The 72,089-nt window shown below is 35.8% G+C and overlaps 2 pseudogenes; both read right to left on the bottom strand.

Annotated features, from left to right (window-relative positions):
- Positions 1-42,039: 42,039 nt before the first annotated feature.
- LOC102969270 lies at positions 42,040-43,568 on the bottom strand (annotated as a pseudogene).
- A 13,668-nt stretch (positions 43,569-57,236) lies between these two features.
- Positions 57,237-58,269, bottom strand: LOC102952165 (annotated as a pseudogene).
- Positions 58,270-72,089: the final 13,820 nt, after the last annotated feature.

Below are 72,089 nucleotides of genomic sequence, written 5' to 3'. Positions count from 1 at the left end.
ATAACTTAATAAAAGGCTTTGCCTTTTCATTTTGTATGAACAGGCAACCCACAAAATGAAAGAAAATATTTGCAAACCACATATCTGGTAAGAACTAATATCCAAAGTATGTAAGAAACACGACTGGAGAGCAAAAAAAAAATCAAATAACCCAATTGAAATATTAACAGAGAACTTGAATAGACATTTCTCCAAAGAAGACCTACAAATGGCCAACATGTTGTATAAGAAGATGCTGAACATCAATAATTATCAGTGAAATGAGAATCAACACTACAGTGAGATATAACTTCACACCTGTCAGGATGGCTGTTATCAAAAGATAACAAATGCTGGTGAGAATCTGAAAAAAATGAAAACCCTTGGATTCTGTTGGTGGGAATACAAAATAGGGAAGCAACTGTAGAGAAACTGTATAGAGGGTCCTTAAAAAATTAAAAACGGGAACTACCGTATGATCCAGCAACCCCCTACTTCTGCGTATATATACAAAAGAATTGCAGTCAGTCTCTTGAAGAGATATCAGCATTCCCGTGTTTGTTGCAGCATTATTCGCAATGGCCAAGATATGGAAATAACCTGAATATCCATTGACAGATTAATGGATATGGAAATGTGGTAGATGTATACAATCAAGTAGTGTTCAGTTTTCAATGAGAAAGAAATCCTACTATTTGTGACAACACGGACGGACCCGAAGGACGTTATGCTAAGTGGAATAAGCTATTTACAGAAAGACAATTATTATGTGATTCCATATATGTGATTCTTATATGAGGTATCTAAAATATCTTGTTCATAGAAGCAGAAGATGCAGTTGTGGTTGTCAGGGCCTGGAGGTTGGGGTAAGTGGAGAGCTGTTCAATGGATATAAGATTTCAGTTATGATAGATGAATAAATTCTAGAGATGTAGATAACACAGTACCTGTAGATACCTGTAGATAACAGTACCTGTAGATAACAATAGTATGTACACTTCAGGGTTTGTGAAGAGGGTACATTGCATGTTAGGTCTATACCACAAAACAGAAGGAAATAACAGAACCAAAAAAAAAAAAAAACCAAAAACCAAAAACAAAAACAAAAAAGCTCCAAATAACCAAAACAAAGGAACATAAGGATATGTCCACTACCTTGTTTGTGGTGATGGCACCACAGGTGTGTGCCTGTGTCTAAACTCATCAAACTGTTTATATTAAACATGCACAATTCCTTGCCTTCCTCCTCATTCTATTACATGATATTTTCCCTATTTCTTTTCTTCCTTCAGTTTGGAATGTTATTTAAATAAGTAAAGCATTAGTGAATTTTATAAAGGAGTAGTTACTTTTAGCCTCGTTGAAAAATGAAGTATGTCTATTGTAAAAAGACCCCGAGAAAGAGGAATTTTTTTGGAAAACAGAACTGCATGAAAAATTCCCGACTGGGAGATTTAGATACACAAAGGTGCCTGGTTACGGTGTTGACTGAATTTTAGAATAATTTCCGAACGGGTTTTTTATTTGTATCCATAAATAGTGAATTTAAGTTCTAGAATTAACATGTTAATAAGCTGTTTTATATGTGAATATATCCAGTAATGTTTTATATTTGAGGCTTTCCGAAGTGAGAAAGGAAAGTTATTTATCCACTGTTAAGTACAGACCTGTCCAGACTTTTCTGTAGAGCTGGTGGGCAACCTCGCCAGAAGTTATATTCAAGAAGAAATGTGAGTCTAAGGGCCCTGTTGGTGTTACACCTTAATTCTGTGATAAACTAAACGTATTGTTTGAAATGTATTATTACACAATCTGTTTAAATATTCAAAAAATTAAAAAAATAGAAAGTGGGTGTACATTGCTGCATATGAAATTATTTATTATAAAATATAGAATACTTAGAAGGTTTTTTTCCTATTACTTTAAAAAAAAGAATGCATTTGAATAATTGTTATTTTATTTTCTCTAAAGGAAGTCCTTTTAATCAAATTTATAATCATGATTGCTTTATTTAAATCAAACTATTTTATAGATGAAGAAAGCCAATGTCAGGAAAGGCAAGTTGATTAAAACCATGGTTTATTATTGGTGTAAGAGATATTAGAATCTTGGATAAGCACTATCCTATCCCCCCACTGTGCTACTGCAGTTATATGAGATAAGTAGATTTTAATATCTGACTGCTTAATTATTTAAAAAGCCTTAGAATTCTTTTCTCAACAATCTCATTAAGTAATACGGTCAAAATAGAAGTTAAAACACGTCAAAATGCTTTTAAAACTAGGGCACTTGCCACATGTCTTAAATTAGCCTACCATTAGTAAGACAAGATCCTTGATTAGACCAAAAATTCCTGTCAAGGCCGCCTTGGATCTCCTCACAATGAAAACTAACAGGGATTTCACCAAATCTTTCCATTACACCTGTCCTATGACTTCAATCTATCACCTTTGTCTTTCAATAATCTTAACTCACCAAAGCTTCTCCTAAGTACTTAGAATAAAGTTTTCAGAAATGAATCCTTTAAAAGATTACTTAGATGGAAAGTCTTGCTCTCACCTTTCACTTTGTGGATTATAAATTACACTTATACATCTTAGCAGTGGCATCAGATTAATGATATATTCCAGAGGCAAGTAATCAGCACGGTATTTCTTTAATAATGTATTCCCTTAAGTCATCAACATCACAGCATTACAGAGATATTATATCGACAGTGGTTTCCACTAGCCTATCATCTATGCAAGTGCATATCACTCCAGTGGTGGGTATGCTAATGAATCATTAGCTGCCACTTTAATACAGAGTATTAACTTAATGCTGCCATGAGGTAACTAAAGAAGTGGATTTTTTTTCTTCTATTACTCATTATCACTGGAGGTGAAACTCATTGAAAGTCTGGATGCAACTGAGTTAGAGTGAGACTTCTAAGCATGAAAAGCCCTAGCACTTTAGAAACTTAGTCTTTCCTTTGAACTGTACTTCGACTTTGGAGGAAAGGCATTCCTATTGGAAATCATGTGGGTATGTATTTCTCATTAAAGGAAAATAAGTCTTTAACATATTTTAGAAGATATAACAATATTTTAACAGTCTTAAGGGTGCTATTTTTTAATGCACTTGTGCAAGCCACTTTTGAAAAAAAGTGTAAGAGGAAAAAACACTTGGAAATAAATATCATTGACTTTTATTTCTCAACTCTGTCTTTTCTTTAAAGTTTACTTATTTTTGAGAGAAAAGCATGCACGCACTCGAGTGGGGGAGGGGCAAAGACAGAGAGAGAGAGAGAGAGACAGAGAGAGAGAGAGAGAGAGAGAGAGAGAGAGAACCCAAAGCAGGCTCCGTGCTGTCAGCATGAACCTGATGTTGGCTCAGTCCCACAAACTGAGCCTTGAGATCATGACCTGAGCCAAAGTCAAGAGTTGGAATGAACCACCCAGAGGCCCTTCACCTCAGTCTTTTATCTTTTATGACAAAAGTGAATCTCAGTTGCAACATTTGGCATCATCTTCTATGCTCATTTAAGTCACTTCTATGATACAGATTTTCCCTAAAACACCATTCATACTCTTCCTTTAAAATTTTTCCTCTTTCCAAAATTCACACATTTTTATATGTCTTAAACACTCAACAGCCTATTTCTTAAACTATCACATAGAAAATGGCAGAAAAGCAAATTTAACATTAATGCTAATGGATGTGCATGTTTTTAATGTTTATTTATTTTCGAGACACACACACACACACACACACACACACACACACACACACACAGAATGCAAGCAGGGGAAGGGCAGAGAGAGAGGGAGACACCGAATCCGAAGCAGGATCCAGGCTCTGAGCTGTCAGCACAGAGCCTGACATGGGTCTAGAACTCACAAACCATGAGATCATGACCTGAGCCAAAGTAGGATGCCCAACTGACTGAGCCACCCAGGTGCCCTGTGTTGTGCATATTTTAATGCTCTTTGGATGTACTGCTTCATCTTTGAATAGTAGAGAAAAAATATATTTTTATATATTTGACATGTATATCTATTTTTATATCTATTTTTTCACTCTCTATTCATACATTTATACATATATTCTCCAATATATTTGTATATATATGTGTATAATATATAACATATAATGTGTATAATGTATGGTGTAAACAATATAATTATATATACACATACATATATGTACGTGTGTGTATATATGTGTGTGTGTGTGTGTGTGTGTGTGTGTGTGTGTATGTTTTAAAAATGTTCATGGCTCTACTTAACTCTTGAACATGTGGAATGTAGAGGAACAAATTTTAATTTCCTTGTCTCCTAATTTAAATACCAATGTTGGTCATGGACTTGTTATAATTTTTTTAGCACTATGGGTTGTATTTTTCTGCAGCTTTTCATGTCTGGTAATCTTTGATTAGATGCTAGACATTCTAAATTTTAACTTATTGGGTGCCTGATATTTTTACATTCCTATAAATATTCATAAGCTCTTTTCTAAAATGAAGTTATAGTTTCATGCACCCAGTGCTTGTTTTTAAATATGTAGTAGGTGGGACAAGATATGTTTAGTATGGGGTTAATTTTTCTGCAGTAGAAAGGAAAGGCTTTTCTGAGTGCTCAACACATCGCCTTATAAATTATGAGGTTTTTTTTGTCTGGCTAATGGAAGCAAGCTCTATTGCTGGCTCTGTATGGATCCTAGACCCTGTTCCCTGCATTCTTGTGGAAGTCTGTTTCTTCTCTCTCCAGATCTCAAGGGTTCTTTCTCAGTTGAGCTGTCCATCTCTGATATAGGCTCCTGTGAATTCTACTAACTTTGTTCAGGAGTGCACAGAGCTGCAGGCACAGAACTGCAGTCTGGGCTCCCCACTCTTCACTGCTGCTCATAAATGCTTTTAAGGAAGTAAGTTTAAGCATGTATAGGATTCACCTCATTTGTTTTCCGTCTCTCAGAAATAATTATCTATTTTTCCTTGATGCCTAGTGTCTTGAAGTCACGATTTCAAAAAATATTTTGTCAAAAAATTTTAGTTATTTCAAGATAATGTAACTCTCTTTCTTGTTACTCCATTTTCCCCTGAGTCTTCAGCAATTCAATGAACACATTTGTGCCTAAATTTTCTGTTTGTAAATTATAGACATAGTCAATATATTTCTGAATGTTTCCTAAGATTACTGACTTAGTATGTGTAAAGCATGTGCAACTTTATCTGATATTAAGTAAGGGCTCTCTGTTCACTTGTAATATCAAGATGAAGAAGTATATAGTGTTGGCATTGGTATACTTATACAGAGTTTTTTTCATTATTTCTAATTTTATTTATTTATTTTGAAAGAGAGAGAAAGAGAGAGTTTGCATGTGTGAAAGGGGGAGGGGCAGAGAGTGAGGGAGAGAGAGAATACCAAGTAGGTTCCTCACTGTCAGTGCAGAGCCCCATGTGGGGCTTGAACTCATGAACAGGTATGATCATGACCTGAGTGGAAATCAAGAGTCAGGCCCTTAGCCACTTGAGCCACCCCATAACTCCCACAGAGTGTTTTAATATTTTGTTTCTTTTATGTCTGAAACCTTAAAAAAAAAAGTAACACCATTGGAGTAGCATGGGTCTGTGTTTCAATGCTATGAGACTGTATAGGTTATTTAAACTTCCTAAGCTTCAGTTTCCTCACTGGCAACATAGACATTGAAATGGCACCAAACTCAAAGAATCATTATAAGGATTATATGTGAGAGTGGATGCAAAATGACTAGCACAGGCTTTTGTAACTGGCTGTAATTCTTATTCTTATCCCTAGAAATGAGTTTGTCAGATAAACATGAAATAGCTAAAAAAATAAGAAAATTATTTTATTTATCAAAAATAATTCTTGTTTTACATACGCATTGGAATATTATATATAAATTACAGATTATAATGTTTATACAGTCTTTATTGTATATAATACAGTAATATTAAATATATAAATATATAGAGAAAGAATGATGTTTTAAACATATATGTATGTTTTACTAATGGATCAATGATTCCTGAGTGTACAAAAGTCATGACTGTGCTTTCTTCCAGAAGCTGTTAGATCACCTCTTCACACTATCTTTCAGATAGTTTGAACATAAGTCTTCCCGATAAAAAGTAAAGAAAACTTACTGCTGCTACCAAAATTCCATAGGTTGATTTCTTATCCTAGAAGACAAGGTGATCAACAACCTGTGTGATTTTATTAACTTGCATCTATTGCATCAGATATAAAGCATTGTAATTAAGGTCTTTTGTTTAATTGGACTTTCAAATGTTTGTGTGCCATATATAAGACATGGAAATTAATTATGAATGAATCTATTGAAATGTTTTTGACCAAGATTGAAATAGCAATGTTATTAAATAACTGAATCGTTATTGGATTTAAATGCTTTGTGGTTATGACCTACACATAAAAAAGTTACAAATTAGTAAGTGCTATATCATGTCATCATCAATTAGCACTTTTGGTTATATTCTGAACTTTCAGAAAAGAAAAAATGGGTCAAAAGTACAATTCATAATTTTTACACACCCTCCAAAGGTTTTAACTCATTTGATTTCAATACAGTATGTTGAGGGTCCATCCCTATATGTTATGAAGTTCCTATATATAATCATTATTAAAAGAGGGGCGCCTGGGTGGCTCAGTCAGTTAAGCATCTGGCTCTTGGTCTTGGCTTAGGTCATGATCTCACGGTTTATGAATCTGAGTCTCCCATCAGGCTCTGAGTTGATGGTGAGCCTGCTTGGAATTCTCTCCCTCCTTCTCTGCCCCTCACCTGCTCACACACTCTCTTTCTCTCAAAATAAGCAAATAAACTTAAAAAAAACCCACAATCATTATTAAAATAATTTACTTGACATACAAAATTATGTCTTGTGTAAAAGTATATGATTACATACATCATAAGAGACTATTTGTATTTCTCATAATAAGGCTGGTTGTTGATGCATTCCAATATGTTCTGATATCTTGACATATTTTAAGCAATCTTTGACTTAACCTCTCTTAAAGTTCTCATAAAATAATTAGGATGGCAGGGAGAAATTTTGACAGCTCAAAGTGACTGAAAACAAATACATAAATAAGTTATTGCCACTTCTTATGTGAGATATAAAACATTTGGAGTAATTCACTGGTGAGACATTGGTGAATTTAGTAAGAAATAAAGAAAATCATATAAAATTGAGTTTACCCTAATAAGTCAAGATTGGCTTAACAGTTAATAAATAATTAGATATTTCACCATATAAACCAAAACAGAAGAGAAACACCATAGAAGCATCTCAGTAGTTGGAGGGGGAAACAAAGTGACAACTTTAACATTCATTCATTTTGACTTTTGGCAAAATAGAGATAGAATGCAACTATTTATTCTAAGAGGATCTACCAAAAAAATACTGAAAATACATTTAAATGATATTTCTTGTAATATCAAATGAATGTAAGAATTCCCACTAATATGTATTCTATTTAACATTGTATTTGGGGCTGTAAACAGTCTAATAAGGTAAGAAAAAAACATAAAGGGGGAGATGGAAAGGAAGAAATAAAATCACATTATACATACTTGACAAAATTGCAGAACAGAAAAATAACAGAATGTTCACATGATTATGTGGGATAAAAATAAAATTAAAAATCTCTTGATACAATTTTGGAATAGAAATTAAAATTAGTCATGATATATTAAAAAAATTAGAAAATACAACATAATATTCACCATAGCGTCAAAAACTTCAAATATCTATACATAAATAGAGTGGAAGACATAAGAAAAAAGTATTTCCTAGAACACTACAAGTAATATTTAAAAAATTAAAGAAAACTGAAATTAAAGATTGTTCATAGGAAGACTCAAGATTGTGAAATATTTGTTTTTTAAATCTCTATATAATGTAAATCTGAGTTAAAATATCAATAGGAATTATTCTGTAGGAATTGAGAATCCTGTTCCAAAATTCATATAAAATTCAGCAGGTCAAAAATGGGAGAATATATACAATAATATACGAAGCCATTATAAAGGTCAATATTTTGAAAAGTGGTAATGACACATCAATAAATAAATAGATAAGTGGAACAGTATCCTTAGCCAGACTCATAAATTATGACTGAGATAAGACTGAATATACCAAATATACATACTTTTAATTATTTTTATTATTTAAATTTGTGAAGGCATGGTTTATTGGTCAGATGTGATTTATCTTGGTGAATGTTCCATGTGACCTTGAGAAGAATGTGTATTTAGCTGTTGGTGCATGGAATATTGTATAAATTCCATCAAGATAATTGAAAGTGCTGTTGAGGTCAATTACATCACTACTGATTTTCTGCCTATTTAATGTCCGTATGAAGGAGCTGGTATCATTTTCATTTTTTTATAAATATAACCCTGAAATGTATACAAATTAACCAACTAAGATTATGCAGCAAGAAAGTGCTGAAACTTTGACTTTTTTTATGCATGCATTGAAAATTCCCCAAATCAATTTTTAGGCAAAGTTACCTCTCAACATTCAGAAATGCATAATCTTCAATAAAATGGCTAGAAACCATAGTCAAAAACTAAAAGCAATTCCACTTCTGGGTATAGATCTAAAGAAATGAAAAAAGAATATTGAAAAGATAACTGTACCCTAACTGTTTATGGCAATACTGTTCACAATAACCATGATATGGAAACCACCTAAGTGTCCATCAAAGAGCAATTGCATAAAGATGTTCACACACACACACACACACACACACACACACACTGGATTTTTTTTTTTAAGTTTATTTTTAGACAGAGAGAACGAGTGGGGGAGGAGCCGAGAGTGAGGGAGAGAGAGACAGAATCCCAAGCAGACTCCAGAATGTCAATGTAGAGTCCAACAGGGGGCTCAAACTCATGAACCCATAGATGACCTTGATCATCCTTGATCAACCTGAGCCAAGATCAAGAGTCGAACACATAATTGACTGGGACTCCCAGGTGCCCTTGCACTGAAATATTACTAAGGCATAAGAAAGTAGGAAATCTTTCATTTGCGACAACATGGACGGAGTTTGAGGGCATTATGTTATGTAAAGTAAGTCAGATAAATACAAATACTGTATGGTATCAATTATACACAGAAATTTGAAAAGTCAAGCTCATAAAAACAGAAGAGAATCATGCTTACCAGGGGCAGAGTCCTGGAGGAATTTGGAAGATGTTTAAGGATAAAAACTTGCAACTAGTAGATAAATAAGTTCCGAGGATCTAATGCACAGCATGATGATAGACAATAATACTGTATTCTAAACGTCAAGCTTGCCAAGAGACTCGGTGTTAACTGCTCTCACCACAAAAGAGAAACGATAATTACGTGACTCCATGATTAACTAACACCATGGCGGTAAACATTTCACAACGAATAAGTGTATCAAAACAATAAGTTGTATACCTTACACTTACACAGTGGCATATGTAAATTAGATATCAATAAAAAAAACCTGAGAGCCACCCACTTTATTTAGAAATCTAGTTTAGATCTGATATTAAAGCATGACTCTCCTTCACCAGTGTCTTACACACCTGCATTCTTCCGAATCTTGTGGTTCTCTCTGTCCTTACCTCTCTAGTCTTCTGTGCATCTTTCCAATTTCATAATCCTCTGTACTGTCTCCAATTGTGGGGCTGCAGAGGACCTCGTCCTGAACCCTTTCTCTTACTTCTTCGCGTTCCAAAAATAATTTAATCACATTCCAGACTTCAAGCCTCATCTATATGCCAGTGATTCTGAAATATACATTTTCCACTCACACATCGTCCCTGAAATTCATATTATTATTTCATTTCCAAGTTGTAGTGAAAAAAGACCGAACGTTTCATTTATACCATCTACCATATCCACTTATAGCTTCCAGAGGTGTGCTGGGGTCAACTAATACGGACTTGCAAGAGGCAATTTTTAAAATTTTAGGAATGTATCAATCATTGTTAAACCATTAGTTGTTGGAAATGACAGAGTGGGCCATATTTACAACACGAAAATTGAGAAACTAGTATTAATTGGGTATTTTTCAGAGACTGCATGTTGACGAACATTGACCACCAAACCCCAGCATCTAATACTTCTCCCCTACCCAGATTTCCCATCTAAGAAATAATACATCCTCTCTTTTAGCGAAAATGAAAACAAACACACAAACAAAACAGGAATCTTTCCTTCCTCAGCTCTCACATCCATTCTTTTTGTGTATCCTGTCATCTCTAATAACAACACATATTGGAAACTGTCTCCTTCTTTCTATTTCCAGATCATGACACTACAGACAAGAGAGATGTCATTATTCTTCACTTCTTCAATAGCCACAGTCTTCTCTTTCAGTTTCCACTTTGCTCTCCCCTGAAGCTTTAATCCCTTTTCATATTGTAACTGGAATCACATTTTTATCAAATAATAAAGCCATGCAAATTCCTTTCATTTGTCTGCCATGAGCTGGTGATCGCCTAACTCTCCGACTTCTTGTTATACTCTATGTTGGCATTCTTTCTGATTCCTCAACAACCATAAGAATAGCAATGATAGGGGCACCTGGGTGGCTCAGTAGGTTAAGCCTTCAGTTTAGGCTCAGGTCATGATCTCACGGTTTGTAAGATCCCGTGTTGGGTTCTGTGCTGACAGCTCAGAGCCTGGAGCCTGTTTCAGATTCTGTGTCTCCCTCTCTCTCTGCTCCTTCCCCGCTCATGCTCTGTCTCTTTCTCTCTCTCTCAAAAAATAAATTCACATTAAAAAAACTGTAAAAAGGAAATAAACATATCTTAAAGCTTAAAACTTCCTCCCTCCTGAAATAATATAAAACAAATGCATATGTATTTATTAAGTGTAAATATATTTTACATATGATAATTTACTAATTTGAAGTAAAATTAAATATATTGGTAAACATTCTCTTTTCTACTCTAAACATACTCCGTCCTTTTTACTTATTCTGCTTTATCGTGATTTATACAACTGAAACCCTCTTGCTGGACTACCACTGTAGTGCTTAAACTCATTAATTTTTTGTGGACAGCAGAGCATAGTTTTAGAGTTTTTGCCATAGGTGTTTGCAATCCCTACATGAGACAAACCTGGCTATAGACTTAATACATATTATCTCATGGTTTCAATGAGATATACATATACATATATATGGACTACAAAGACATTTATGTAAAAGTAATGCTGAATTTGTGGAAACTTTCATCATGATATTGGTCATTTCATTATTTTTTTGTTTTGCTTTTGATCCCCAAAGTTCAACTATCATACATAATGGGGATGTCCATAAGATTATTTGAAGTGTGCGAAGAATCTCCATGCCTGCGATGATTAAATATTTCAACTTTAGATTATGATAGAATTTAGAGGACAAATGAAATCTGCTTTTGCGATTCGGTAATAGAACTTTCATCACTATCCTGGCTTTGAAAGACGAGGCCACCTTGACTCTGGCAATCACCGTAGTATATCTCTTTTTTGTTCAGTAGCAGAATTTTGTTAAGGATACTGAGCCCAGAGTGATAATTGCTTAAAACACGTGGGCTTATTAGCAATAACCATCATATCACAAAAATAGCTACTTTTAACAAATGCAAACTAAATCAGACAGTAAGTATCTATTGTTTAGGAAACTGACCTAAGCTGCAGAACAGAAAATTAAAAAAAAAAAAAAAAAGATTAAAATGGAATCACAACTTCTATCGGTTTTGTTTGAAACCACGGCATAATTAAATTAGTTTTTTTCCCCAAGACATGATTGGATATTTATGATAGATCTTTTAAACTAATCATTTCAGGTGTTTTGATGACATTTGGAAACATTTTTGTGTGTAACTCCTGTTTTTCATTGATGCGCATTTGAGATGTAGTAGGATGTTATTTTTGCTTAGCCAGTTCATCTGGTTCTCCGATTGCTTTTCATATCTTGTTCCCTGTAGCTTTTCATTTTTCTCCGACTGAACCTGAGAATGTCTCAGCATGAGAGACTAATGCTTATTTGCAGCTTCAGCTATTTTCTCTGGTAAATGTGGTTTTCATTTTGTTTGGTTCTTGGTTCCTCTGGCCCTGAAATTTTGGACTAAGAAATAATGAATGGCAAAATATTAACTTGCACCATAGTTTATAGGGTATACTATTGTACCTTAATTTATTTAATAATATTTAAATATTTTAATAGTAGATTTGATTAACAACCTGTATAATCACTTTAATGATCAGAGTGGAGGTATAACTTAGATTGCTTTAATATCATTACGTTTTCTGAAAACTCAATATTCTGTTTAGATCATTTGCTTTGCCATTTTGTGTTATGTATAGTTACCCGGGTATATATGGATTTATTTAACTCAATGCAGAAATCTTTGAGTACACAGTGTAGTTAAATTTTGTTACAACATAGATCATATCGACTGGCACATTAAAGGTCCTTGATTGAAAACACACACACATACACACACACACACACACACACACACACATATCAATGGGACTTAACTATATGTTGCTTGTTAGAAGTTTCCTTCATATATAAAGACACAGAAAGATTAATAAATAAAGGATAGACTAAGATATACTAATACCAATCAGAAGAAAACTACAGTGGCTATAAATATCAGACAAAATAGGTTTACCAACAAGGAATATTACTGTGGATAAACTGTATATTTCCAGATGATAACCAAGTTCATTCATTGAGTACATAACTGACATAAGTATTTATGCACTTAAAAACAGAGCTGCAATTTATATGAAACAAAGAATTACAGAATTTCAAGGAGAAACAGAAATACACACCATAAATCAGAAATTTTAACACTTCTCTCCTTCTCAATAATTAAAAGTGCAGTTAGACAGAAAATCAGTGAGAAAATAGAAGACTTGAGCCATGCTATTAAGCAACTTAACCAAAGTGATATAGATAGAATTCTCTTAACATCACACATGTAAAATGCACATCTTTTCCAAGAGCATGGGGAATATTTATTGAGAGGGATACTATTCTGGCCTATAAATTGAGTCAAAATATATTAAAAATGAGTCATTTCATGAAAAGTAGGATCTCTGACTACAATGGATTTAAATTACATATCAAAAACATCGTGATTATTTAGCGCTAAAAAATAATGAACTATCAAGACATGAAAAATAAGAGGAAAGTTAAATGCATATCACTCAGTGAAAGAAGTCAACCTAAAAACGTTACATCCTGTATGATTACCACCGTATGGCATTCTGGAAAAGGCAAAACTATGAAACAATAAAAAGATCTATAATTGCGAGGTGTTGATGGGGAGGGAGAAATGAATAGGCAGGACACAGGGGATTCATAAGGCAGTGAAAATACTCTGTATGATCATAAGAATGAATGCATGCCATTATATGTTTGTCCAAACCCACAGAATGTGCAACACCAAGGGTGAACAGTAATGTAAATTATGGTTTTTGTGTAAGCATGATACGTCAAATTAGGTTTATCAATTTTAATAGCTGTATCACTCTGATGGGAGATGTTGATAATGGGAGAGGTTATATACATGCATGAGGGCGGGGGGTATATACGATAACTGTACTTTGCCTTTATTTTTGCAGTGAATCTAAAATAGTTCAAAAAAATAAATTCGTAATAAAAAAGAATAAATCCAAAATCGGACTCTGTGTGTGTATGTATAAGCACACATGACATATATGTGTTTCTACTATCTTCTCAATATTTAAAATGTTATTTAAATTTTCACATGAAATGCTTACATATTTTATTTTGTGTAACATTGCTATTTACCTCCATTTCTAAATTTTTCTTACATTTCCTAAAAAATTCCATTTTATTTTCATTACCAAAACCAATGTGAAAAATATAAAATTTGAATATTATTTCTACACGTACAAACATGTAAGTGGAAACAATGATAATGTGGTATCAATCTTATTGAGTAAATTATGGTATTGGATAAAACACAAGACCTGTGAGTATAAAATTTTCAGCTTTGTTTCTATTTTTACTATTTATAAAAGTGTTCCTGTCAATCCATATGGTTTAGTATAGTTGAAATAAATATAGGTATTGGAGCTAGTTTTAAGAGTGAGTATGAGGGGCGCCTGGGCGCCTGGTGGTTGAGCGTCCAACTTCGGCTCAGGTCATATTCTCACAGTTTGTGAGTTCGAGCCCCGCATCAGGCTCTGTGCTGACCGCTTGCTCAGAGCCTGGAGCCTGCTTCAGATTCTGTGTCTCCTTCTCTCTCTGCCCCTCCCCTGCTCATGCTTTGTCTCACTCTGTTTCTCAAAAATAAATCAATGTAAAAAAATTAAAAAAAAAAGAGTGAGTATGGAATCTCAGAAAATATGAAACTCTTTGCAACTGAGGAAGAGCATTTGAGAGAATATAAATGCTGGTCAACATGTGTGATTCAACTTTTTAAATACTTAGTAGACATGAGCACACCTATAATATTTTAGGACATAAGATAAATATTATAAGAAATTTAGTGAAATTCCATATTAGTATCAAATGTAAAAAAAAAAAGCATTTGAACAAAATTAGCTCTACAAAAAGGCTTCTAATAGAAGACAATTTTTCTCTGACTCACAATAAAGAGTAGTTTTGCATAATTTGCTCCACCAAAGGGAAAATACTAGATAGCTTTTTGATGTGACTGAAACTTTGATTCCCTCAGTGGTCTGATGCGTCATATCACATCTTCCCATTCTCAATATAACTGAGTGTTCACACAATGGAAAAAAGCTTAGCAATATTGGGAGTCAGGAAACTAGATTGTCTTTTTTTTCTCTTTGTTCGCTTTTCTTTTTTTTCCTCTCAAAAACTAGAATCCCTCTTCTGACCATGCCACTACAAAGCGTATATGGCCTTGAGTTTAGTAGAAAACAAATAAGCTAGAGGCTCCTGGGTGGCTCAGTCAGTTAAGCGTTGGACTTCGGCTCAGGTCATGATCTCACAGTCCTTGATGATCTCGTAGTCCGAGAGTTCGAGCCCCATATCGGGCTCTGTGCCGACAGCTCAGAACCTGGAGCCTGCTTCAGGTTCTGCGTCCCCCTCTCTCTCCGCTCCTCGCCTACTTGTGCTCTGCCTCTCTCTCTCAAAAATAAATAAGCATTAAAAAATAACCAAAAAAGAAAATGAACAAGTTAAATTTCGCCATCTGTTATACTGCTATATATCTGCTTTTGGATGTAATGGGTAGTTTTTAATCAAACTCCTCCGATGACATAACATAAAACAAACTGGGGAAAAGAATAGAACAGCTCTTTGAATGAATTATAGAGCACTTGATTTAGCCAGGATGAAAAGGCCAAGATCCTTGCAGAAGGCAAATGAATCCAGGCAAGTACATCCACTAATTTTCCATTTGGGACAATTGACAATCCACATGCAGTGAGGGGCCCAGGGTCAGACTTTGGGCAATCTTAGAAAAATGGAAAATTGCCACCAAGAGTTCCTAAGGGCGACTGCACTTCAGTAGCCAAGATCATGGAAAAAGGGAACCACAGTGAAGTAAGCTTGATATCCTGCATCAAACTTTGTCTCCAAGCATCGGCTGTTAACTAAAAGTGTGTGGAACGCAAGGCCAAGAAGGAAGCATCTGCTGAAGGATCAGAAAGCCAGACAGGACTTGGAGCAAACTCACAATGCTGAGAAGAGAACAAAAGGTAAGTCCAGGACCTTAAAAGGAGAAAGTGGCCTGGTTAACAGGCCAAGCTTCCAAATGTGATTACCTACAGCTAAAACTTAATGGTAGGATCCAATTTATAAATACTGTAGCCAGGATCAAATCATCTTAAACATCTATGGGATCTATTTGACCCTGGGCTTACAAATTGCTAAAAGCAAATTTTATGCTTACAGGAAAAAAATAGCATTCTGCTGAATCTCTACAATTTTAATACAATGAAATTTTCATACAACGTGTTAAGCAATTTTCACATTATTCCCACAGCCAGGGAGCTTTAAAACTCATTTTCAAACCCAAGTAAAAGAATCGTGAGATCATGGCCTAAGCTGAAACCAACAGCTGGACATTTAACCGACTCAGCCACCCAGGCTCCCCTAAAAACCTTATCTTTATTTTGCCTTTAACAGGGCCTTTAACTTTATAATGCTTAAAATAGTTATTATTTGATGTAGAGCATGATTTTTTAAAAATTATTTTTAATGTTTATTTTTGAAAGAGAGAGAGAGAGAGAGAGAGAGAGAGGTGGGGGGAGGGTCAGAGAGAGAGCAGGCTCCAGGCTCTGAGCAGTCAGTACAGAGCCAGACGCGGGGCTTGAACTCACAAACCGTGAGATCATGACGTGAGCTGAAGTCCGGTGCTTAGCCCACTGAGCCACCCAGGCACCCCTGAACATGATAATTTTTAAGCAAACATAGTTGAAATAGTAGAGCTAAAGTTTTACAATTTATCATTTAAAGGTTTAAATTATGCAAGGGAAAAGTCAAGAAATCTCCATTTACACTGTGATTTAGTAGTAGAGATTTTATGAGTTGGCAAGCTTTGTACCCTCCATTTGATGGGGGAAAAAGTGCAACTTAACTAGAACATTAAAAGATAGATCAGAAAAGAAAAAAGAAGAAAAGAATGGTGCTTTGGAAAAGTGTTTCATGACTCGAAACATGGTTGATACAGTGCCAGCAGCTGTCCAGTGGAATTATTGCGTGTCACCTTGGTAGTTAAGATGAGTATTTGGACTTCCAAGTACAAAAGTACTTCCTTATCCTCAACTGAACAGTAAAATATAGGAAAAGTATTGAAAAACTGAATGGGTAAAAACACTTTGTCATGATAAATTATATTTTAGCAGTTAGGATCCTATGTCAGAGTTTCAAGACAGACCAATGACTGATTAGAAGCTAATAATACAGACACATGATCTAATACCAAAGATGAACGTTTGCTTGACGAAAGAGATTTCTTCCACTAATGTTGACTTCTTACAAGAGGGTTCCCTCTGCGGTTCACTTCACAATGTTGCCAATTTCACTGGATTTTCAAATATCATTTATAAATACAATTCTGACCTTCATATTTCAGTAGGGTTAATGAGACTAAATCAAAGATAATACCAATTCAAGAATGGCCATAAAACAGGAAATGTCAGGATGCAGAACTTTTATGTGACATATTCTGATTTAAAAAAAAAAGTCTTAAGAGTTTAATAAAGTTTCCAGCTACACTGCAAAGCAGAAAATAAAAGAAAATAAAAAGATTTAAATAAGAATATTAATATTTGCCATTTACTCCCCAGAGCATCTTTACAGTAACTAAAAGAGAGAGAGAGAGAGAGAGAGAGAGAGAGAGAGAGAGACTTATCCCAAATTATTTTAATTATGTATTGGGGCATATTCATATACATGTGTCCTGTCCGGCTGCACACGATCTTTCTTAATGCAAGATCATAGTATTTCTCATTTCTATCACTTAATTAAATGCCACATACTGACTTGAGGTTCATGGCAGATATCTCAAAATGAAGGGTATTGCATCCGTTTTGTCTCTCTCCAACTATGAAAAACGGAAAGAGATTTCATTGAGAAGATATTTATAAGTTGTATGTTGTATTTGTACTAACATAGTGATTTGGGTAGAATGTGCACAGGTAATCAGACCAAACAACATTGGGGGTCTCCTAATTTCCAATGCATGCAATTTTGTCTTTCTCACATTGATACACATATAAGTACTCACCGCCAACTCAGCATCTTAGGGTCAAGCCTAGTACGTAATGCTAATTCACGACTCTTATGCCTTTCCTATCTTTGCTTGGAACTATACATGCAAAATTATATATATATATATATATATATGTATATATATATATATAATGTTTATATTATATATATATTTATAAATATATGTATATATTTATATATGTTATCACCACATTGAAGGAATTTAACCCATGGTCATATTTGTCACATTTCAACTTAGATTCCCAATTCTTACCATGATGCACTGGCTGATTATTTCTCTAGTGTTTCTGGAGAAACCAAATATAAATGGTAAAATAATATATTAATAACAACAGGGGCACCTGAGTGGCTCAGTCGGTTAAGTGGTTCAGTCTGACTTCGGCTTAGGTCACGATCTCACAGTTTGTGAGATCAACAGTTTGTGAGTTCAAGCCCCACATTGGGCTCTGTGCTGACAGCTTGGAGCCTGGAGTCTGCTTCCGATTTTGTGTCTCTTTCTCTCTCTGCCCTTCCCGGACTTGTGCTCTGTCTCTGTCTCTCAAAAATAAATAAATGTAAAAAAAAAAGTAATAATATATTTATAATGGCATAATCCCAATAAATTGGATTAATAAAAAGTCTTCAATTAATTAAAAAGATAAATGAAAAAAGTAATAATACAGTTCTAATAAATGGGGAAAACAGTGGTTGTAAACTTAAATATATCAGTGATTATATTAAATGACAAGGGATTAATCATTCCATTGAAAAGACAAGACTTTTCAGGCTAGATTTTAAAAATTATAAAGTCAAACTAAGTACACTCATTGTGGAGGACTTCATTCAATAACTGATAGGATAAACAGAAAAACATCAGAAAAAAATACATATCTAAACCAATCTTGACCTAATTTATACACACACACGCACACACACACGTGTGTGTGTGTGTGTGTGTGTGTGTGTGCGTGTGTGTGTAGACATAAATGAAAGAGAAAATAAATAAAGGCAACAGAAAAAAAATTAAAAGTCACACATTTAGTTATTTTAAAATATTAGTACATCTGATGAACCCCAGTATGACTAAAATGAAAAGGAAACACAAAATAGCAATATAAGACATAAAATGAGAGGGCCACAACAGATCTTACTGATATTGAAAAGATAATAAAATAATATTACCTACAACTTTATGCCAATAATTGAAAATTTAGATGATGTGGATAAACTTCAAACAAAAACTTACCAAAACTTCGTAAGAAGAAATTAAAAAAAATTTTTTTTCACTGGCTGGCCTAAAAAATATCTCTGAAAATACCTGTTTTCTAGCATTTGACTCTTATCCAAGAAATGGCAATGGATTTTATGATGTACTGTTGAAAGTCTAAAACCCTTGTTCCCCATGTTGGGGTAGGTCATCAAGAAGGCATGACCTCAGGTTTGACCCTTGAGCTGGACCTGGGCGATTGGAGGCTCCTCACAGCCTCCCCTGTACTTGAGATGTGCCCTCCACTTGCCTTCCCCATGCTAGGACTCTCTCTCTTGAGAGAGTAAAGTATTGTTTCTCAACATATGGGCTGAATGTCTGATGGAACTGTGAAGGCCTCTCAATAAACTACTAGGACTTGGTGGGTGGGTTAGGAGATCTACTCATCTTGCAGCAGCAGAAGACAAGCTTCTTATGTAAGTTCCTTGCTTGTTGAACCTGCTGGCCAAGCGGTTTGGAGTGGCTGCCTGTCTCCTCCATCTCTCCTTGCCCTCCTTGCTGGAACTGGCTTCAGATTTCATGGTGGGGGCCTGGGGGGAGCTTCTGATGTTGCAACCTACATAGTCTCTTCACTTTTGGTTTGCAATGGCCTAACCAGTTGGACAAGGCTGACTTGATTATAAAAAGGGCTGCTGTTATATTCACTCCAAATTCCTCCTTCCACTCCCCACAAATCCTTGACCTTTAATGATGTCTCATGATATTGCCCTAAAATGCAGTCCTTCTGATCTCCTCTGTTTGATTCTTATAAATTCTTAAAATTCCTGATTAACTCCATCTACACAATAACATGTTCTCTAACCCCTCTGATACATTTGGATCCTGCTATTGTCAGAGCTAAAAAGCCAATTATTTTTATTTTGAACTTCCATATGTTCTTCCATATTGTGCATTTGCATACTAATAGTTTATGGACACAGCTTCATTGAAAGCTTCGAAAGGCCAAGATCATGACTCTGCTTTTTATTATCTCCCAAGATGCCTATCTTGGTTTGGCATGGTACATAATTGACTGGTTGATTTTTACATGGTTCTCTAATAATAAACACCTTTCTTTTTTATGGGGCTGGGGCTAGGATGAGGTGAATAAGTTGCTTGCTTTAGGCACAGAATTAAGGTGCACACCAAAAAGCCCTCTTTAATCAAGGTAATTAATAATGCAATAAATTTGAAAATCAATTAATATGAAACTTCATGAGGAACAAAATAGGAAATTGTAAATATAAGATCACTATTATTGATTTTGCTTTATGTCTCAAGCCCCAGTATTCCTTAGCACAGCAATGCTTACATACAAGCAAAGAAAAAAATATATAGATATGGGGTCTTTTCACTATTTTTTTAGTCTATTGATGGCTGTAAGTAAGCTCAAAACTGAAATGGCGGAATGACACCAGTAATCCTGTGAAACATTGGCAAACTTAATGTTTAAATATTTCAAACTGTAAGGAAAAGAGGTGTAGTGGCCTAGTGGTCAGAACTCAGATACTGAAGTACAGATATAGACTTACTTCCAAATTGTGGCCTTTTATTATTATTATTATTATTATTATTATTATTACTAATTGGAAACTCTTGAGAAAATATCTAACATTTAAGAAATAATTTCCTGATTTATGAAAAAAATATTAATATGTTTGTAGAGCTTAGGACAGTTAAGGAAAAGAAGCAATACATATAAGATGATGGCTGGAGGCATTGTAATCATCTCTAAATTACAGATATTAAGGTTACCACAAACCATTTGTAAAATATGTTAAAAAGAACTCTTTTCTGATCTGCAATGAATCTAAAAATACAGATGACTCCTGAGGAAAGGAAAAAGAATTGATTGTGCTTTTTGGAACATATGAAGAGCTCAAGGTAAATAGGGCAGCTGGAATGAATGGAGAAACTTAGGGTTCCCTAAATGGGCCAGGAGCATAAGGAAATCATTTTTGCCCTTTCCAAACAAAACCCTTCAAGCCGAAAGACTCATCCCCCAAAAGAACAAGCTATAGTTAGAATAAAACAGGTAGGTGGAGCAGGAAGGACACTGCTGTCCATGGGTGTTGTGCAGCAAGCCTGGTGTGAGGAAATAAAATTTCACTCTCTGTAGACTTGGAAAAAAAGGACACACCCTTTTAGAATCCTGGAAGAATGGGGTGGTCCCTTGAGAAATAAACTGTATTTACAGTCTTTCTCAACAAGGGATCAATAAGCCCTTATGATAGGCCAAAAGCAAAACAAACAAATAGTGAATTAATCGATAAAATATTTTAAATTATAAAATGCTGATAAAACACAGTTTCTGTATCCAGGGACTCACCGTCCAACAAAGGAACGCTAATGATTATAATTCAATGAACACTGGAAAACAACTAAAATTATTATTAAAAAGAAGAATCTAATAAAATAGAGAGCTCCTTTTTCTTTATTCTGATAAGCAGAGTTCAGAGCAATGTACTAACCCCATTAGTGACCTTGAGCAGGGAAGATGTTATACAGTCACAAGTTCAAGGGTGAAAGTAAGACAAATTCCCACAAAACTTTTGCCTTAAAATCAAGTAATTACACACCTGATACCAAATAAATAAATAAATAAATAGCTTGAACATATCCTGGATCTAAAGAAGACAAGTCCCACAAATGAATACAAATGAAAATAAACCAATGTAGTGCTACATCAGTTTCATAGTATTGACACAGGAAGAAACAATTTACAGGAAGTAATTTAAGGAAAAGGTGTTGACTGTACTTTAAGATTATACTTTTGTTGGATGCATTTGAATGAAAAAAAGTACAAGGAAATTGTAAATTTCACAGTATAGTGTTATTTTTAGTAGTCAATTCATATTTTGTTTTGAAACTACTGTTCTATGCTTCAAGATAAAACAAGTAATTAATTATGGAATTCATGGATGTAAGATATACACATATGTAAGCTTTTAATACATAGATGTATGTTTAAAATACATATTATGTGTAATACATAAATGTATACAAACATAAACATATGTAACTGGACATTTGGGGTCTTTAAAATGGATTAAAACAAAGTAAGATGTGAAAATGCAAAATTCCTACAAGAAAATATAAAGACAAAGTCCTTGACGTTAGCTCTGGCAATGATTTTTTGGATAAGAAACCAAAAGCCAGCGAAAAAAAACAAAAAATAAACAAGTGGGACTACATCAAACTAAAAAGGTTCTACACCAAAGAAAGCCACCAACAGAAAAAAAAAAAAGAAGGAACCTATGGATTGGGAGAAAATATTCGCAAACTATATATCAAATAAGTGGTTAATATTAAAAATATGTAAGGAACTCATACGTCTCCATAACAAGAAACCCCACAAATACCCGATTAAAAAGCATCCATTCCATACCACAGATATTTTTGACAAATTTCTTAAAGGCATCATCTGTACTCTTGGAGGCTTTTTGTAATCTCTCAACTGGAAAGGTAAAGGAAATGTGTCAGTTTTGTGACGCCGATCATTGGGACACTCATTTTTCACCTAATTTTAGAAGTTGCGTTTTCTTTTCTCATCTACTCATTTGTGACTAGGCATTGGAATACCGTGCAAGACAGAACCACAAACGTGTAAATCTTAAGGTTTTTTTGAAGCAGCAATGGAGACTATTCTGCAAGCACCATATGCACTAAAGTAGTAATGGCCTCGATACGTTCTGAGCTCTCCATCAAGCAAACACATTTAGGAAGGACTGGAGCCAGCGGGCGGGCTCATTCTGTATGAGATGTCTGAATTATGTTGACAATCTAATAATGCAGCTGAGGAGCTAAAGGCTTCTGCAGGCCTTCAGGAGTTAGGAATGTTTTTACAGCGTTAATGGCATCATGGAGATAAATGAGACTAATATAGTTTGAAACTGATCATCTCTCTTGTTTTAAAGAAAGATTTAAAATGTATAAATATTATATATTTATATGCATATGGCTCATCATTCACATTATATGTCTTAGCACACTGAGCGTCGCATATAAAGTAGAAGAAACCAATAGTGGTAAGAAGTCTTTGTGAAATTCAACTGAACGTTTTCTTAAAAAGGCTAATTAAAGGGTAATATATAAGATTGATTTCAAATTCTAATATGATTTTTAAGAGAGAAAAGAATGTACACTCCTTTTCTTTCTCCCAAACAATGGCTGTATCCTCATAAAAATCCAAAAATATAATATATGAAAAACTAATGAATCGTGGGTGAACATGTCAACCGAAATGAGATATACAGCTGTGTGCTTTATAACTACATGGGATGGTAATTTAAATACAGTCAAAATACTGCTCGTTACAGCACTTCAGACAAATGGTTGATGAGTTTATTTCATTCGATTTTAAACAGTAAACTAAAGGAGACTGGTATCACGGAAGTTAAAGATTATTTATTATCGAGTGTTTTGTATTCTATAGAATTTTCTTAACATTAAAATACTTTTAATAGCTATTAAAAATTCAGTCAAAAGGTAACATAATAGGCATTTCTGGTCGCTCAATCCATTTTTAACTAATTGCTCTTATGTTCATTTGCAGAAATATAGACATTTTCTCTGAATAATGTAACAATCCATTGCCTGCAAGTGAAAGAATATAAGAAAACAAATACAGAAAAACATCGTCATGGTATGAGTAAAAGTGACATTTTTGTCTTTCAGTTGATAATGAAGAAAGGGTTAATGTGACCATTCATTTTCAGGTTCTCATGTTCTTTGTTTCAGAGGCAGGGAGAAAAAAAAAAAAAGAAACTAGGTACATCCAAGGGCAAATTAAAAAGCGAAAGGAAATAGCCCCCATGGACAGAACCAAAGTGATGCACGCTGATAAAAGCAACCTGCGGTGAAACAAGAGACACGTGACAACTTCCGCACTGAAAAACTGCACTGCTTACAGTCAGAAAGCTGCTTGTAGCAACTAGAATTCCTTGGCTGCTCTGTGAAAACTTGCCCAAGCAGAAAGAACATTTTAAGTTATTCTGGGACAAGGAGAAGGCCCCTTATAGGTATCACGTTCAGCAAGCATTGCCTTCCTGGTCACACATCTATCCGTGTAAACATCTGTCCCTTCCGTCGATCAAGCCTCAATCATCTCATGGAAACACATTAAACCAAAACTAATGATTTTGTTAAAAAATTAAGTCACTTCCTTTGCTTCTGATTTACATATTCTTGGCCTCGTTTGCCTGGCAGAGGACTTCGAGTTTCTATGTTAGTTTTTGATCTACTGACCATGCGGCTACCCCTGGGGTTTCCCCATCCTCCTGTGGACGATAACGTTCTTGCATGGTTTCTGTCTTTGCCTGAACTTTTGTCTTCGGTGTCCTCTGCTGTTTCAGCTGACAATATCTTACCTGGAAGTTTTCCAGCACTTGTCACTAGCCTGTCTCCAGCTAGTTAAAATACCACTCTAGCAGCTACCCAGGTCAGAACAGAGGGGATTTGAACATTTTCTTTCCGGTAGAATGAAAGTAAATTGAAATACAATATAAGGACACAGACGAAAGAAAACCACAAATGCAGATTCACTAAAAGAAACTAAAATGGATCCACCAAGCCGTAAAATGTACTTATTTCTTTAAACTGGAAATACATGTCTTCATTATGTCATACACTTTTTATTCTTGATATTTCCTAAACCCTGGTCAATCGACATTAATTTGATCATAAAGGAACTTTACCTTTTATATGGAATATGAAAGCGGCATGAGGAGTAATTGCCAATTCAAATAAAGCTGAACATTTTTTTGGAAAGTGTACGTGAAGACTGACAATAAATATTGCAGCGATGTTTGGCAGCTATCCAATAACCATAAATGAAATGTTTGGCTTTAACATGCAACAATAGAAGATCAAATCCAATGAACGACATATTTGGATCTTCTGAATTTTGGAGCCATGGTCTTGTTTTTGAGTCGTATTAAACCTTAAATCTATATTTACAGGTTTTCCACCATTGAAAAACATTCTTAGGTCTTGATATTTTTCTCCTCAACGTTACCCATTTCCTATGAACCTCGATTCCTGGCATCGCAGTTAACATGCCTTTGCAAAAGGAGCAGATTTTTATGGTGGTAACTTAAGACCATCTAAAAAGCCATTTCTCTTTAATGTTTCCTGTGAAAATTTTAAATCAGCATTTTGAATTTTATGTCGTTACAAAGAAAAACTGGGCACAGTGTATGAGCCATATAATAATCAACGTATAGTTAGCTATTGAACAATGTGACACAATTGAATAAATATCATATTAATATTTAAATATACACTCTGTCTAGAAGAGCATTTTGGCTATTCTTGTTTTTGCTTGGTAGGAAATGTAACTTGTCACAGACATTTATCTCAGAATAATGAGACCCACACTTTTCATCTCTACATTATCACGTTTGTGTGTGTACTGAAAACTAGTCTTAAACAAAATTGGTTAAAAAAATATTTTTTAATTAATTTATTTTGAGACAGAGAACGCATGAGAGGGAGAGGGTCAGAGAGAGAGGGAAAGAGAGAATTCCAAGGAGACTCCATGCAGACAGCAAGGACTGCAGGTCTCAAACTCGTGAACCGTGAGATTATGACCTGAGCTGAAATCAAGAGTCAGATGCTTAACCCTCTGAGCCACCCAGATACCCCAGGAAAAATAAATGAAAGTAACAAAGGAAGCAAACTTTCCATTTTCCTCTCGTTCCCAGGATCCAAATGGCTTTCAGTTGTACATGGGTGTTTTACTGTGGTGCCTCTCCCAAAGCTGGCAGGTTTTTCTCCTCCCTTGTGAATATAAATTGAAGCTTTTTAGTGTTGCAGCCACAGATAAAAGTGTAGTTGTCTCAAAAACACTTTTAAAAGGAAAATATATAGCAATATAAGTCTGCCTCAAGAAATAAAAGTCCAAATACAATCTAACTTTAAACCTAAAGGAACTAGAAAGAGAAGAACAAAGAACAAGCTGTGTAGAAGAGGGGAAATAATAAAGAATCCGAAGAAAAAGAAATGGCATACAGAGAAAAAAAAATCAATGAAATCAAGAGTTGGTTCTTTGAACAATAAATAAAATTGATAAACCCGAAGCAGACTCATCAAGAAAAAAGAGCAAGGACCTAAGTAAATAAAATCAGAGATAAAAAAAAGGAGATGTAACAATGCCACCATAGAAGTAAAAAGAGTTATAAGACAATACTATGAAAAATTATACGCCAACAAATTGGGCAACCTAAAAAAAGGATAAATTCCTAGAAACCTACAACCTTCCAAAACTGAATCAGGAAGAAGTAGAAAATCTGAACAGATTAATTACTAGTAATGGAATTGAACTGGTAATCAAAACAGCTACCAGAAATTAAAAGTCCAGGATCAGATGTATTCGCAGGTAAATTCTATCACACTTTCAAAAGAGTTAGTATTGGGACTCCTGGGTGGCTCAGTAGGTTAAGTGTCCGACTCTGGATTTCAGCTCAGGTCATGATCTCAGGGTTCTTGATTTCAAGCCCTACATCGGGCTCTCTGTTGTTGGCACAAAGCCTGCTTTGGGTCCTCTGTCTCCCTTTTTCTCTTCCCCTTCTCCACTTGCTCTCTCTCTCTCTCTCTCTCTCTCAAAAATAATAAATAAACATTAGATGAAAAGAAGAGTTCATACCTATTCTTCTCAAACTATGTCAAAAAATAGAAAGCTTCCAAACACATTCTACAAGGCCAGATTGACACTACACCAAAACCAGACATAGATGATACAAAAAAAGAAAACTAGAGGCCAATATCCTTGATGAACATTTATTCAAAAATCCTAAGCAAAATATTAGCAAACGATATTCAACAATAAATTAAAAGGATCATTGACCACAATCAGGTTGGATTTATTCCAGAGATGCTAGAATGGTTCGATATTCACTAGTCAATCAATGCGATGTACCATGTTTACAAAACAAAAGATAAAGAAATCATATGATCATCTCAATTGATGCAGAAGAAGCATTAAAAAAATAAACATTCATTCATAATAAAACCTCTTAACAAGGTGGGCTTAGAGGGAACGTACCTCAACATAAAGAAGCCATATATGATAAACCCACAGGCCAACATCATATTCAGTGATGAAAAACTGACAGCTTTTCCTCTAAGTTCAGGAAAAAAAACCCCAGATGCCCACTCTCACCACTTTTATTCAATATAGTACTGGGAGTTCTAGAAACAGTAATTAGACAAGAAAAGAACCAAGAGACATCTATATTGGTAAAAAAGAAAAAAAAAGAAGGTAAACTTTCACTATTTGCAGATGACATGATACTATACTGTGAAGAAAAATTATATATTATGTATTATATGTATCTTATATATCATACATGAAATATATATCATATATATGTATCCACATCTATATAAATCCATATTTAATAAATATATATTTCTACATCTGCATATATTTTATTGTGAAGAAAATAAAACCTGGGTTAATTTCTAACTCATTTCAACTGCAAAACAATGTAAGAAGGTGATCAAGAGAAAGATGTCTACCTTTCTGTTTTCATCTCTGAATATAATGATTAAAACTACTAAAGTTTATTAAACTGTATACTTTAATATTATCAATAATGTTTTATAGTGATGTGGAATATTATATAATTAAGCTTTATGTATTTATTAATTTTTAATGTTTATTTATTTTTGAGGAAGAGAGAGAGAAAGAGAGAAGCGGGGGGGAGAGGGAGAAAGACACAGAATCCGAGGCAGGCTCTAAGCTCCAAGCCGTCAGCACAGAGCCAGACGAGAGGCTCGAACTCACGAATGGCGAGATCATGGCCTGAGCCAAAGTCGGATGCTTAACTGACTGAGTCACACAGGTGCCCCATCCCTATACTTAAATTTAGTTGTGTTCATGGATATATGAGTACATTTTTGGTTTGAAGTCTAACTTAATAGGTTAACAATAATGACTAGCTGTATTATAATTGAAACACTGTCCTGTGCATCAATAAAACTATTTAGCTTTTACCCAGACTACTATCCACAAACTGCTAAAGATTTAGGAGTGGGTAAAAAAGAGAAAATTTGAAAATTATCTCCTTGTGTGTGTGTGTGTGTGTGTGTGTGTGTGTGTGTACCATGGTACTTTGGATACTACCTGAATATTCCACAATGAACTTCATAGAAAGTAAAACATTTAGCTACAGAGTAGGGTGAGACTTTTTATAATCATTTCTAGAAAGAAATATTTGTGTATAACTTTTATGAAGATAGTAATGTTCTACTAGCCATGTAAAGACACATGGTCATCCTTGATTTAAGGATAAAAAACTAGATCTTATTTGATGGAAGGGGAAGGATTTAGAGTTAATTTTGTAATCTGCCCTAGTCTTCACCCTATTTATAATATTCCTATTGTTATCTAGTGCAAAATACGATCACTTCCATCCAAAGGATCCCCAAATTATCATCTAATTATGACATCAAAATCCCAGACCATACTTTGCATTACCCTTATCATCTCTCTTGGGTCCAAAGGGAAACAAAACTTCGGTGCACCTTCTCACGTGTGGTACTTCTTAATATAGAGACCTCTGAACTGAGGAAAGAATGATCTTTTTACATTTCTGAGTATCATGATGAGCCGAATTGTGGATAACCGCACTAAATCCCCATACTCTGAACGTGAAGAATGAGAGGCCCATAGCAGTCACTTGTCCATAACAATCTGAAATCCTGCAGGGTGCCTGGGCAGTCCACCCAAGGAGTAGTGAGTGCTTCACCTTGTTCTCATCTGTAGGGAGAGGGTTCTAGTGGACTCTCTCTTTTGGCTCGACCATACGGGATCCTTCCTCTGCCTCCTGAGATGTCCCATTTTTTTTTTATTCCTGAAAAATTGCCAACGTTTATAGCTCAATAGATTTCTCCACAAACTTCCTGCCAGTAGAAGTTTGGCAACCCCGAGGGCATTATGGAACTTGAACAATTTCAATTCCTTTTCAGTGAAAGGCACCACATTGCTCTTAAAACATTTTGTGACACTATTATTTTTAAATTTATACTATATTTATTAGGGAAGAAGAGGAAAAAAACCTACAGTTCTTTCTGAGATGGTTCTTTCTCTATTTTGTGTTCAGCTTTATGTAAGTCCTGTTATTCTAGCTGCACAGGTATATTAGGATTCATATTAAACCTTTTAAAGGCATTAATGCTGATATTTATAACCGTGTCTTTGATATTAACTAGGTGTTAGGTATCGTTTTATTTTCAGAATCTTGATACTGGCTTGGAGACTAGGGGTAAGAGCTTGTTTTCCATCTCAATAATTTATGGCTCGTTTTTAACCTTTTAAAATTATCCTTGCGGTTTTAACAATTTCTTCCGTGGCTCGTTTTTCTCCTAAAGTTCTTTATCATATGCATCTGGGAACATTCAACAGATACTTTCAATATTCTCTTCAGGGATCTCCTTGGAAAGATCCATGTTTATTAGGCTAAGTTGCTGCAGATTACAGTTCTGCCAATTGTTCAACAACTATATAAATAAATTGTCATTTTTTTTTACCACCCTTCAGTAATAATTTCTGCGTCATTTATCCAGATTTTTCCAACTGTGTGTTTGGCAAGTTTTCATTTTTGATTATCATCCGATTCCAAATCGCATGCCATATGTTTTAGGATTTGTAAAGGCAGTATTCGTTTCTAGAGAACAACTTTTGAACCAGTAGTTTTTGTTACGATTGTTCACTTTTTGTAAGCCGTCCTCCACCTTAAAACTTATACAACAATGTTATATCAATATTTATTTAGGTAAAGCAGTCTGTGGTCATTTTGGTTTGGTTAGCTTTGCTGCTGTCTGCTGGGCTTTCTCATCCCTCCAAGATGAGTGAGTGAGTTCGTTGGAAGCTGCTGTCTGGTGTCAGGCAGACTGGTTGGTGTAACTGGGACCACTTGTTATTTATTCTACATGATCTCAGGGTCTAGAAGCCTAATCTGGCCTTGTTAACATGTTTGTCTTACTGTCCAGCAGCTGAGTAAGCTCGTTTGCAAGCACTTTTCAAGCCTTAGTGCTCCTCACAGTTGGTAATGAATGTTCCACAGGCCACTGAAGGTCATTGCATAGAAGTCATTGCACAGCCAACGTAGATCCATGGGGTGGAGATACAGCCTACACATTTTGATGGGAGGGGAAGTATTTGTGATCATGTTCGACTCTACCAACACATGTTTCTGCTTGCTCTCTTGTTCATCGGGAGGAGAAAAATTCTCTCAGGTAGTAGCTGGTCTACCAGGCTCAGCCTCAAGAGGGATTGTGTGTTTCTATCTGTCTTCCTGCACTTCTTTTAATCCCACACAAAATAGCTTTCTCCGTGGAGTCCCTGTCCCCTTAGCGTGGACTCCAGAATGGAAACATGTGGAGAATAGATCTTAGCTGACATGTAGTGGGAATCATCCCAGCTAGTTCTGCAACTTGAAGAAGCAGATCACGTAGCCTTGCCTGCCCTCTGTCAATCTACCAAAACCAGACACACGTGTTTGAGAGAAAGTAAATAATTGTCAGGCTATACCATTGAGTTTGGAGTCTTCTAATGAATCAATAAATGACTATACATGCACTATCACCCAAATTGACTAAAGACTTGGCTTGGGTTCGCTGGGTTTATTTCCTCAGAGGGACCAAGAGTGTTCATAATGTTTACTTAATTATTTATCTGTGTGAACTAATACATTTTCTTTTTCATACCTCAGTGATAAGAACTGTATGTCATGTTAGGAACAAATGGAATCAATGTGTTTTCACTGCTATAACTCTTCGTGGTGAGTGAAGAAACTGTGGCCAAATTATTCTTTTTCTTTTTTGGATGAGCAGGATATCTCCAAAGAATTCAACAAATATCAGCTTAATATTTGTACAATCGGATACCTGCTAATGAAAGCAAGATTACACCTAAATAGCAAATAGGACGGTGGGGGGCCAATATTAAAAAGCTTTCAGTTTTTACTCAATTCGTGCATGATGACTTTGTTAAAAAGTTGCTTCAGTCTTTTCTTCGTTTGGGTTTTTTTTTAACAAGGATTTATACCAACTTTTGGAATCAGGACTTTTTCATAAAACAGAATTTTGCTGAAGTTAATTTAATGAATACTATGGACTGAACAGCGCTGACTTCAAAAATCGCCTTCAGTACAATTCCTACGCGCGCACACACACACACACACACGCACACGCACACGCACCATGCACTCACACACCAAGATACTTCTCACTAGGGTGATGTTTAACCCTCACAAATTAGTAAAGGCAGAAGCCCAAACCTGGGTTCTTATATTAGCTTTACAATTCACTGATTTAAGTCTACAGTACATGATTTCTCAATTATAGTTTGCTATATCAAGACACACAAGGCTGACTACTTCCTTGATTCAGTTGTTATATTACTCAGTGCTCTCCACCTTTATGTCTACTTTTCTCAATGGTCATTAAAATATAGGGAATAAATCATTCGAAATAATTATCTCCCTGTTTGCTCCTGCAAGGACTGGGACCATGCGAAGCCACTGGAGTGCAATTTTTTCTAGTTGAAATGAATTCTACCGACGAATTCTACAATATGTTTGTTACACAAACTATATTAGACAATATTTTGTGATGTGGCGAGAAAGAATTTATAAAGTTGATGGCCTTAGGAGCAGAAATGGTTCTTTGGGGGGGTTAAATATTGTTTGAAGAATTCTCCACTTTCTCAGAATCTGCCCCTTCGGCTGTAATTCCCTGAGAAGCTTAAGGGTTATCTGGCTACAGGAGCCAAATGGATGGTACCTTGTAAATATTTCACAGTGATATCATGGTTATGAGAACAGCGAAAAAAAAAATCCTAGATCCTTGAAAACATGGTAGATCCTAGGTTCAATCATTTGCTTTGATAAGAAATCCAGAGATCGATAGGGCATTTGGGTGCATTTTATTTTCACTGGGTGTTTTATTTCAATTTCTTATTTTATTCGGAAGGTCTTACTCAAGTATTTGTTTGTGAAATGGTGGAATCAAACTTCAAAAAGGTAGGAGGGAAGGCTAGAAGGGCAAGTCTCTGAAGTTTTCCTGACTCGGCCCGTCCATGAAGCATCTTGTTATCCTTTGTGTTGTGTAACAGCGGGTACCAGTTGCCTTTGATTAAGTAATTGGGTTCAGGAAACTCTCAGGCATGAACATATAATTATTGTTTCTGCTTCTTTTTGTTCCTCTGACCCGCCAAAAGACATCTGGCTCAACTGTACTATTAGGAATGAAGAGAAGAAAATGGAACTAATAATTCAAATTGTAGTTTTTAAATTTCTCACAAATCCTCTTTTCAACAAAGAAGAAACACAGGAATCTCTTCTTGACAGCCCTGAAGGCACACAACTGGGCACCTAAAATAAAACGTGTAACAATTCAAAAGGACAATTTTAATTTTCAGAGTAACACAGTTACACACTTTCATCAGAAATAAAATGGCACCTTAGTTGTGATCAGCACTGAACAGAGAGAAATATCCAAAAAGGAAATGAAATACCGAGGAACACTCTTAGGGTGGTAGATGTTTTTCTTTATTTTACTTCAAATTTGTGAAAGCTGCCATGTCAGCAGTTTCAAATTAAAAAAAAAAATAAAAAAGCACATTTTCAGGTTTCTTGAGTTGCATATTCTGTATTTATGCCCGTTTTGAAACACAAGTGAGGAGGCAGATTATATTTTCTGATGCTGTCAAACATTCCATTTTTATCATGAAAATGACACATTTTAATGTGGTAACTAACAGTTAATATCAGCAGATGGAAAGTCATGTTTATCTTTCAGCTGGTTGCCAGGATGAATTGCAATGTCAGATTTTGTACCTAGGAATTCAGATACTTAGTATCATTTCCACAGTTTAAAAATGTGCATCAATATGTTTACATGAATGACTTTAATGTGGAAGGTCACACATGTAGCTTATTGCTTGCTACTGACATGAGTCGAATTATCTGTTTTGAAGTTTTTCAAGCATTGCGATGCCTTCCCAAACTTTATTCCACACCCATTATGTAACATGCCCATTTAAAAAATACTGTGTCCTTGGGCTTTTAGAGGCTGGTTTAGGATATTAGCATACAAGCAATAAGATAATGAAGGAATGAGAAACAGTATTTTGATATCCTATCCTCTATAGTTCATATTTTCAATCGTACCTCAAGTAGAATATAATGGTCACTTCTGGAATACTGTCGAAGTTTAAGGAGCAAATTGCAAATGATATAATTAGAAGATAACATTTTAGAGCAAGAATATCATTACTATAAATTGTTAGTGAAAACTTAGTTTTAAATATAATTTTGTAAAAAAAAATACACACATACAAACACATAAGACTCTATTCCTACCTTTGAATGGAACTATTTATCATGGCGAGAAACTGTTAGAGAATTCAGGAGGCTTTCTGCCATTGAGGTAAGATGAATGATGAATCCAATGCAAGGCAGGGTTTCTTAATAATTTATTGGGTCATGAGTTATGGTTTTGTTCAATTGAAAATTATAAGATAGGTTTGCTTCAGGCAAAGAGCATAATGTATGCAAAAGGAAAATAGATTAAGCAAACATTCCATGAGTTTAATCATTTCAAACATTATACTGGCTAAAGGCCCTGATGCATTTGTCATTAATTCAGGGGACAATTTCACCTCCACGTAACATGATCACAAGATGGGGGTTGTCACTAGAGCTCTTTTAATGGGATGCTCATAATGAATAGTCGGCGGAAGTCATTACTCACATTCAATGTTTTTCCTTGTAAACGAGGATAAGAAAGACTGCAGAAACCAAAGCTTCTGATTATTTTTTTCTCTTGTGGAACGATAATATTTTTTCTGTTTCTCATCACTTATTTATCCATTGACTTTGACATTCATTCAACATACATTTATTGAGCACCAACTTTGCACCAGAGACCCTGTTCCAGGTTCATTATAAAAGCCATTTCCAAATAGTTCTTGCTGGCCAGCACTTTTGAGGTGAAAACAATTGCATGGGTTTTCTTAGACTGAGGAATTCATAAAGTTGCCCAGATTTTACCAAAATAATGAAGTCAATGGGTAGGTAAAATTACCACCTCAACCTTTATTTAATCAATTCCCTTTCACGTTTATTGAGAAGTTAGCATATGCATGTTCTTATGTACATAAAACAGTGCTCTATTCTACAGGTTGGTCTAAATAATATTTACTTAAAGGTTGCAAATCAGTGTTAAATCAACCCCAATTCAATTTGTATTTGATTTCAGGATCTTTGGTTTTGTCTTGGGAGGTTTTTCATGATGCTGCAAGTTGTTGTTCTTTACCTGGTAACTCCTCATAAAATGTATTGGTTCTGGCAGAAAAAACCCCAAACCCAACAATAATAAAATTATAGTAGTCACATTAGTTTTATGTTCCTCCCAGATAAATCTCCAACCGAGGTCTCGATATTCTGGGGTATAAGGATCTCAAAGGAGTAATAGCATGGCCATATATTTTGATCGTAATGTTTCTCTGGCAGTGAGTTGTCCAAGAAATGTGTCTCTTGAGGGCTGCAGTTCAACCTCCTACAGGCTTAGGAAGAAACACAAAAAACATTTTGGCTACCTATCTCTGGGCTTAAGGATGATGTAGTGAGTGACTGTCCCATAGTGATCAGGTACAGGTACCTCTTGTCTGAATGGAATCTGAATTCATTTATTGCCCCAGTCAGACATATCTGTTCATTTCTACAGAACACTGCAGAGGAAATCTATAAGACTTCTTATCTATTAAATACATATTTTTTATAAAAAAATCTAACTTAATTATTTCAAATATTTTTAAAGATCATCTAATCCTTTTTCTTTTAAGTACTTATCACATATTTTGTGGAAGAAACTCTATGAGTTGCTGATAGATCATAACTGAGAACAGTACTCAATAATTTCTACCCTAATAGAAAGACATTGTATTCTGACAAAATAAAAGGTAAACATATAAATGAAAATAAATTATATTCTATATTGAAATATGCTATTGGTAAGCAGAAAACAATGAAAAGGGATAGTGAGTCTTGAGTAGAACAGTTGCACTTTCAGATTTTTTTTTTTTACAAATTCTATGAAAATTTTAGGAAAAAGGTGATTTTTGAGCAAAAAGCTAAGAGGAGTAAGCACATAGGACTTGATCTTTGGGAAAGGTATTCTAAGCAGAGGGATCAAATACTGTGTCTGATTGTGAAATTAAAAGTTCTGGCGGGGGTATAACCACCCTCCGAGAAAGAGAAGGAAGGGTCTTTTAAGAATCTGAAAATACCTTGGTTTTAGTCTGAATGCAACAGGATCTTAGCACAGAATTGACATCATCTAAAACCGATATTAACTTGATAAATCGGACTGATTTTTGAAATAAATTGAGGACCAAGGGTAGAAGCAGAAGTTATTGGAAAAGGAGACTCTTCTTATAATTTATTAAATCGATGAAAGTGACTTGAATTAGGCTGATAGTAGTTGAGGTGATAAGAAGTAGGAGATTTGGGATATATGTGTATTTTTTTTCACAGTGAAAATGAGGCAAAGGTACAGACATTTCTTGTATATCCCCTGCCTCCATATTTGCACAGGCTCCTGCATTATCACCATCCCCCACTGGAGGGGTGCGTTTGTTGTTTGATGAACCTACACATCATCATGACCCAAAGACAGTAGTACAGTTCACTCTTAGCGTCGCGCATTCTGTGGGTTTCAACAAATGTATCACTATGGTATCATACAGAATATTGTCACTGCTTTCAAAATCCTCCGTGGTCTGCCTGTTCATCCCTCTCACCACGTAAAATGTGTGTCAACCAGTGATCTTTTTACTGTCTCCGTACTTTTGCCTTTTCCAAAAAGGCATATAGTTGGAATCCCACAGTAGCAATCTTTTCAATTAGCTGCTTTCGCTTTAATATGTATTTAAGTCTCCTAAAGGGTATGTGCTTGCCCTTTCACAAAGAACGGAATGGATTACAGAGAATGACCGCAAATCTCAAAAAGATTTGGTGTAAAGAGGGAGGTGTAATTTATTTTGTTAGATGCTCTCTTTATTTTATATTTAGAACTTAAGCACGGGGAGAGAGTATTCGATTAGAGATATTACTCATTTGGCACTTTTTCCTTTACAATGCCTGAGGCATTTATCTTGATCGCTATGTGGAAAGAGGTACTTCTCAAAAAACACGAATGTACAATTTTATTCAAAATTATGCATTTTCATTTCAGGTAACAAAAATTATTTATTTCTTTGTGGCTCAACAATCTTTTCCTAAACTAGTCATTATGACATTTCTTTCTTCTATGTATTGTTTTCAGCTCTATGACTTTTACATAAAGGAAAAGAAAAACTACAGAAGAAAGCTGTATATTTTAAGTTAGGCATATAAGTTGTTAGCTTGCATTTGATTCTGTGACTGAGTATTTTACTATTTTCTGAGAAAGGAGACAAAAATCGGGGAGGGGAATCAAACAAACATGTCAAGTTATTATGTACCGTTAAAAACTTCTTCAAAGGGTACTAAATGAAACGTCAAAGTTTTCAATTTTTAAACTATTTTTCAAGATCCAAATGAAAAGGCAAAAATATGACAATCTTATTACAATCTGGCTTTAAAATCCCCTCCTTTATTTTTATAAATTGTGGAGAACATAAATTACCTGTATGAATTATATAAATCATGTGTGTCTAGATTATAACCAAAATGTTTTATTTGAAAATATTATATCGGTATTTCTTTTATCACATATGTATGCTAGAGTCATTATTATGTTTACCCAATAAATGCTGAATGCATGTAGTATTTTTGATCCTGGTACATATTACACAGGCTCATTAAAAATTCAAGCAAAATGTTAAGATGTTAGCTAATTTTCCAGGAAATAAGACTGTGGTATATTTGTAAGAGTCAGACCTTATTTCCTATGAAATATTCATAGCATTGATTTCCCTTGTTTCATAACACACTAGAGAGAAAGAGTTCAAAAATCCAAACAAAAAAGAAAATATTTTTATTTCATTGCTCATAGAAGTTCCCTAAGTTTTGAGGTACGCATAGAGCTGCTGTGGGTGGTCAGGAGAGCTGCAAACCACACAATCCACAGGGCACTATTTGTGTGTTACATTAACAGTGTAACACAATATCTCTAAGCTTAGGTCTAGTTTGAGACTCTTATTTTGTACTAGAGCTATGTAATGTTTTATCTGGGACTGTAATATTTGATTTAGATTTTTCAGTATTTGATGTTGAAGAACATGATAATATGGCCTCCTTGGGGAGGAAAGTAAAATAAAAAATGTTAGGGAAACTTTTCAATTAACCACTAGTTCTTTTTTTTTTAATTTGTCTCAAATTTTTATTAACTTCCAGTTGGTTAATATACAGTGTCATATTAGTTTCGGGTGTAGAATTTAGTGATTCAGCACTTACATACAACAGCCAATGTTCATCACAAGTTCCCACCTAATCCCCATCATCAATTTAATTCCCCCACCTCCTCTCTGGTAACCCTGTGTTTGTTTTCTGTCTCTGTAGTTCAGGGTCTGTTTCTTGGTATTCCTCTCCTTTTCCCCCATATATTTATTTGTTTTGTTTCTTAAATTCCACATATGAGTGAAATCATATAGTATTTGTCTTTCTCTGACTTATTTTGCTTAGTGTAATACTATCTAGCTCTATCCACCTCATTGCAAATGGCAAGATTACATTCTTTTTTAGGGCTGAGTAATATTACATGTGTATATATACTTTTGTGTATATATACTGTGTGTGTGTATATATCCTCACCAACACCCCTTGTCTTCTGTGTTGTTGATTTTAGCCATTCTGACAGGCGTGAAGTGATATCTCATTGTGATTTTGATTTGCATTTCCCTGATATCGAGTGATGTTGAGCATCTTTCATGTGTCTGTTGGCCATCTATGCATCTTTGGAAACATGTCTATTCATGTCTTCTGCCCATTTTTTAACTGGATTATTTGGTTTTAGGGTGTAGAGTTTGATAAGTTTTTTTAATGTATTTTGGACACTAATCCTTTATCAGATATGTCACTTGCAAATATCTTCCTCCATTCCATAGGTTGCCTTTTAGTTTTGCTGATTGTTTCCTTCACTGTGAAGAAGCTTTTTATATTGATGAAATCCCAATAGTTTGTTTTTGCTTTTGTTTCACTTGCCTCAGGAGACATCTAGCTAAGAAATTACCATGTCCAATATCAAAGAGGTTACTGCCTATGTTCTCCTCTAGGATGTTAATGGTTTCCTGTTTCATATTTCGGGCTTTAATCCATTTTGAATTTATTTTTGTATGCAGTAAGAAAATGGTCCCGTTTCTTTCTTCTGCATGTTTCTGTCCAGTTTTCCCAACACCATTTGTTGAAGAGATGTCTTTTTTTTTCCCATTGGTCCTGCTTTGTTGAAGATTAATTGATCATATATTGTGGGTTCATTTCTGGGTTTTCTATTCTGTTCTATTGATCTACATGTTTATTGTTGTGCTAATACCACACTGTCTTGATCACAACAGTTTGAGTAACACGGTGTCTGCAAATAGTGAGAGTTTGGCTTCTTCTTTACCAATTTGGATGGCTTTTATTTCTTTTGTTGTCTGATTGCTGAGGCTAGGACTTCCAGTACCAGGTTAAATAGAAATGGTATGTAGAAAACCCAAAAGACTCCACACACACACACAAAATTGCTAGAACTGATACACAAATTCAGTAAAGTTACAGGGTAAAGATTAATGTATAGAAATTTGTTGCATTTCTATACACCAATAATGAAGCAGCAACCACTAGCTCTAAGGCACAAAATATATAGAGACAATGAAGAACTTCACCAAGAAGTAAAAACAAAAAAGGGTGAAGTTATGAAGTTGTCCTTAGAAAGTTGAGTGTGGGGAAATAACCCGTTCTCCAGAAGTCTTTATTTTATTGTCCTCTTAATGTCTTACCAAACCAAAGTCACAGATGTGGGAGGTAGGTTTGAAATGCCGATTTCTTTAAACTCATGATATATATCCGCAGAAAGGGCAGACATGTGCCAGTTTACTTGGTTTTATTTTATGGTCAGTATGTAGATCCAAGAAGCACATATGACTCACAATCAGCTAGTAGAGTAATTAATCATAAGCCAGAGGCCAATGTTACCTACTCAGAGTTTAGTTTCAGTGCATACTTTGTATAATTTTTTTAAAATTTTTTTAACGTTTATTTATTTTTGAGAGAGAGAGACAGAGCATGAGTGGAGGAGGGGCAGAGAAAGAGGGAGACACAGAACCTGAAGCAGGCTCCAGGTTCTGAGCTGTCCGCACAGAGCCCGATGCGGGGCTCGAACCCACGAACCGTGAGATCGTGACCTGAGCCGAAGTCGGATGCTTAACCAACAGAACCACCCAGGCGCCCCAACTTTGCATAAATTTAAGCATTTTATTGAAGTTTGGTGTCACTGACAAATTCTCTGCTGTGTAAAAGAATCCAGATGGTGTGAATTCTAGGTTAGGTTTTTGTATTTTCATGACTGAGGCAAAGTGAAATTCATATATAGATTATAAAAACATGTCTTACGGTTTTGAAGCCATAATTCAGAGACTTAATAGCCTATTGCTATATATTACAATTATACATATAGCATTAATATAACATTAGCTAAAAGGCCTGCCGTATAGCCATGACGTTAAGGGAAAAAGTTCATTTATATTTTAATTTTAGCTTGAAACAGATAACTCTGGAATGTTATTCAATGTATATTAACTAAGACTGATAATCAATGCTTTCATTTAAACTTAAATACTAATGCATGCAGCAGAATTAAATCCAATGACTTTGATTTTCTTTTCCTGGAGCTATTTGAAATTATTTGATCCATCTTTCTTAACACTCAAATCTGGTCCATTAAGACTGAAAAGGCAGAAAAATGCTGCATTAAAATTAAAAGCTCATATTCTGAAAAGCAGTTAGCTAAACTCTGAGACTTTAATGTCCAGATGTAATATTTTCATTTCATATGAAGGAAAATAAGTTATTGCATTTGACCTTTAGAAGTTATGTTTTATGTATAGTTAAAATAAGTAAGTTCCTGTATGCTGATCAATAAACAAGACTGTTTTTTGAAGTCAGTTGCAATAACTGTGTGTACATTAAAAATGAAAAGAAAGGACAGTGTATGTATATGAGATTTTAGAACATTCCAAATTTTGTTTATAGCTATTGAGCTATATCCATAATTATTCTACCTTATTAAATTATACACAATTATTTACGCACATCAAACCATTTAGTCAATTTCAGCCCTGTTTTTAGCTCTCAGTTTTCTTGACTACTAAAAAAAAATGTTGCTTTAGGTACTAGCAAAGTACATTATTTATTAAAATAAAATTATTTGAGCCAGATATTTCTCTGACTCTTCTCAGGGTTTTGTGTCTTCTTTTTTAATGATCATCTTTACACACTTGAACATATCATGTCTACAGTCCTTCCTGAGGTGTCATTTTTAGTCTAGATTCTGAGGATATGATGATACTCGACTGCACTGTCTTATAATGAGCAACCAGAAATAGATTTCTACTCCGTATCGGTAGCCCTTGCCAACCAATCAGAATGGAAAGGCAGAGCCGTGTTAGAATTAGTGACCCTATACTTTGGGTGAGCCATTCCTACACACCTTTTATGAAATTATCATTATTCTTATTCTGTCCTTCTCATGCATTCAGGTGGGGTATCTCAATGTACAATGCAGAAAGTTCAGTGAGTTTAATTAATAATCAAAAGTGTCTCTTATAATAGTATTAAAAATATAAAAAGTTAATTCACTAACTTAATAAACAAATACACTCAACTATGCCATGGCATTTCATGTCATTCTGTCTGAAAAGTTTTCTTCCTAAGCAATTCTACATTTGTTATTACAGTTTGAAGAAAATATACTGGTAAAATAATGTTTCAACTGTAAACATAATATGTATTTTTAGAAATTCTATTGGTTTTGGCACTTCCCTGAAGATTCACAGAGATCTTTTAGAAATTCAATATAATGTGACTATGAGGTAAGGATTAAGAATAATGTGGTATTTTCAAAATGACACATATGAAGGTATCTTAGTAATTGATAGTTATTTTGAAAACAAAGGTACAAGGGAAAAGTCAATTTATCCCCCAAAATAAAACTATATCATCATCAGGATGATTTTCCACAAACTAAATGGAAAAAAAAAAAAAAAAAAGAATGGACTCTGGAGTTATATCACTAAAATTTGAGTCTTGGATTTGCAGTCTTGAGCATTGAACCACCATGATCTGTTTCTTCATGTTTAAAAATATGAAGTAACAGTTATTGTACCTATTTTATAGTGCTGTTGTGAGTTCTCAACAAGTCACAGTGGAAAAATGTTCTTAGAAAGCTATCTCCTGCATACATGACCTCTTGTTACTATTATCCAAACTCAGTAATACACATATTTTTCAGTTTCCAGGTCATTTTATTCAGAATCTTGTGTTTGTTTCCTGAATTAATCTAGACTATACAAAACAATGTAAAAATGGCTACCATTTTCTCTTCCTGATGCCCATCATGGGGACAATAACCTGGGCCATTTAACTCAGGGGGTTCCCCAGATTCGGTCCAGTAAATGAGGCCAAGTGACACTCTAGCCCCTTGAATCATTTTCAGATGCATTTAGCTGCAGTGAGGAAAGCCTAATGGGGTGTGGAGGTTAACTAGGCTATGGAGATAATTTGGGGAAAAGAGATGGTACCTGGGGCAAGAGCCTACCCAAAGAAAAGAGTGTCTAAGATGTTTATGATTCCTTCTTGTGCCTCAAAAAGTGACATTTACTCAAAGAAAAAAATGACAGAATGTCCATCCCTTGGTTCCCTTTCCTCTCCACTCCCACTCCTTTTCAGCACCCCATCCCCCCAGACTGAACCCTGGGTAGGGCTATGTATCAGGACACTCTCTCAGGTGAGGTCAGCAACACTGAGGGACATCTCCTCGATGGAAGTGTTGTAGAATTTCTCAAAGAGCCCTTTGTCTTCTTCTGTGACCGTGTCAACACCCACATCCTTACTGCCAAATCATCTACCATCACCTATTCTCTGGATATAGTTTTCCCTGTTGGTGGGAATGTCATAGATGGTGACTAAAGAAACCAGCTGTACATCAATGCCTCTGGCCAGCAGGTCAGTGGTAATCAATACTCTGCTAGAGACAGTGCAGAACTCCCTCATGATAACATCTCATTATCCTTTTGGCCCCTATCTCTGTGCATTGCAGTCACGGTCAAGTCTGCGGCTTGCATCTTTTCAGTGAACCAATCAACCTTCATTCAGGTGTTGAAGAATGACTGCCTGTGTGAGGGTCAGCATTTCATACAAGTCACATAGTGTGTCCAGAGTCCAATGTTCCCATTCCACACCGATGGAGAACTGGCAGATACTCTCCAGGGTCAACTCTTGCTCCTTGACCAGAATCCAAATGGGGATTGAATTTCTTGATCACCTCGAGCATGTCAGAAAGCATCGCAGCTGACGGAAAAACCACCTGGGTGCTGTTGTCAAGCTTTTGGAATATGTCATAGACCTGGTCTTTGATTCTGTGGCTTAGCATTTCATCAGTTTTCCTCCAGTACAAACATCTTGAGGTATTTGGGAGACAGGTATCTCTGGTTAAGCATATCAAACACAAGACATGGGGTACCCACGACAATATGGGAAGCTTTCATCTTCTGTATGCCAGCTTCCGTATGTCAGCTGGTATCTTGGTCCCCCAAGTGTGGCAGAAGGCACCCATAGAATTTCCTAATGCCATGGATACCTTCTGTATCTGCTGAGCCAACTCTAGCAGGTGTGGGGCCAAGGCCTCTGTAGCCTTTAGATATTATTTTCTCCTTACCACATCAACTTCATGATGCATGGACCTCTAGTTTTTCATTTAATTGAGCAATCACGCTCAACTGCCTCATGCTAGGAACACCTTAACCCTGGATCAATCCATCCAGTTAGCTTTCCCATAGCAACTCCAAGACTGATGAAACCTATTAGACAAATAAATGAATAAATACATACATACATACATACATACATACACACATACATACATACTACTTCTCAGATTTGGTCCCTTTCTCAGTTTCTTAACTCAAATTTAATTGAGTCCTCATTCGTGCCTGGAAATAATAAATTTTTTCCTTTATAATTGCTATTTTCCAATTCTCTCCTTTTTATTCATTTATTTTTTGTTACCAATGGCCCTGCTACTCATCCATAATCTTAACCAGGTGAGCCTCATCTCTCCTTCACCAACCGAAAATAGAAAAAATCAGAAAGATCCAATTCAATGTGTTGCAGAATCGATATAAAAAAAGTGGCTGTTTTCCCAGTCCCAGATTGGGCTTGAGCGGTCTCATCATAACCACTGATACAAAGAATGGCTCGCTCCTGGATGGCAGAATGTTTCTCAAAACCATAGGCAGAGATGCCATGGAGAAGGGACTCAGAGAAGCTCATGTCATCAGAACTGTTGATGATCTCGTTCCAGTTACTGTCAATGATGCCTTCAAGCTCCATCCCTTCCAGGCCACTGTCTCTGGATCAGGAATCCTGACTCAAAGACATGATCCTTAGAAACTTCAAACTCAGTAATATATTTGGATAGAATTTCACATTTAAGCTATTCCAGAAGCAATTTTCATTGGTCTGGTCAGAAGTTAATATGGAAATAATGTACCGGTCACTTACTGATTTTGTATACAATTCACATACTCTTGCTCCTCCGTAATACATATATAAAAAGTTATTTCAAGTACATTTTATTTTTTAAGATCTCCTGACAAGTGTTTTGCAAAATATACCATATATCGGGAAGAAACTTTTTATGAGCCTACAAATCTCTTCCATGTTGACGACCTCCTTGTTTCCTGTCAAATATTTCTAAAGAGGCCTAGACTTATTTTCTTGTCACACATACAACTGTGCTATAATTGTCATATATATATATATATATATATGTCATATATATATATGATATTTAATTATACATATAGTCACTGATTGCAAATGAATACTAAAACTGTCAAATAATCTTACTCTATTTTTATGGAACTTTTAGTCTTCTCTCAGAAAATACTTTTATTTTCTTTATTCCTAAACTTCTCATGCTGCATACAGATTTTCACCTGATTACCTTTCCTTATGCTTCCCTTAGAAAATCAAGACAATTAGGAGGGACCTAATTCATCCTTTCACATCAATTATATGCATCTGCAAACACTTGGGCACAGAAATTCTGCCTTTTCTGTAGTTATAATTAAAGGTTTTGTTCTGTGTTTTGTTTGTTTGTTTTAATGTCTTCCTTCCTCTGGTAGGAATATGGATCGCTACTCTCTCAACTTTTCAAAGACATGTCTCCAGAAATTATATTCTAACTCTTTGTATTATTAATTTGGCACTCACTACTAATTCTTCAAGGAAATGAAATATTATTCAAAACATCCCCTGCTTCTATCACCCCTCTTTAAAAATTCTCATTCTACAAGAGGATTATGTTCTTCTAATGCATGCAATCATATATCAGGATTTGTCATGTGACTTCCTTTGACTAATGGTATCACAGTGAGACTGACACATAATAACTTAAGAAGAACATTAGAAGTATTACGTGGTTTTCCTATTCTTGCTTTCCTCTAATATGAGGAAAGTTGTCACAGACTATAAGTCTGGAGTTCACTCTTGCCTTACAAGAGTGAAGACACAGAATTGAACATGAGAGAGGCTAATGTCAGGGAAGAGAGGAGAGCCCCAAACAGGGGTTTTGTCTCCGTATTAATTGAGCGTGCAAGATATCACTCACGTGGGGGAACATGAAGAAAACAAGATCTTACCCACGTGAACATGGAGAAAACAATCATTAACTTGTGTGTATAAGAAGCAAAGGGTCTGGGAGGGCAAGTGGTGTTTGTGATCAAGGTACATTGGCTCCAGATGGAAAGTAATTTCCTGGAGGTGATATTACAAGTTACTCGTGGTTCATTATAATATCTTGCTTGCTAACCTCGGGCACTTTTGCCCCATGGTAGTAGCTTTTTGTCCACAAGCTTTTATCTAACCCATTTATGTAAGGAGAACCTATTTCCCCACAGGGAGTGATGATCCAGGGAGGGGATGTTATTTCATGTTCTCAAATGTTTATTTACTTATTTTTCAGAGAGAGAGAAGAGGGGCAGAGAGAGAGAGGGAGGGAGAGAATCCTAAGTAGGCTTGGTGTTGTCAGAGCATAGCCCAATGTTGGGCTCAAACTCATGAACTGTGAGATCATGACCTGAGCCAAAATCAATAGTTGGATGCTTAACCTGCTGAGCCATCCAGACGTCCCCTGGAGAGGATGCTATTTCAGCCAGAGCTACACATGACCCGAACTAAACAAGAACCAAATTACACAAGCTGGCACTAATGAAAAAATTTTTAAAAATATACGGTTTTAAGCTCCTGACACATTTCAGTCCTGGACAGTTTTGGATCTGGAGTCTGTCTGTAACTTCTGTTGTAAAATATAGTCACCACTTTCCTAAGGGATAGACACTCAAAAGTCAGATCAGCCTAACATATTCAGAGGTGATATCTTGACTTCACTTCAAAAATGGCTTTTCAGATTGAAAACTAGTAATCAATCTGCTAGTTTTTTTGTGATACTAGACTCTCTCCTTCTTGATCTTCTACCACTGAAATCACACGAGACAGATGCACATATGCTTGTACTGTCTGTAATGTCTTTAGAGCTCAGTATTGAAAGATAACAATTCTACATTGTTGCTTGGAAATTTACCCTAAACATGGATAAAGGAAGACAGCCTTCCAACTCTGATACATTCAGGAAATCTTTTGTTAAAAACACGAGTCCTTCCTTCCTTCCTCCCTCCCTCGCTCCCTCCCTTCTTTCCATCTTGCCTTACATAAGTAAAGACAAGGGAGTGTGAAGCGTCCTGAGATGCTCTGGGAGTCACAGGCATTTCCAGCATTTCGAAGTGGCTAGTTTCCTGTGTGTGTAAGAAGTACTGAGTAGGGATTTTGTCCCGAAACCTCGCGGCATAGATTTCTTTGCTTTGTAAGTGACGAAAAGTGTACACAAAGCATGCCATTATAGTTGTGCGTATCTATGAGGAGTATATTAATTACACCATGAATCCATATAAAACATGTCACCGCCTTCAGGAGCAGCTTTCATGGCTACCTCTCAATGCCTAGAAGACACGTGTCTTAATGGTGTTCATACCGTAAACTTACGTCTGCAGCACGAGAGCAATAATTTTAATTGCACCTAAAATGGATTTAAATTATTGTACTAGGATAGCAGAGACACAGGACATTTGTGAGGTTTCAGGAATAGAAGTGTAGCATAGGGATAAAGTAACTGCCAAGCAGCGTCAGGATGTGCTAGGATGGCCACTTAACAGCAAGTCAGAAAAGAACTCCGTCCACCCTTGAGTAACTTTTTAATTAACTATTGAGCATATTAATTAGGGTGAAGAATAAAATAGACTGAGACCATTATTGTGAAAATAAACCAAAATGAGCTTTTAAAGTTATGCAAAATATTAAGATAGAATACATTTTGCCCAGAGAAAGATTTATTTGTTTTTGACAATGTAAATAGAAGGGTATAATTGGAAATTAAGTTTATTATCATTTTTATGTCAGCATTTTTTTTCTGAACTTCGCACTGGGAACATTGATGAATAAGGCATTACAAATGGGTGTTCTTCATTTCAGAGATACATCACATGTTAATGCATTATAGAAAGCTATTCCATAAAGTAATATGAACATCTGGTTTTGAGAAAGTTTTTCAGCTAATATCAATTTTATTCTGTGTGAGCTGTTTTTTCTTGTTTTTGTCCTAATTTCCTTTTAAAGAAATATTGTCAAAACCCTTCAACAAGTGAAAAGCTATTTTTATAAGAAGAAAAGTTGACTTCATGCAGGTGTGTCCAGTCCAACAGCCTTTTTTGTGTTTTTGTTGGGTTTTTCCTGCAAAATTCGGCATTTGCCTCTAATTTTAATTTTTTGTACCCACTCATGCAGGATTTCAGTGGTGAATCAGTTCCATGTGGCTTCTGTCCTCATACATGTTACCTCACTCATATCTTATCTACACTTCACAGGACCCACTGGAAGTAAGTTTAATTATTCCTTCACCTATTTTTTAGATGAGGAAACAACGTCTATGATCACAATGGTATAAACCTGTCACATTTAAATAGCTGACAGTCTTTCTCTCCTAAATCCCTTTACACTCTCATCAATACCAGGGATTTCCAGGGCGGTCATTTTATAATTTTATTCATTTTTATTTTTTAAAATTCTTTAAGGTTTTCATTTTACTTCCAGTATAGTTAGCATTCAGTGTGATTTTAGTTTGACACGTATGGCACAGTGATTCAACAGATCTCTACTTTACTCAGTGCTCATCACAATAAGTGTACTCTTTAACCTCCATTGCCTATTATACCCATCTCCCCACCTACCTCATTTTAAACTTACCCTTCTTCTTTATTATCTGTAACCGTTTAGTGTTTAAGTGCATATCAGTGAGTTCTTATAAACAAGTTCTTTAAAAAAAATTAATGCATTCTTATTCCCATGGTAATCAACGTGGTCCGCACTTTCAGGATTGGATGGTTACCATAAAAACAACCTCCTCCTTAAACTCCTTAAACAATTTTTTAGTTCAGGCACTCAATCCAAAGCATTGAAATCAGCTTTTTAGACCCTGAGCTGCTTGGCAATAATAGGTAAGAAGAAAATCGTGGCTTCTTCATACCTCCCCCCCACCTTTTTTTTTTAAGTTTATTTTTATTTTTGAGACAGAGAGACAGAGCACGAGTGTGGGAGGGCTCTGAAACAGGCTCCTGGCTCTGAGCTGTCAGCACAGAGCCCAATGTGAGGCTCTGACTCATGAACCATGAGATCATGACCCGAGCTGAAGTCAGAGGCTTAACTGACCGAAACACCCAGGCACCCCTTCCTTTTTTTCTCTTTTATGGTTAAATCTTAAAAGGGTTTCCTCTCCCTGTGTTGTATTTAATTTGTATGAGTTACATATTTTCTTATCTTCTGAACTTATTCCTGTTGGGAGTAACATGTTCTTAACTAATCTTTTACCATATACTGCTCTTTATTTCATTTCTTGGTTAAAATCTGAATGTATGTTTATTTCTGACCACATGGTTAAATTTTTTAAAAATATTTATTTAGTTTTGAGAGAGACAGGCAGAGCATGAGCAGGGGGAAGGGTAGAAAGAGAAGGCGACACAGATTCTGAAGCAGGCTCCAGGCTCGGAGTTATCAGTGCCAAGCCCGATGTGGGGCTCAAACTCACAAACCGTGAGATCATGAGCTGAGCCGAAGTCAGATGCTTAACCGACTGGGCCACCCTGGCGTCCCTCTGGCCACATACTTTAAAATGACCCATTCTTTCCTAGTTCACTCAGGGGTTGTTACAACGGATGTTTCTGAGCCTCAGACAGACCTCCTCTAGTGTCTTGAGTCCTTATTTTCTCCCTATCACATCAACTGCATACTGGGTGAACTTCTATTTTTTATTTAATTGGGCAATCACACGCAACTGCCTCATGCTAGGAACACCTTAACCCTGGATCAATCCATCCAGTTAGCTTTCCCACAGCAACTCCAGGACTGATGAAGCCTACTGGACAAAAACAAAAACAAAAACAAAAACAAAAACAAAAAAAAAGAAACAAAAATAGTACTTCTCAGATTTGGTCCCTTTATCAGTTTCTTACCTCAAATTTAACCGAGTCCTCATTAGTACCTGGAAATTGTTTCCTTTCCACTTGCTGTCCTGTTTTGTTTTGTTTTGTTTTGTTTTGTTTTGTTTTGTTTTGTTTTGTGATCAATGGCCCTGTTACTCATCTGTAATTGTACGTAGGTGACCCTAAACTAATTCACCAACCAAAAATAGAAAACATCAGAAAGAATTTCCCTCAAAGTTATGCCCAGGCCCCTAAAAAGTGATGCTAATGGGCACCTTTGCTGTCGGACTCCAATGGACAAGAATCCCCTCAAGAATAAAGGAAATTCTTAGTTCCCAGCTTTAGATCCACGCTCATTCCCTAATCCTTTAAAAAATCAGTTTTTCTTTTCTACTGAGCCCCTCCTACGAATACTAAGCACAGCTAAAATAGTGTATCTTATAAACATACAGACAAAGGCACACAATCCTCCTTTCTCCTGACCTCATGGCACTTCCTACTATTGCCCCGTTTATCTCTACCCTCTAGATTAAGTCTTCATGAACCGGGGACTTCACTATGCTTCAATCATTCACTTTCTGAGTACAGTAAAACCTTGGTTTGCGAGCATAATTCATTCTGGAAACAGGCTTGCCATCCAAAGCACTAGTATATCAAAGCGAATTTCAAGAACCATTGGCTCAGTTCTGATCCTGTGATACTTGGTGTCACATACTATTCCTATTGCAAGACTTTGCTTGTTTATCAAGTTAAAATTTAGTAAAAATGTTTGCTTGTCTTGCGAACACTCCCAGAACAAGTTACTCACAATCCAAGGTTTACTGTATTTCTTTAAATCACTGACACCTTTGTAGTGCCTGGGTGGCTCAGTCAGTTAAGTGCCCGACTTTGGCTCAGGTCATGATCTCACGGCTCATGAGTTCAAATCCTACATCTGGCTCTGTGCTGACAGTTCAGAGCCTGGAGCCTGCTTCAGATTCTGTGTCTCCCTCTCTCTGCCCCTATCTTGCTCATGTTCTGTCTCTCTCTCTGTCTCTCTCTGTCTCTCAAAAATAAACATCAAAAAATAAAAACTGACACCTTTGCTCCCAGCAGTACTTTGTCACTAATGTCATTACTGATATTAGTCACTAATGACCCAGAACTTACACACTCCACAAAAATTAATTTAAAATGGGCCATAGACCCATATGTAGAATGCAAAACTCTTAAACTCCTAGAAGATAGCATTGGATAAATTCTCAATGACGTTGGGTTTGGTGATGACCTTTTTTTACAACAAAGGCATGATCCATTAAAAATAATGGGTAAGTTGGTCTTCATTAAAATAAAAATTTCTGCTTTGCAAAGGATACAAAAGAATGAGAAGATACCACAGACTGGGAAAAAGTATCTGCAAAAGATACTGTTAAAGGGCTACTATCCAAAATATACAAAGAACTCTGAAAACTCAATAATAAGAAAGTGAAAACCAGATTAAAAAATGAGCATAAGTTCTGAAGAACTTCACCAAAGAAGATAAACAGATTACAAAAAAAAGGGGGGGGTGGAAAAAAGAATGTAAAAAGATGCCCAAAAAGCAAATGTCATTAGGGATTTTACAAATTAAAGCAACAATGAGAACCCAATACACGTTTGTTAGATAGGCCAAAATTCAAAACACTGGATCACCAAATGCCAGATGGGATGTTGAGTGACAAGAAAGCTGATTCCTTGAAAATGGGAATATAAAACAGTTCAGCCACTTTGAAAGACAGTTTGTTCAATTTCTAACAAATCTGAACACAAGCCTCACCATATTATCTAGCAATTATGCTCCTTGGTTTTTACCCAAATTTGTTGAAAATCTTTCCATACAAAAGCCTACACATGGATGTTTACAGCAGCTTTACTCATAAATTGCCAACATTTGGAAGCAGCCAAGATGTTCCTCAATAGGTGAGTGGATAAACTGTGGTCCAGACAATAAAATATTCTTCAGTGCTAAAAAAAAATATGAGCCATCAAGCCATGATAAGACATGGAACCTTGCATGCATATTAATAAGTGTAAGAAGCCAACCTAAACAGCTACATACTGTACAATTCCAACTATATGATATTCTGGAAAGGGTAAATTATAGAGACAGTAAAAAGATCAGTGGTTGCCAGAGTTTACAGGGAAAGTAGGGATGAATGGGTGGAGTACAAAGAATATTTATATTAGAGAAATTATTCCGCGTGATATTATAATGGTGGATACGTGTCATTACATTATATGCTTTTCCAAACCTATAGAATGTACATAGGAAAAATGAACTGTAATGTAAACTGTGGACTTTGGATGATGATGTGTTAATATAGGCTCATTGAAGGGTGCCTGGGTGGCTCAGTTGATTAGGCATCTGACTTCAGCTCAGGTCATGAGCCCCACACCAGGCTCTGTGCTGCCAGCTCTGAGCCTGGAGCCTGCTTCAGATTCTGTGTCTCCTCCTCTCAATGGCCCTCCCCTGCACACTCTGTCTCTCTCAAGAGTAAATAAACATTATAAAAATTAAATATATATATATATTATATATATATATGTGTGTGTGTGTGTGTGTGTATATATATATATATACATATATATGTATATATATATACATATATATATATGCAAGCTCATCAACTGTAACAAATTTATCATTTTGGTGCTATAATTTGATAGGCCAGAAGGCCATGCATTTATGCGGGCCTTGGAATAGGGGGACTTTATACTTTCCACTCAATTTTGCTGTGAACCTAAAACTGCTCTTAGAAAACAAAGTCTATTTAAAAAATATAGTATCCAGGGGCGCCTGGGTGGCGCAGTCGGTTAAGCCTCCGACTTCAGCCAGGTCACGATCTCGCGGTCCGTGAGTTCGAGCCCCGCGTCGGGCTCTGGGCTGATGGCTCAGAGCCTGGAGCCTGTTTCCGATTCTGTGTCTCCCTCTCTCTCTGCCCCTTCCCCCGTTCATGCTCTGTCTCTCTCTGTCCCAAAAATAAAGTAAACGTTGAAAAAAAAATTAAAAAAAAAATATAGTATCCAAATGAAAAGAAAAAATCTAGGGATAACTTTAACAACACTTGTGCAAGACAGTTCTACACTATGCACTACAAAATTCTACTGAGACAAATCAAACGTTATTTAAATAAACAGAAAGTTATATAATGTTAATGGTCCAGAGACTCAATACTGTTAAAATATAGACTTTCAGTTTAAGCCTATTTGAACTTATGGCAGACATTTTATTTACAAATGCACAAGCAGATTGTATAATTTATATGTTATACAAAATAAACTAGACTAGCCAAAATAGTTTTGAAAAAGTGGAACAGGATTACAGAACTTAACCCATCAAATTTCTATATTTACCCAAGTTCTACAGTAATTATGAAAGTGTGGTATTGATAAGGTAAAGAACATGCATATTTTCTAAACAATATAGTCTAAGAGATAGCAAACATTTCTGTACAGCACAAGATAGTCAATATTTTTGCTTTTGTAGCCACATAGAATTTCTTTTGCATATTCTTTTGTTATTCTTGTTTTTTTTGTTTAACACTACCTTTAAAAGGGAAAAAACAAACAAACAAACAAACAAAAAAAACATTCTTAACCTGTGGCTCACAAAAAACAGGTTGCCAGGCCAGATTCAACCATGTGTTTCTAAAACTAATATAGAGTCCAGAAATAGGTACAGGCATGCACGATCATTTAATTTCAGAAAAGTGTTAATGTAATTCATTTAAAAAAGTAGTTTTTTCTACAAATACTTCTTCATTCTCTAACGTAGAGTAAGCTTACTTCTATATTAAACTTGGGAATAACTCCAACAGTATCAGTGTTTTTGTTTTTTACTTGTATCTTCAACGGACTGTGTGTTTTACTTCATTTAGGGCTTCACTGCATTTTTTTTTAAAATCACATAGTTGCATTTATTGTTAAGATAGCATTTTTCCTAGTTGAATGGAATTTATTCCTTTTACCCATGTAAAGAATAAATAAAATAATATTTTCACTTTTTGCAAAATCTTTAATGTTTTGAAATAAGAGGAAAGAGTTGTATGATAGCAGTAATTTCTTACGATTATCGTGACCATATTGAATTTTTATCTCTTATAAAATAATCACAGGTTTGAGTTGCAGACATTGTTATTACCTATAGATCTTACAATTAAAGGTACTGGACATGTGTCACATAATATAAAATACTATATACATTCTAAAGATATGTTGCCTATTTGAGTGAGGAGTAATAATAATAATAACTTCCACTCAAATATATACTTATTAAGAAAAATAAAGGAAACTGTCACAAATTTGTAGTTAAACTTACTTTAAATCACAAATATATTGTCTATCCATTAATTGTAAAAGGTAGATATAATTTCTTTAAAAGCCCACGTAAAATTGTTTTGTAAATATTTTTCAGGCGACTATTTTGGATTTGGGAGATTCACTAACTTTTGTAATATTGTGATTTCTGTTATATTAGTTATTTTAAGATAACATGCTATCTCATGATTATTATAAATTTCCTTTATTCTTATGTGTCAAAGAAAATTTGTAAAAGACATATCACTAGAGTATTTTAATCAATATCAAATACATGTAGCATGTAAAACAGATAGTACAATAATTCAATGAAAAAACAAGGTCGTGCAATTTTACTAACATCTTTTTAGACAACCACACTTAAACCCATATGACAACTTTGCCTTTCTTAAAATTTCTTTTAATAAAAAGTAAAATTCAAATGTATGCGAAAATGTTTGTCTCAATACGTGGGCCTTGCCAAAAAATTGAAAATAGAAATGACTGAAATATCATTAATTAGAATGAGTCTCCAGTTTTCCCAAACCGTGCCTCTAACGATAATGAGAGGGAGATTGTATACCAGCAGGAAGGTGATAATGAGCCGATGGCTACTTAGGGGTACAAATGAGATCAGGGTTCATGAGACACAAGTAATAAGTGATGACTAATTCTCCCTGCAAGCAACCAAGGAATATTCCAAGTCAAGTAGTTATGCAAATAGGAAAAAAATAAAGATCTGTACAAATGTTACTTATAAGGTCTGATGTTTCCCAATGTGTTTTTTACGTACACTCACTTCTGTTTGCTATTATTCCCCAAATTTGACTGAAACACCTCTACAGTGATAAGCTGCTACTTTCCTTTCCTTTCTTATAATGTCAACATTTTAAGTGAAGAAAAAAAGGCCATAGAAACATAGCAAGCAAAACATTCTATAATTTCATGAAGCCCATTGATAGGAATCAAGACAAGGTAAGGGATAAGATAGCATCTCTGTGTAGGACTAAATCTACCCTCCCTATAACATTTCCTGTGTGTGAATTTGTGTAACAGATTTCTCTGTGTATTTTCTCATCTAGGAAGTCACAGTGATAATTGTATACAACTCAGGTTTGTGTGAGAATTATGAGTGCAAATGCATGGAAAATTCTCGGTAGTGTCATGCTCAAGAAAATATCTCCTATTTTGATTGTTATATTTACCATAAATAATATGCTTATTGATTTTCTTACTACTGTTTTGCTTTTGAAGTTAAACTATGGAGTAAGGCCAACATGATAGATAAAATAAGATCCAATAATATCATCGGTTTATTACAGTAAACTTCTTTAATAAATTCTATGGTCACAAAGGTTATGGTTTCCATTGTAACTGAGCCATTCTGGTGTACTTATTACAAGCAACACTAATTGAAATATTTAAAATAATCACAAGAAATCTGTAACGGATGCTTCAGATGGAAGGATTCTCAGGGATATTTGTTCCCAAGCTATATGTTAAATATTTAGGGTTTCAAGGTCAATACTTCATCGAAAGAAGTTTGGGAGAAAAGAATATATGAAAAACTTACTCTGGAGACTTATATGTGGGATAATATCACCTGGAGATTCTCCTAGTGTAAATGATCTTTTCCCACACTCTTTTATTTTTTTTACTGCTTCTATGTTTCTGGGATAAATGGAAATTTATTGTTGACACCAACAATTAACATCATGATGATATTGCCTGGAAGAAACTAATGTAGAAGCTTGATAGGAAAAAAAAATGATGCTGGCAATATATGGGCTGACAAGGTACAGAACTGTATGTGAAGTAATAGTTATAAAGAATTTAAATAGTAATACATAATGCATGGGGAAAGATTATGTAAATCTTATCATATTTGCTATTTCCCTATAAAGGTATTCAATATCTTTTTTTATTTTTATTTCTTTACGTTTTTTTTATTTTTGATAGAGAGTGACAGAGCACAAGTTGGGGAGGGGCAGAGAGAGAGGGAGACACAGAATCCAAAACAGGCTCCAGGCTCAGAGCTGTCAACACAGAGCCCCACGCAGGGCTCAAACCCACAAACCGCGAGATCATGACCTGAGCCTAAGTTGGACGCTTAACTGACTGAGCCACCCAGGCGCCCCAAAAGTATTCAATATCTTATTTGATGATTCCAATTGATAAATTAGGTGTGGTTCAAATAAAAGTGAGTTTGACTTTGGGAAGATAGGCACTTGCATGGTACAATGTAAGAAAATGTGGTTGCCAAAAGAAAAATGCCAAGCAGCCATATCAGTCAAGCTACAGTTAACATGGATTTATCTCTCACATTTTGATTCTGCATGTTTTCTATTGATGTATTTAGTATTCATGCAGAGACCTTGAAAAATGATTCATTTTTGCTGATGGATGTAGGGGGTGGAACTGCATCATTGCACAGAAAATGCATTAACTGATATGATAACATAGTCGTAAATGTAATAGGATTCATTACTACCAAGGAGTAGCACTGTGATGCCTATAAACTTTTCCCCTGATTTTATAATGTGTACCAAATAGAAATTCCACCAAGATTTTAAGCCTATAGGGGTTTACGTTATAGTCAGTAAATAAACTGAAATTAATCATCTTAAATGCAGAGAATTAGTTTTGTTCTACAGAATCTATTTTTTGTATGATTAAGATGGGAAACAAAGCAAAGTGTATGTATATATAAACACATACATCTATTAACTACCTATAGCCAAACACCCATACGATATTTTGTTTGGCTCACAATTGTTAATGTTCCGTTGGGAAACTCTGCCCTACATTAAGAACCTATGATCAGCTACATTTCAAAGGATTCTCCAGAGAAAAAGATTATATATATATATCTTTATATTATATTAATTATGTTATATTATATTATATTATATTATATATGTATATATTATATATACATCATATATACATATATCATATGTATATCATATATATCAATAAACACATATCAATATGTATCAATGCATTTCATCATATACCAATTTCTATGTCTATCCATCATCTATCTATCAATTGTCTATCTATCTATCATCTGTCTATACTGAGAGAGAGAGAGGGAGGGAGTGAGAGAAAGACTTCTTATGAGAAATCATCTCATGTGATTACTGAAGCTGAGAACTCCCACCATCTTCAAGTGTACAAGCTAAAGACCCCGGAAAGCCAATGATAATTATTAAAAATAATTCAGCCCGAGCATGAAAGCCTGAGAACCAGGAGAGCCAATGGCATGAATCCCATTCTAAGGACTGGAGAAGATGAGAGACGATATTCCAGATCAATCAGTGAGGCAGGAAAAGAGAGATGGATTTCTCCTTCCTTGTTATTTTTTGTAGTTAGGCCTTCAACAGATTAGTTGAGGTCCCTTCCACGTACTGGGGATGGCATGCTACTTTACTAAATTCACTGATCCAAACCCTAATCTCATCCAGAAAAAAAGTCATAGACACACCCAGAAATAATGGTATTCTGGGCACCCCAAGGCCAGTCTTATCGGACATAAAACCAACTGCCATACCAGCTATACTAATCTCTAGAAGATTAAAGAATTCGTAGACTCCCCCACATTTTGATCTCACATCTTGGCTTATACATGACTTCTTCCATAAAGATTTTCTTTTTTCCTTGAAATTTTACTATTTATTCATCAATCCTACATTATTCCATAGGCGTTATGAGATATTATCTTGATTTTACTCTATTTTGTTTTCCTGCTTGCTTATCTGTATTATCCGAGAGCATGCAAGCCCATTGGTGGAAACAGTGAGTACGAAAATGATGACAGCTAACATTTGCTGACAGGTTACTTTGTGCATATCATCACTCAATAATCTTACACTAAAACATGTTACAAAAGGATAACTTGGATTTCTATTCAGATCTAATATTTACTCTTACACCTTTAATGGATTCCGATTTTCACATAGTGTTAGGGTTTGTCAATTCTACTTGATAGTATCTTTACATCCTTCTATTGTGTTGTAATGTTACCAGACTCCAAAAGAAAGTATTTCAAACCAGCAATTTAGGAATTTTCACCAATTCTTGAATAGGTCAAAAGATCTTTTTATTTATTTATTTTTCATTTTTATTCTTTTTGGCTGGGTACAGTATACTTTATTGATGGTACAAGACAAGGTAGGGCCCCCCAAGCCCCTCCACTTCTGCAAGGGGTCTGATATGGAAACTGTTTTAGAGATCACAAGACTCACAGTGTTGGGGGATGAGTTAGGGAAGGACACCTCAGCAGCTAAGGGCCTCTCTCTTCACCTTGCTCTCGCTGAGGCTGGTGGTCTAGGGGGCTCTTACTCCTTGGAAGTCATATGGACCATACGGTCTACCATCTGGTTGCTGTAGCCAAATTCATTGTCATATCAGGAGATGGACCTGACACAGTGGTCACTGAGAGCAATGCCAGCACCAGAATCAAAGGTGGAAGAGTGGATGTTGCTGTTAAAGTCACAAGAGACAACCTGGTCCTCAGCAGAGCCCAGCATGCCCTTGAGGGGGCCTTCTGATGCCTGCTTCACCACCTTCTTGATGTCATCGTATTGGCAGCTTTCTCCAGGTGGTAGGTCAGATCCATGACTGACATGATGGGGTGGGGACATGGAAGGCCATGTCATTGAGTTTCCCATTCAGCTCAGGGATGACCTTGCCTATAGGTTTGGAGACACCAGTAGAAGTTGGGATGATGTTCTGGGTAGCCCCTCAGCCATCAATCCACAGCTTCTTAGAGGGACCATCTGAGGGTCTTCTGGATGGCAGTGATCGCATGGACTGTGGTCATGAGTCCCTCTACCATGCCAAAATTGTCATGGATGACCTTAGCCAGAAGGACCAAGCAGTTGGTGGTGCAGGAGGCATACCGACCATTCTTGAGGGTGTTCTGATACTTCTCATGGTTCACACCCATCACAAACATGGGGGCATCAGCAAAAGGGGCAGAGATGATGACCCATTGGGTCCCACCCTTCAAGTGAGCCCCAGGCTTCTCCCTGGTGGTGAAGACCCCAGTAGACTCCACAGGATGTTCAGCGCCAATGTCACCCCATATGGTGTTGGTGGAATGTTGCTCCTGGCAGACAAAGATGGGCTTCATTGATGATAGATTTCCTATTTTCAGCCTTGACTGTGCCTTTGAATTTGCTGTGGGTGGAATCATACCAGAACCTATGTACCATGTAGGTGAGGTCAATGAAGGGGTCATTGATGATGACAATATCCCTTTGCCAGAGTTAAAAGCAGTCCTGGTGACTAGGGACCCAATATGGCTGAATCCATTTACTCCAACCTTCACTATTGTGTCTCAGGGACACGGCTGGCACTGCACCAGGAGATGCAGCTATCTGTCCAACTGGGAAGGGTGCAGAGCCAGAAGATCTTTTTAAATAGCCCTTCAGGACTCCTGGGTGGCTCAGTCATTAAGTATATGACTTTGGCTGAGGTCATGATCTCACAGTTTGTGAGTTCGAGTCCCACATCGGGTGAGCATGAGCCCCGCTTTGGGAAAAACATGAGTCCAGTGTGGGCCCCGCCTCTCTTTCTCTCTCTCTCTCTGTCCTCACTCACTTGCACCCTCTCTCTCAAAAAAAAAAAAAAAAATAGCCCTTCAAATGCAAGTCTCTAATCTGCTGGATAGCACTAATTTTATTTAATTAAAAAAAATTATAAGTCTCTTTAAAATTGTAGTCTTAATTACTTGCTTTAGAATCATCTCCCTATTTATTGTGCAGAATTTCCTTCTACAATTATTTCCCCAATTTTCCTGAATTGTACTTCTTACTGCAGTAGCACAGGCATATTGAGGTTAAACAAAGTTTTTGTTTGTGTGTATTTTCACCTAGAGAGATAGTTTTTCTGGGTATGCAATTCAGAGAAGATATTTAATTCATCACAGCACATAAATATATTATATTACCATCTTCTGGCTTTTTGCTTGCTTCTTGTTGAGAAAACTGTCTTTCTAAATGTCTTGTCTTTGTAACTGTTCTCTTTTTCCTCTGGTGGCTTTTTAGGCCTTAAAATTTTGTCTTCAATGTTTGCCCTGTTAATAAAATGTGTCTAGTTGTACATTTTGTTTATTTTAATTCAAAAATTTCATGCCTTCTGGATCTGGTCTTCTTCAGTTCTGAAAATTGTTATCCATTTCTTTCTCCCATACTGTGTCTCTCCAATTTTTTCTATTCACTCTCTCCTTAAATCCATTTTTTTTTTAATTTTGCACATTAGACTTTCATTTCCTGACCTACTTTTGATTCTGGGAGTTTCCTCTATGGGAGTTGTATTTGTAAGAAGTATCTCAGGATCAGTTCTCCAACTCTGCAGACCTCAGGGCTGGTTTAGTTTTTTGCCCCATAAAAATTCTCCAAACCAATTGCTTTCTTTTAACAATAGCCATGGGTTTTTCTTTCATCTACTGTTTGTTTATACTACTCTTGTGTGTGTGTGTGTGTGTGTGTGTGTGTGTGTGCGCACTCACGCTCATAGGAAGCAGTTCCTTTGCAGATTTCTCTTTCTTTTCTTTGAATTTCAAAATCATAGAAAATAATATTTGGTATAATTTATCTGTCAGTAGATGGAGGGGGCAGGTGGATATTTCAGATTTTCAAATTTTCCATTCTGTCACAATCAGTGTGCAGCTACAAAATTCGGCATTTGTTGTGGTGCTGACTGTGCTTTATCAGTGGTTTGAACCCCAGTAAGATACAGAGGTCTCGATGCATGTGAGAGTTTAACACATTAGTTGAGATGAATAAATAAATGAATGAATGAGCAAGGGAGCACAACTCTTTCTAGTAATATTTTCATATACATAATTTGTGGAGGTTTTTGTTTACATAGAAAAATAATTGATTAATTTTACATAAATTTTTAAATATACAGACCACAACATCTGGTGATTTCACAGGTTCATTGGTGATAATTAATATTTTCCATTCTGTACCCATTTTACAATCCACCGGAAATATTCGAATTGTTGGCACTATAAATAGATTATATGGATGGAGTTGCTTATCAAAAACTCCCTTATAAATCTACACTTAGCTCAAATGAAACAAGACTGAAAGCTGAGAGAATACTGAGGTGATTTTTCATAAATCCCTGAAACTTATTTCTTACAATGTCTATTGATTTCTGCCATAGACTGTCTTAAAATATCTCTTTATGAGAAATATCTGGGACTTTTTCCATAGCTGTCCACAGTAAATAATTTTTTTTTAATATTTCAGGTTGTGGGGCATTGTTGGACTCCATTTCAATGCAACTCTTTGTTCCAAAATTTTATAATCATTTTTTATTAAAATGAGATCTGGCATTTATCTTTCACTAGGGGATAGCAATGTTACTGTCAGTGTGTCTCCATGCATTTCAGACACAGCTTCTCATTAAGGAGCGATATTCCTCTTTTAGTATATGCACTGAGATATCTGAACATAAATGGACACCTAGTGTGACACAGTACATTTGTTTAAGTCAAACTAGAGAAAACTCTTTCACTTGAGAAAAGCAAAAATATTTCCCTCATACTCCTTTAAAACAACAATAAAAAAGGAGATGAATTATATTTGTAAAGTTCTCTGGGAAGTTTGTTTCCAATTACTCATCCCTACTTATAAATTGAGCGTATTTTTATTCGCTTTATTGTTTAATTTAACGGAAAAACATATAAACACTTCAGCATAATGAAATTTGCAATTATTCTTCTAGCAGATATTTTGCATGTACTGCTTAAACAATGCTTTTCAGTGAGTTCTGCTTGGTCTGAATCAGATGGTGAATGCACGTTGGTGAATCATCCATTATGTACAATCACAAAACTTCAGTTTGGAAATGGATTAGTAGTTATCTCATTTAATCTTCCATTAGTTGAAATATCTGCTCCTTTAAGATTCTTTTTAAGTAATCATTCAACCAGCACTTGAAGTTAAGTGGAAATTATTATTGTATTTGACAATATGATAAATATGACCCAACAAATGCTCTGCTTCATACTTCCTGTTTGTTCTTTATCAAATTGAGCGATGAAATGGCATATTTTGTCAGTAAATGATTTTAGGCGGAGTATATACATTTCCTTCATCTTTATGTAATAGACATAAAATCAGAAAGCTACACATTACTATCCGGAAAAAATATTGTTATACATTTAATATGAAAGAACACACTATCTTCATATTAGTCCTTTTCTAAATATTTTGAGAAATATAGATGTGCATCATTTGATTTAATATTAAAATACCCATCGCATTTACAGCAAAACTGATCATCTAGGCATATGAAGCCATCCAAATTATGACTTTATTATTTATTTATTTATTTATTTATTTATTTTTATTTTGGTGATCCACCTTGCCCAACTTGCAAAAATGCATGCGTATTTATGCTTCGCCCAAATCTATTCTACAACATAAAAAGGACAAAACCCATGTATTTCTCTACCAATTTATATCACTAATATACGTCTTTATTGTGTCTCTCATAGATACTCCATTTTCATTGTTTTGGCCTACGTGTAAACTATACGCAGCTATCAATAATGAGCACGTACTGAAGGTACATTAGAGTTGATGAATCCTCTAGTTTTTGATTAGAGAAATTAGGTATCCTCAACGATAATCCCATCACTGCTTACCCAGGAGCATTCCATCTCCATTCTAAAATGTCTGGGACGTTCAAGTAGACACGATTCGAGTGAATTGAGGAGGAATGTATCAGAGTTCTTAGTACGGTAGATGGCAATTAAGTGTTTTCCAACTCTGGAAAGAGTAATACATTTAATAACCTACATTAATATTGCTTTTCTTTACAAATATTTCTAGGTAGGCTACCTGGCTGTCTCAGTCCGTGGAGGAAGAGGCTCTTGATCTCAGGATTATGAGTTCAAGCCCCACCGTTGGGTATGGAGCTTCCTTAAAAAAATAAAAATTAAGGGGCGCCTGGGTGGTTCAGTCTGTTAAGCGTCCAACTTGGGCTCAGGTCATGATCTCATGGTTCATGGGCTCAAGCCCCACGTCGGGCTCTGTGCTGACAGCTCAGAGCCTGGAGCCTGCTTCCGATTCTGTGTCTTCCCCTCTCTGTGCCCCTCCCCTGCTTGTGCTCTCTCTCTCTTTCTCTTTATCTCTCTCTCTCTCTCAAAAATAAATAAACATTAAAAACAACTTATTAAAAAGTAAAATTAAAAAATTGAAAATATTTCCACACAATCCCTCTAGTAATAGTAAAAGAAAACATTCACAACTGTTCAAACTTACTTTTCTGTTCAGATGTATTACCTGAGCCCCGATGCAGTATTTCAAACTTGAAGCACTTCTTTGAAACTTCACGATAGAAAATTATCTACCACGACATATTTATTTCCTAAAATATATTTGTTGATGCTAAATGGGAAGAGGGCATTGTTGAAATATCAGATATTTCTGAACTCTAATATCCACTCATGGAATTCATTAGAGAAAAAAATATTTCTGTCCAATTAATCCCTTTTTTTATTATTTAAACTCTGCATTAATGGCAGGAGTAGAATAAGCCATGTTTTCCTCTACCCCTTCAAAAAGAGAGAAATGCAGTACCTAACGGAAGAAAAGTAGAAACGCAACAACAAGTGAACGCACACACTGATATTGAAAGATCATGACCAGAATCATCGGTAGACATGATGAATATGTGGAATATTTAAAGCAGGAGAGGCAGGCTGACAGCATGATTAAACTGAGCTGAAGAATATTCCATTCCAGAAAAGCAAAGTATCACCAATGTGATGAATTTTCAAATAAAGAAATAACCTAAAATAATCTGTACATTGAGGACAAGAGCGCCAAAGGAGAATGCTAAGAGGTATCTAGCTGGGGGATTTATTTAAGACAGCAAAGCAGCAGGATGATGGCTCCACATTGTTACCTAATTCAGAGTTTTGGGCTTCTGCAGTTTCCCTCAAGAGAATTTCGGAAATACCACTCCCCGATGTAGAAAATGTCAAAAGTGACACTTCATTGTCAACACTAGACCTGAAGTAATGGAGTTTTCCCCACGTAACCCAGCTTTCCGGGGAAATGTAGGAACTGTTCTAGGATGGAAAAAATCACTGGCAATTGTTGAAGGGAAACCCATCCAACAAATCCTTGTTCCCCACCACATTTCCAGGATCAGGGCGTAATCATCAGAATTCTGCATTTACTGATGACCCAGGGGTAGAAATAATGTTTTCTTTCTACATGAAATTACCGAACGTTATTAATCTAGTTATTTATTCTCAAATTTGACTGGCAAATTAAAAATTTTACCAAATAGTAGAGAACAATAAGAGATAAATTCAGGAAATAAATCTACATAACCTAATCACACATATGTAAAAAAAAAATTCGACACAGAAAGCAGAAAGAACATTTTATTTATTTTTAAGTGTATTTATTTATTTTGAGAACAACAGAGACAGCATGAGTGGAGAGGGGTAGAGAGAGGGGGAGATAGAGAATCTCAAGCAGGGTCCATGCTGCCAGCACAGAGCCCGATGCGGGCTCGAACCCATGAAGGTGTCAGATCATGACCTGAGCCAAAATCTAGTCAGACGCTTAACCGACTGAGCCACCCAGTCGTCCCAGAAAGAATATTTTAAATATAAATAGTCACATGAGACATTTGAGAATGTGTGTAATTTGAGAAGACTGCTATGAAAAAAATATTTATGCTGTTGGAATTTAAAAATAAATGTAATAAAAATGGAAAACAATCATTGTAAGGTCTGGAGGAAACTTTTGTTTTGGTCTGGGGGCTATTTCGGCTTCTAATTTAGAATCATCTTCATTATTTTTCCAGTGAAATTTGTATGCCTTGCAGTTGCTAGGCTAGGAGTATAGAGCCAGAGGCTTGGGAAGCGCCTATTTTGCAAGATGGTAATTGGGTATAATTACTTGAAGTGCAACACGTCAGCTTAGTTGTAGCGGCCACGTTGGTTGACTTTGGGGGAAATAACAACATAACGGAACAGCTGTTTCAGATCATGCATAGCAGCCCGTAAGTCCGCGCACACACAGACTGTAACTGGGCTTTTCATAGTCGATTTCTCATTCGAGAAAGTGGCTGGGTTTTATAGTGCGGCATGCAGAAGAAGGCGGGGGTGGGGGGGGGGGGACATACTCACAGCTACTGCCTAATAATTTGTCTGTGAAGTACGTTCTGTAAGTTTTCACGTACAGCCAACCATGAGGGTGGAGAAGGCCACATATGAGCCCATAAGCAGTGGAACTGAGGCACCCCTGGCAGTGAACTCATATCTACATGTATAATAAACAACTACCCTGGTGATGACGAAAATACACACGGAATTTACTCTACTCGTAATAGGTAACTGTAGGGGGCCTTTTATTGCTGCATGCCCAACAAGGGAAACCTTTTTATTCCGTTTTGTTTGGTTCCAGGAATATTCTGTAGCAGTGCTGTCCAAGAGAACTTTGTCTGATGGCAGTCTGATGGCTACCCACAAGGTAGCCAGGAGTCACATATGGCTTGTGAGCACTTGCCACAAGAGAGTCAAACTTAAAATTCTCAAAATAAGAAAAAAAAATGTGTCACGGGTGTGATGACAATTGGTCAGTAGACTTATTGTGGTGATCATGTCACAGTATATACAAATATTAAAGTATTATGTTTGACACCGGAAACTAATACAATGTTACATGCTAATGATGCCTCAGTGAAAACAGAATGTGGCCATTGCAATGGAGGGACTGACTTTATAATAGTGGTTCATTTTAAGCTAATTAAAATTAACTCTAAGTAGCCACAGGTAGCTCCAAGATACTTCTGGGCTACCAGAAGCTGGAAGAGGCAAGGAAGGATTCTTCCCCAGAATCCTTTGAGGGAAATGTAGCACTCCAGCACCTTGATGTTGGGTTTCTGCTTTCTAGAACTGTGAGGGAGTGAATAGCTGTTGTTTTAGCCATCCACCTTGTAGTAATTTGTTCCGACAGCCCTGGGAAACTAACACAGATGGCTTCACTGAGGAGTTTGAAACCGGAGCAAGAGGCAAAAAGGCCAGAAACAAGGAAGCGTTCGTTCATGAGACAGGTCCAGGGCACCGGCTACCATCCAGGTCTGAGTCGTGATGACACCATTCCCCCCACCAGGCTGGCCCTGCAGTACAATTTCACTGCATTTCTGGGCCCTCATCTTCATGGTCACTGTCCTTACCCTGCGCCTCCTTAACCTTCCCTTTAACTGTGTGTTCCCATGTCCTCTATTATGTGGGTCAGGTTGACTGGAATTTAATATCCCTCATCCACCACCAAAAACGGAGGATCTCAATGGTTTTGATCAATTTTCCCAAGTAATACTCATTGAGTAAAATCCTTTTTTACTTTTATATAAAATATATAATATATATGTATACATATTTAACGTCAATCATTATTATATATACCATAGATATTCACTTTTCTATCTCTCAAAACTTGAAGCCATGCAAATAAAGTGTGCCTCAAAATTATGATCCTCTTCTCAAAATAAAACACATAATGAGTTTTCCTGTTGCTGAGGGAAAACAGAAGTGAGTGCATTTCTTCACACTGAGAATTATGTTTGCCATCAGAAAGCCATGGGTGAGTGGAAAAAGCAGCCACAGTAGAAATGTAAATTGAGCTGAAATATTTCATTTGGCAACAGCTCAATTTTAAAGTTATAAACACAGTAATCTGCAGAAATGTCATATTTATTAAGATTCTTATTTAACAATGGCTATGATTTTAAAAGATCATTGCATTAGAGAGAAAAGTCATGCTTCACACGAAAAGTGTAGCATTTTAGTAATCTGTAAGAAGTGTTATTTCACATTATTATGAATAATTCATATATTTTCAGTGTATTTTTGTCTTAGCTAGAATTCAGAAACTGACAGCGCTAGGTGCACATTTTCATTATTTTCCTATTCTAATATTTTAAAAGCCATTTTAATTTAAATGATTTGATGAACTACGTTACCCCCAAAATAGCCAAGAGACTTATGTACATGACCCAGTTTATAGAATACAAATAAATATAGGGAGTATGTTTTTATTTATTGTACTTCTACTTTAATTTTTTAGTATAGAATTTTCTTTACTCTCTATATAATTATGGCTCTGGTCATATATTAAAAGGTTTCTATAATGCTACCTTTTCTGTCTCCAAATTAAGAAATGAGACTAGGATTCCCTCTATCCTTTCTGTTTTTTTTTTTTTTTCATGGTACATAGTTTATGTTCTGTACACTTCTACAATTATCTACATCTATCTTCACCTGTGCAGTGGTCTATAATTACACTTGATCTGAGATGATGGGGGATGTTAAGGTTGGTATTTGATAGCTATAGGATACGGATCTCCTTTTCTTTTCCTTTTTTTTATTTTTCCCTATGCATATGATTCTGTCATGGTCTTGTTTTTATCTCAATCTAGTGTGGTCGCAGAATGATTTTCCGACAGTGTTTTGTGAAATTACCTGTTTTCCATAGGAAACACCTCGATCCAGCTGAATGTCAGGCTGTCACAAGCTGGGAACTCTCAGGGTCACTTTCCTTTTCTTTCTCTTTCCTTATCTTCCATTAGCTACATCCTTTGCAAGGTGGAGGATCCTCTATGTGAAGGTTGCCATGGAAATACCCACTTGTTATTTTTTAACTCCTTGTTATTAAGGTAAGATCTCCCACGAAATGTATGTGACCAACTGCTAAGGTCATGCCATTCGCCATTTCTGGGTTGAGATAGCCACGCTCCAACATACAACACTAATCAATGTGAACATAAGGTCATATATGTCTTAGGCATATGTTCTAGTTATCAAGGAAGGATGGTGGGTGAAGAAGTGCTCTTTGGAATATAGGACATTTCATATATGTATCCATACATTTCATTTATATACTTAAAAATTTTTAATATTTATTTATTTTTGAGAGAGAGAGAGAGAGAGAGAGAGAGAGAGAGACAGAGTGCAAGCAGGGTAGGGGCCGAGAGAGACGGAGACACAAGATCTGAAGTGGGTTCTAGATTCTGAGCTGTCAGCACAGAGTCTGATGCGGGGCTTGACCTCATGAATGGTGAGATCGTGACCTGAGCCGAGTCGGACACTTAACGGACTGGGTCACCCAGGTGCCCCAATAACTTACTTACTTGCTTATTCACGCATTCTTCTTTATATGTAACGTGCCAGCTGTGAATTGTGTTACTTTGGATAATTGCTGGTTGTATCAGTAGTTTCTGTCAGGCCATTTGAGTCATGGCACCACTGGATATGACACCCTCACTTCAATTAGGGTTCTCCTCTAGAGTAAAGACAATTTTAAGAGAAGGAAACTGCTATCCCAGACCTGCCAATGACTTGAGAAAAGAGATCCACATCACCTCTATCTTGTGACTTCTGTCCCCCACTAGATAAAAAAAAATAGCACGGGACGGCCTTCAGGGAGAGTGGCCATAAGCATGGCAGTGCTATCCTTCCAGTGACATTAAGGAAGTTGTAGCTAGACTCACCTCCCATCTGCTTGAGACGGGATGTGTCTTGTTGATACATTAAAACAACACCAAAAGAAAGGCAGATAGGATATTCAATATAAAGAAAGAAAGTGAGGGGCGCCTGGGTGGCTCGGTAGGTCGAGTGCCCAACTTCAGCTCAGGTCATGATCTCGCAGTTGGGGGGTTCCAGCCCTGCATCCGGCTCTGTGCTGACTGCTGGGAGCCTGGAGCCCGCTTCTGATTCTTTGTCTCCCTCCCTCTCTCTCTCCCCTCCTCTGCTTGCACTCTGTCTCTCTCTCTCTCTCAAAAGTAAATAAGCACCAAAAAAAAAAATTTTTAAAAGAAAGAAAATGAGATTCTCCAGTGCAATTATGCATTCATGTAACTTGATCCATTCATAATTATTTAAGAATGATAAGTCTTCTAACTGCATCTTTAGACTTGTGTAAACAGTTGATCACTGAGTTGTATTTAAGACCTAAACTTGAGATTTTTTCCCCTAAAAACTGGACAGATAATTTATAAATAATCTGAGAGAACAAGGTCACTTCAATTGAGAACAGAAAGAATCTAAAATGGTTGACTCTTTTTTTGCTTGTTTTTGTTTTTGTTTTGTTTATTTTTTTTTTTGTATTGACTTCTGATACAACAAAATAAATGGCATGGATGTTGAAGTTTACAGAATCAGAGTTGTTGGAATGGGAGCTGAGAATGAAAAACATTAAGCTAAATAATTAAAGAAAAAGGAAAATCATGGTGATGACTCTGTATTTAACAGACATGGTTAATGTTGCACTTTGGAGGGAGCTAAATATAATCATTGTGCTTCTGTCTAACTTTAAGAGGATTTAAAATGTTTAAGAGAATCTAATATTTGCAACATATAACAAGCTGGAGTTGCAAAAAGTTTAATTTATTAAGTGTGCAATCAGTTTTAAATGCTTTGCAAAATCGAATTGGTCATAGGCATACATTTTGTACTATCAGTTTATGTAAGTATTATTTGAATATTAAGAGGTTATATCTGAATAGTAATAACTTTAACATTAGGCAAATAGTTTTTTTAAAAAAAGAAATATTTCTGTCTGTTCACGAAACTTTTTCAGAAGAAATATTTTCCCATTAAAGCTTCTGAGTCTTGACTCTGATTGAGGCTCCAATGATTATAGTATTCCTTTTACTCTATATTGTGGTACAAGAATGTTCTTACAGACACAGTGGTAAGATTTCAGGTCATCTGAAACTCCTCCTTCCTGTCTCCATTATTCTTTGATACTCTATTACTATACACTCCACTCCCTCCTGTGGACTATTCCTTTACCATATTTAGGACTCTCTCAAAAGGAAGAAAAGGAAATTGTCTGAAAACAATTTTTTAAGGTAGTTATTTATTTTGAGAGAGAGAGCACGTGTGCGCATCCACGAGCAGGGGAGGGGCAGAGAGAAAGGGAGAGAGAATCCCAAGCAGAATGAACACTGTCGGCCCAGAACCCAACACAGGGTTTAGTCTCACAAACCGTGAGATTATGACCTGAGCTGAAGTCAAGAGTCGGACACTTAACCAACTGAGCCATCCAGGTGCCCCTGAAAACAATTTTTAAAATTAATCTTTCAAAGAATAATATTTTTGAAACTCAAATTTTTTTTTTCTTCAGAAAAGAGAAGAAATTGATTGGGTAATTACCAAAAAGAAGAATTTGGAAGTTTCTGAGTGCTAGAAAGGAGAAATTCATGATACTAAGCTAATTAGGCACTGAAAAAATACTTGGGTTAAGACAGAATTACTCCTGTGAGTCCACAGTTGGTTAAAATTAGTCCCTTTGTTCACTGGATACGAAAGTGTCTTAATTAAGTGCAGTGGCACTCTGTCATCCCGAGGTAACCTGAAATCCATGCTCTTTATCAGGTTCAGTTTATTAGAACCTGTTGCAAAGAAACGTGATGCCAGTTTTGATGTCTCTTGGGCAAGAGCTGTTGTCATTGGAAACGTTTATTTTATGATCCGCAGCCTTTGAAACACAGTAAAAGAAAAACAAAGCTATGTTTCATCAGTTAGTTGGATCCTTTATGTATTAATTTCACAAAGGAAAAAAAATAACTGGGCACTGATTTGGACTCAGAAAAAGTCTATGTACTTTGAGTGAGGAAAAATGAACTGATTGGAAGCATATGGATACTCATGATGATGATGGTGATGGTGATGATGATGGTGATGATGATGGCGATGGTGATGGTGATGTTTCTCGGCACGTGCTAAGTGATAAGCGCTGTGCTGAGATCTCTGCATATGACTCATACTTTGTCCTTGAACAACCTTGTAAATTGAGTGCTGTTATTTTCTCCATTTTGTGGATCATTAAACAAAACATAGCAATGTTGGGTGGCTCCCCTCGGTGTGTACAGCTGGTGAATGGCAAAGACTATTCATTAAATCTAATTATATCAAAATAAGAGGACAGAACCTGTATTGAGGGCTTGCAGCTTACTACGAAAAAGAAAAATCACCCATGTTCTCATAATACAAATGATCAGTAGTTATGTGTACGTAACATGAGTACTGAAAACACATTTTAAACTGTATTAAAGTATGATACGTATGCTGACTCCTATACTATCACTTTTAATTGAGTGTATTTTCCTTAAGCCATGTCTGGTAAGTACTTGTTTCCTAGGCAAATCATGCTAGGAAAGTTATTTTTGTATGATAAATGAAGTTAAAATATTTTTTTTTAAATAGAGGCCTAGAAATGTTTCTCTATGTAAGGTGATATCAAGCAGAAAATCAGTAGTATTAAATAGAAATCTGAAACTAAAGAAAGTAATTGTTTAAGAAAAAAAATCCCCATTTTTAAAAATCTGGACTATGTAAGGCAGGTCACTGTGAATTAAATGTGTATGAGAAATTCATACTGAAATGTCCTTTTTCAGAATGATCTTGTGTCCTTAATATAATAATTTAAAATTTGCCTGTGGTAATTACGACAAGTGGATTGACTTTTCCAGTTCATTTGCGGTTATTGTTTAAGTAAAAATGATCTTCCTAAGTGAAAAGAGCAAATCCTGCCTCTCTCTCCAAGCCCCAACACTGCAGGACTTACAGGAAAATTGTTAATGTTAGTTTCGTATTCTGTTTGTAACCCTGTGTCCTGGGGCTTCTAAACTGAGATCAGGCCAGGTGTAGAGGGCAATATACACCCCTTCTGTCTTGGTAAAATAAGTTTTTAGTATCAATTATAATTAATAACATGAGTAATCAGAAAAATAATATTAAAAAATGCATGCAGAAGGTATAAGGAATCTGGACTAGACGCAGAAGACAGGGGGATCCCAGCAGAGGCAGAGGAAAAAGTGAGGGACCGAATCCCACAAGGTGTCTACTGTTTCTGCTTATTCGTAGCCCTGACTCAGCCACGCCACAAAGGGAATCAGAAATGAAAGAAAATCTGACAAAAATCTGGTGAATGCCCTTCTGAAATAGGCAATTAAAGAAAGAGAGAGGGCTTCAGAAAGGGTCTACAGGGAAAGGTCTTACACGGAGCAGCCCATCATGTTATGGGGCAATTAAGCTCCGCCCCACAATTTTAAGGACCAGACCAAGGTGCTTTTGTCTTTTCACTGGGGAAGCATAGCAACACTCCCTGGAATTAAAAATGATAATTCCTCCCTAGAAATCACATGATTTCTAGGGAGACATTATCTCAATCTCCAGTGAGACCATGTACATTAGGTGAATGGTGCTTTCTTACCTAAAAACAGTTGCAAATTCCACACTTAACATAAAAAAAAAAAAAAAGAGAGATTACCATGTCCAAAGAAATTGTTAACCTAAAATTACCAGAAAATGCTAGGATAAAATCCCATCCAGTTAAAAATAAATGGCCCTTTCCAGACTTTTTTTTTAATTTGAATTTTATAAAACTAGGTCCCATATTTAAAGATCATATTGGATCAACAGAATAACTCAACAAAATGATTCTGTGTTCCTTCTTTGACTTAATTGTGTGTCTCTTAAATCGTGCCTTAAATCACGTGACTTGAATCACGACAAAATGGGGATTGGGAGATCATGATGAGTTGATTGATGCAAAAATTCCGATTTCCAGTAAATGTTCTGTTCCAAAGTTGCTGAATTCTGTATTTATTTGATGTAAAAGTTAAAATGTCTGTGCAGGGGCTAAATAGCTGAAAATCATTTATGAAGACATTGAAAGATATGTAAAAACAATTTAAATGGATACTGCAACAAAATGTGTTAGTTAAAATACCTTTTAGGAGTTGGTCTTTTTGAGTGGAGAAAATGGTCTAAAACTATTGACCTCCAATAACCTCCCTACTAAACTCTTAGGTATTTTTCTAGTTCACTAATAGGTTTCTTTCAACATCCAAGGTCAACGAGCATTGATATTGTAGGGAACCTTTTTTTCAAGTTATGCAGAGGCTTTATCAAGATAATTTAATGGAAATTAATGGGATGGTTTTGAATGGCTTATTTCTCTCTTACAGATTATGTGTTTCCATTGTCATTGTCTGAAGA

Source organism: Panthera tigris, chromosome D3 (assembly GCF_018350195.1).
Source record: "Panthera tigris isolate Pti1 chromosome D3, P.tigris_Pti1_mat1.1, whole genome shotgun sequence".
Classification (NCBI taxonomy): Eukaryota; Metazoa; Chordata; class Mammalia; order Carnivora; family Felidae; genus Panthera; species Panthera tigris.
This window is presented reverse-complemented; position numbering and strand designations above follow the sequence as displayed.